This window comes from Prinia subflava, chromosome 1, assembly GCF_021018805.1.
Source record: "Prinia subflava isolate CZ2003 ecotype Zambia chromosome 1, Cam_Psub_1.2, whole genome shotgun sequence".
NCBI classification, from domain to species: Eukaryota; Metazoa; Chordata; class Aves; order Passeriformes; family Cisticolidae; genus Prinia; species Prinia subflava.
In genome coordinates, this window is record NC_086247.1 from 86,516,095 (window position 1) to 86,577,042 (window position 60,948).

Sequence of the window (60,948 nt, forward strand, 5' to 3'; positions counted from 1 at the left end):
GAAGCCCTTCAGGTAGGAAGAGGAAGGCTACAGTACAAAGCTTTCCAACCCTGATGTCACTGGAAGATGCCAGCTTCCTCACTGGGATAAAATCAAGCCAACAGGTCTTGCAGCAAACTGCTTTGCATCTCCAGGAAACACAGATGCAATTGCTTTTCCACCCAATGCTGTTCTTACTCTCTTTTCTCATTGCAGGGAGGCAGCACTCCTGGTTGTTTTTCCATCTGCATGAGCTTCTTTTGCTCTCTCCCGAAGTAGGTCAGTGCATAATATTCTCTACATCTCAAACACGTGCTAATTTTCTGTATGACTCTCCTATTCTCTCCAGGCTGTTTTTTCCCTGTTGAACTCAAACCCCACCCTTTTTGATAGCAAGAGTAGCATAGGCCCCAGATGTGCCAGCCTCTTGGCATTCATAAAGAAGTGACCCTTGAGCTCTGCATGCCACCACACAGAGGTGCAGAGGCTGCTTCTGCAGAGCAGAATTGGCACCCTGAACAGGACTGTGCCTGCACCATTTCTCCTCTAGCACCAGCTCAACATATCACCATACAGAAGGAGCAAATGAGGTCTCAGTGAACCCAAATCAAACATCCCATTTCCCAGGTGCTTTAAGGGACCATATGATTGACTGAAGGGATTTCACCGGGGCTGAAAGGAAGAATAACATTCCTTTGCCAAGGAAAAGGCACTACCTTTGACCATTTCATGTGTAAATAGTTGCTGCCTGTGCTTTCACTAAACCTCCAAGCTCATTAGAGCTTAAATGCTAACTCATGAGGAAAGCCCAGAACACAGAAACATGGCGAGGAGACATCACAGTTTTAATCCTTCATAGGATTAGGTTGTTTAAATTTGATGAGATAGAAGGAAAAATAAAGGATACACATGAAAAGACACCTGGTTATATCACCTCAGCAGTTCCATAAGTGTCTTTTCTTGTACTATTTTCTTCCCTTTCTTTTTTGAACATTTCTAGGGATCTCAAGTGAGTCAAAATGTCCTTTACTCTCACGCACAAGAGGAGCTGGAAAACATGTCACAGAAGTTACATCTTTGAAGAGTCAGGCACAAAAACCAGATTCTGCTGTAGCATTAAACGTAAATTACGCAGCACAAACCTTGAGCTTTCACCTAGTGCTGGCACTTTGCTTTTCTTTTCTCCAAACCTGCAAGCACTGCTTGGATGTGTTTTGTGCACCCCTGTCATCCATTCTCCAGGAAAAGAAAAAAAACCTCGGGGCACAAAGGTTCATTTAACAATTGAACAGAGAGAAGGAACTGGGTGAGAAATGCTGCCGTCAGATATGGGCAAATGAGAAGCCAAAAGGGAAGTATTGTGCAAAGTGTTTTGAGTGGCTGGGAGTGGTCAAAGAAAGTTGTGCAAGACTGAAAAGCAGGAAGAAACATGTGGTCTCTAAATGTCCATGTATCGGGAGAGGAAACAGATGATCGCCAAAGACACAAAAATTAGAAACAGAACAACTTGGACTCCTCAATTTTTTATATATATAACTTCTAATTTCCCCTCCCCACCAAGAAATTCTCTATGTGCTTGATTGGACCACTCAGTCCAAAACCAGACCTGAGTACTTACACCTCACATTTCTGTATGTGACCCTTTTCTCATAGATGTTGGGAATAGGACTTTTCCTAAAGATAGGCAGTAGATATTCATTATTTGTAACCATTGCTTTTCCAATTAAACTGAATGTAAGTGTTCATCTCTGAAAATTTAACCTAGAGGCTTTCATTCCACTCCCAACCAATAAAATGCATACAGGGAACAGGTTCTTCAAGGATGAGTGCAACAGTGAGCTAAAAAATAGCTGGATTTATCACGTCCTTCTTCTCTTTTTAATTAGGGAAAAATAAGAAGAAAGACACTGGAAGCAAAATCAATTAGCTGCTCTTGATTTGGCTTTTTGTTTAGTGACAATTTGACTCCTAGGACCAAATTATCCCTGGGGAAATAATTTCTCTTACTTGAAGGCGATTTCTCCAAAAGACAAGATGCTTACCTTTCTTTCTTGTTCTGTGTGCTTCCCTCCTTTTTTCTCTGAAATATCTTTAATTTCAGGGCATTTCTCCATTGGCCTTTCAAATGAGATCTTCAAAGTGAGGAGCACTTCCTCTATACAAGTAAGTTTCTTTTCATACCTATAATTTTAAAGCAAATTAGAAATTATCAGCAAAACACCAGGGAAAAGACATTTTGGATTACGCAGCATTCCAATTAGAACAAAGAGCAAGGGAGACACAGTGAGTGACTTGAAGTCTATGTGACAGAAAAAGAATGACCTTTCATCAGACCCATAATTGATTATTATAGTTCCCCCCTCCCATCTGCAAGCCAGTCATATTGCTAGGTATATTGTACATCAGCACAACTATTTAAGTATTCTTAATGCAAATCATAATTAAAAATTATCATTTCTTTTTTTTCCTTTACCCTAAAAGATCTTTAACTTTATTTGAAGCTTATGTCAAAATAAATTTTGAGGATTGTGGGTTTAGTGGAATCCAAGCTGTTTGGAATTTATGTTCTGCTTCTTGTTTTCAGCCCTGGTATTCCTCTGTAAGATTTGCCACTGGGAACTAACCAGGAAACCACTTCTGGTTTTTGGGGGTTTGGGTTTTTTGGGGTTTTTTGGGGGGGGAAGGGGGTAGGCAGTGAGGATCTTAAAAGTCACGTAAGAAAGATGAAATGACCATCAATAGTTCCCAAGGGGAAGACTGGAAATAGATCTTAATGCATCAGCTTTTCCCACACATTCAAAACCCACATGAAAATGGGAACCCACGCAGTAAAAGCCCTTATGAGCTTGTGCACCACTTAAAAATTTAACCAGTCCTTTAATGGAAAAAGATAACCTATTAAAGGCAAGAGTGCCCACCTAACAACGTAATGTTCACACTGCTCAGACTGTTGCGCCTTTCTATTTTCCTGTTAAAGTCCTTTCAGCTTTTTTCTTTTTATGTAGCAGCAACAGAGAAGCCTAACAAAGGTGTCGTTTCCCAGGAGATACCTCAGTCTCCTTGCTTGCCTGTACCAAGGGAACTGGGAGACACACAGATGTGACTGCTAGGCCATGGGGATGAGGTGCTGACAGCCTGGCAAAAGTAATTTGAAAAGTGAGCTGATCCACTGGCATTGTATTTCATAACTCTTCAGTCCTTTGTAATTTGCATATACTAATCCAACTTTCCACTTCCAGTGTGGGCAGCTCTCTTCTTCAAATTTTCCTCTGATTAGCATCACCTCAAGGCTAGCCATTGACCAGCCACTATAAAGAAACTTCTGGAAGGATAAAATCCACACCTCTTTTTTTCTCTGAGAATCCCCTGAAGGAATACAACCCGGAGCAAGGGAATACACTGCTGCTAGAGAGTAGCTGCGTAAGTGCAGCCCTCATGCCAGTGAAATATGGCTTGAGAGACAGTGGGAACACTCATCCCAGCTTAACATTCAGGAGAGGATTGCTATGTGAGCACATCCACCTTCCATTCTGGAGGCTGGCTGGGAGGTCACATATGGTGAATTATTGTGGCTCAAGTGATGAGTGACTCCACCTTGCTGAAGAACCAGCACAGGATGACTGAGCCTGTCCAAGATTTCTCTGCCACTGTTGAAACATGGAAATCCCACAGTCTCTACATGACTCCTAGACACACTGTCTCGTGTACCTACCACCAGTTCTGGTGCTTGCTGCGAGCTCCTGGGAATAGATACAATCCAGAAATCCAGCAGCAAATTATCTCAGAAAAAAAGCAATTTTGTTTTCTTCCAGGAGAGAGACACAGTTGCTTCAGCAAAAAGATTTACAAGCTGCAGACTCAGCATGAGATTGCACAGCCAAAAGCAAGAGCAGGAGTAGGGAGAACACAGAGGAAGAGGATCTCTCCCACTCAATAGATATAAGTTGTTTGTAAAACTCAGACAAGACATGGAACTTCACATTTGACATCACATAGATGTTTTTCCCCACCACTATGAAGGCATCTGAGCAGAGTGGTGACGAAGGGAGGGTAAAAATCCTTTGGAGTACTCTGACAGAAAAGGAGAAATGTGTATGAATAGAGCTGTCCAAACATTTTTGTGGAAGAGAATTGCAGGGTGAGTATTTTAGTAAAGAGCATATTTTAACCTTTTTTTTTAATATTTGGCACAAAGTATTGCCTTGCTAATGATTCAGTGCCTTGATTCTTCCAGTGATGGGAAGTACTGAAATTCAGTGTTTACAGTCTGGATAACAAGCTGTCTAACAGGAGCTAGGAAGCTACTAACCTTTCTAGGGAGGAATAGAAAAGAGAAAGGGAAGGGGAGAGGGAAAAGGAAGAGAAAGGAATATATCATTATACAGCACAAAAATAGATCACAAACCTCATTCTTTTTTAGTGCTTTGCAGGCTCCTTTTCAAATAAAAGATGTGACTTTTACAAAGCCTGAAACAGCACAGCTTTGCACTTCTCATAAAGACTTCTAAAAGACATTAAATCCTATGTGGTCCACAGCCTTTTCCTATGGGGTAGACATGAAATGGCTGTTGTGTCAGTGGACACAGCTTTCACAGCCAAAAATCTTCCCCTGTAACCAGGCACAGCTGGGTGTTTGCCCAGGAGCAGCACTCCTGGCCTCCTCTTGCCGGTGCCACTGGTGAGGCACGGACAGCACACAGCTGCTACCACCACCCCAGAGAAGCCCTCAGCCCTCCAGGCTGGGAAACAGGCCTGTGAGGGTAGAAATTGCATCATCCAACAGTATATGGCTCCCCATACTCAGGAAAAAAAACATCACAATAGCAGGTCAGAAACAGAGATGGGTAGCCAGAAGTTTCTTTCTGCATACCCACTACACCATTGTACGATTTCCTCCTCTCATGGACCAAAGACACGCTATGCAGCAGCACTCAAAGTGCCCACGGTGGCCTGCAGGTATTTATTATTTACTGCAGCCTCAGGAGGTCCACACTAAAAGCAGCCCGGGGAAGCAGGCTATGTTTTATCCACCACATGACCCACTTTCCAGCAGCTCTGTCAAGCACTTCTGTCACCAGCGACAGGGCTGACTAATGCTCAGTGAAGTAGGTGATGAGTTACGTGGAACTAGCTTCCAGAGGAAATTAATTTCCACAGAGAGGCTCTGGCTACTTGAACTTTGTTTCAAAAAGGCCGTGCTTTATTGCAGTCTAAGTTAATGAAGAAAGGTAGCTGTCAGGCTGCTGCACTGTCCGTGTTATCTCCCAGCCGCCTTTCTTGCAGCAGGAGAAGCAGTGAAATGTGAACAACCACTGAAATGAGCTTCCATTTGCTCTCATTTTAATGTTTCTCTTCCTACTGCCACATCTACTGCTCTACTATTACCATGGGAAATAACCAAACCTACTTTTAATACAATGCTGTGCATATGGTGTCTCTGCCAAGACCATTCTCAGGCAGAGGAACAGCTTGCAAAAAGTACCACATGTTCAGCCTTCTGCCTGGGAACTTAGGTAGGAGATAACATCCATATAATGCTCAGCACTCCTTAGGAGCACCCAATACCAAAAAAACCTTGCTTTTTCCTGCTTTTATTCTGCCAGACCTACTACAGTGAATCTTCCTCCAGGGTTTCTGTGTCTTTGCTCCGTGCTTAATCTAGTCTTTTAATGCTTGAAGATTTTAGAGACCCTCAGTGGAAACCTTAGTCCAGAGAGCAAGACAAAGACAGTATTATGTACATCAATCTGAAGAATGTGTTCTTCATATTACATCAATACTACAAAATGTATCCTAAAATTTAGGATGAATTGCTTTGTGTACACCTGTGTACCTCAAGCCCAGCATTCAAACCCAGGTAGGCTCCTGCTTCTTATAGCAATCACCTCAATATCTCAGTTACAACATCTATTGGCTCTCAACATGCTCAAAAGTATGACTTTCTACATTTCAGTCATGTGGGATAATGTGGGAAAAATGCAAAAAGAATCTTTTACTGCGCAGTGGCTGTTATTCCACACTGTTAATCTTGGCACAGAAAATTAGGCACACGCAGCCCTGCTCGGGATCCTTTGCATGAACATTGCTGGAAAACACACTTTGGTGTGATCAGATCCTTCACAGTAGTTCTTCACCAAATGAGTTAAAAAACAGCACGAGTTAAAGCAGACTTCGCAAGATGGAATTTTCTTGTGGCATTTTACGTTGTTGTTCCAAAGGAAAAAATGATGAAAGACATAAAGAACTTGAAGGTACTTTAGTTTAAAATTAGTTTACATTTAGTTTACGTGTCTTTAAGGCCCCATGTGTTTGCAAAGAATCAGGTAAAAGCACATACACACTGTAAAAATATTTTTAAAAACTAATGCTCAAAAATACCAGAAACTGAGACATATTTAGGCATATGGCTAATCACAGGCCAGAACAAAAGAACAAAAATCTCCCAGCTACCTTTCAGCTGGTCTAGGAAATGTAGATAGAAGGCTAACAACTTCTCACTCTTTATTTATCTTTACCTTCCTCTTTCATACAGTATTTTACACATTTGGCTAGATGCCACAAAGATGCCCCATGCATGTCATTACCTGAAAAGCTTCTCAGTAGTGCCATGGCAGGGGTTTCTACAGTAAAACCCAAATGTACAGCTGCTCTCCTCAACATTTCAAGATCCTCTTATGAGTATTAAACTCAGCCATGTCTGATTCATTGAAGCCTTCTCACCAGTACACCCTAGCTCCTAGTATTCAAAATTAATGACTTCGTTTCTCATCAGACTGCTGTAGAAATGAAGCGGGTTTTTTAAACAGTTATAAATTCTAAGGATATTTGTCTTCAGATTTTTTTATGTTGATGATTTTTGCTCCTCAAACTTTTCTATGTGATCACCAACATCATTATATTACTTTTTAAAAAGACTCATGAAGGTCATGTGAAATAATATGATTGTAGAAGTCCATGCTATATAATCAAAGTAATTTATTTGCTAGCTTCACAAACTTTGTACACATCTAGAGCAAAGAGCATAGACAAGGCAAAGGCAATCCTTGTTTATTGGGGGGACAATAGATAGCAGCAGGGTGAAAGATTGCTGCCCTCAGGAGTAGGGAAACCAGCAGGTAAGAGCAGAACTGTGACTTCACATGAGCAATCCATGGAGGTGCAGGGGATGAGCTGCACCTCTTGCAGCAGTGGCATGAGGTAAATAAGCAATGAATATGGTCCCTCAATTTCAATTGCAATAAAACTAAAAACAAGAGCCAGAAGCTGCTAAGTGAGGGACAACATTTTGATTATCTCCTTTGAATGTAAATGGAAATGTGCACACAGACCCAAGTCTTGCTGTTTCACGTAACACAGCACATACACACGTAGTAAAACTCTGCTACACAAAACTAACTTCAGACATGAGGAAACCTCAGGGTAGTATTCTTCCAAGAATATGCCAAGTCATTTATTCCTGCTCTAAACTATTTTGGCTGCTAGAAAGCCAAAGGGCAGGCGAGAGCAAAGCTTGTTTTATAAAACAAAGAGAAGTTTTCCTTTTCCTTTCCACTTCTAACTAGAAACATTTGACCAGTGTTGCTGGAAATAGGCTGTATTTAGTTCCAAGAAAAAGATCAAGTTAGATTTTCACTGGCAGCATAAACGATCTCAGAAAAATAGGTGAATAACAAAAACAAATTAAAAACCTGAAAAGATACAGAGGACTAGAATCAAAATGCTTATCTTGTTTCAGCCTTCAAAGTTTTTGCATTCTTTCTGCGATTGCATCTCAATTTTCTCAGCATTTCACTGCAATTACCATGAAGGTGGGATCTGTTCTGTGGGAGAATGGTGTCATGGCAAAAATGATTCCTAAGGATTTTACATCTGATGTGACAAGAGGTGCTATTCTCCAGGTGTAATGGGCACTAGGCTGTAGTCCTGCTACCTGCCTTGTTCATCTGCAGAACAGCAGTGGCAAGACAACTCCAAAAAACCAATGTGATTCCAGCTGGGCACAGTAATCAGGCAGGGTGCTACTACAAAACAGCAGCCCAGAGTAGAGGAGGGAATGAAAATTGTACTGTTACCCTGGGTAGATCAGGTGGCCTTTTGTGTCAGAAGGAGGTGGAAGCCCAGGCATGTGCATAACCATCAGAAATGAATATATGTCCTAAAAATGAATCCCCTGTCATAATGAAACAAAGCAGAAGTTCTTGTGTGTGTCTGTGTGCTTATTTCCATGATCTTAACCACATTCCTGTGCTGCGCCTCGATTCTGGTCTGCACAGTGGGAGCAGGTCACACAAATAAAATCCCTGACATTTTGCAGCTCCTTTTAAAAGTCTGCATCCATGCAGGGATCGTGACAGCTGCTGGACCAACAACCCTGAAGCAGCACGCTGCTGCAGGTCGGAGCAGCTGTGGCACAGTGGGCAGTGCTGTGTGTCCCCTCTGCGCCAGTCTGATGCAAAGGGACCACAGCAGGAGGGAGTCAGACTTAGAGCCAGTGCTTTATCTTCTTTGCTGAAAGATGCCAAGTTTACAGTCATCAATTAATTTTATTCAGGGTCTCCCACCCGGGGAGGGGCAGGAGTCACCACCTCGTGTCACCAGCTGGTGAGCAGGCGCTGCGAATTTGTACCGACAGTCAAGAGGCGCAAAGGCAGAGTCTGCTCTCCCCTGCATGAGTAGAGGACAGCCCTGATCTGTAAAGCAGCCTCTGCCTGTCCCTCCCATTCAAGGAGTTCAGAGCCTTTTTTCCAAGGAGACAAATGTTTCATTTACATTTCCCTTTCCCACGTTGGGTACTAGGAACAAATGGCTGACGGCAATCACACAGACTGTACATCACACAGCACTTCTGAAATCTCCTTTTGTGTGTTTCACAATAAAAATACTATGAAAATCCACAGTGGCACAGGTCATCCTCCAAGTCACAGGATTTGCTAAGGGAAGAGAAACAGACAAGGCCTAAGGTTGTGTCATCTGACTACATGGTGGAGGCTTCCTCAGCACAGTAATTGGTAACACTCGAGTTCTTTTACAAAGTATTGCAACTGCAGCTTAAGTGAAATACATCTGCTAGCAAAGATATAAGACATTTTTGAAAACTCAGGATATATTACTAGAATAGAATAGAACTAGAATATACCACCACCATACTCCTGCCCTTCTTTGAAAAGCGGGTAAAGGAAAGGGTCAGACTTCCAGATGTAGCCATATAGTGAAATCTTCATTTTTCATGTACCAATCTTCTATTGCTTGATCTGTCTCCCTCAGCCAGGACCTCATCCTCAAACACCTCCATGACTGAAAGCCTGGATCCATCTCCAAACCTCTCTTCACCCAAGGGCCTGGAGGACCCCAGCCCAGACACAGGTCTCACCCAAGGCACTGCCTGCCCCTCTGAAAGCAGACAGCAGCCACACTTCGCTCTCCCTCACAGAAGACAGCTCCTGTGCTGGGCAGAAGTCATTTCAATGATTTGAATTCCCTGGAAGGCCAGAAATAGCTTCTTGCCCACCTGTGGATTTGATAGCATTAACAATAGGCACAGACTGTCTTTCCTTTTATAAATGCACAGGTTTGAATCTTGTCATCTTTTTATTTTCTTCCAACTCAAAAATTACCCCATTACTTTGAAAGCTAATGGAGAAAGAGCATAAGAGTGCAAATACCATACAACCCCTAACATCACCTGTGAGCAGCCAGTTGGAAAGGAATACGTATAAAAGAAGGCCTGGGAATCTGTGTCCAAGCAAGCTGTTTCCCAAAGGGCCCTTTGCATGCAAGTTTGAAAGGATGGGGCTGAAAATCAGCATAGGCAAAGGAATCTTTTTGTCAGAATAGTCCTTCAGTTGTGGAGGACTAGGGATACACTTCTGTGACTTAATTTTCCTGAATTCCATTTCACAGGAGGCCAAGTACCCTGCATTTTTTAACAAGAGTTCATAGACTGTGGAGCTTAATATAATCTCCCACAAACATTTATAGGGAGAGTTTTATTTAATACAGTCTGTGATCTGTATAAACATCACCATGGTTTTAGGCTCACCAAACTCTGAGCTGATCTGGAAGTCGTGTGGGAGCTTTATTTGGTATACTAAAGCAGCACAGTTCAAAGTATGATCTTATTTGCAGCAGACTGCTGGGAATTAGAGATTAGTCATATGAGGATTTTAACAGTTGTGTAGTTATGAGAGGTGGACTTAATGGCTTTTGTCTTGTAAAATGTCACCAAACTGTCTTATTACTTCAAATTACAAGATTAAGTAGTTAAATACTTAAATCCCCAAAGACAGACTTGAATTTTTGGGATAGAGATGGGATGACAGGAGAAAAGCACAGGAGAAAAGTCAACAATATCTGCAAACAAAATTCCAAACTATTCATGGTTCTTACAAGTAACTAGAAAAATGGCACTATAGCTTCCAAATGTAATTTGCTCTCACGACCCTGTGTCAGATTCATTCAGTTTACAAATCAATTTCCTATTATTAATTGTCAGCCTTGAAAACTCCACTTGGGATCCACAAATCAAGTTGCATCTCTTCACGCCTCCTAAATCACCAGTAATGAAGATTTTGCCCTTCGTAATTTACCTGTCAGTGCTTTGGAGATCCAGACTCAAATCCATCTTACTCCTGCAGTGCTGGCTCTGGATTTTCTCTAAGAAAGCACTTTTGTTTCAGCGTGGAGGAGACTAAGACAGATATTTCCCAGATTACATCACTTTTTTTTTTTCTTCTACTCTCTGGAAACAATCCCTATGGGTTTTATGTACATTTCTAGGAGGCTCAGAATATTTGCAAAAGATAGGTCTTTAAATATTGGAAAAGATAAACTAAGTTAAGGGGGAGTTGTGATTATCTGTTGTGTTGCCCTAATGTATTTGTTGATGATTTCAGTAGAAGAACAGGCAGAGAAGGAAAACAAAAAATGATAGGGATGACTTGAGCACTGTACCAGAGTTTCAGTATGCCCTGCATTCACTAGGTTTTATTTCATGTGCACACAGGAACACAGGTTTTTGAGACATCAAACTCCTGGACATTTTGCCACCAGTATCAACAGGGAGCACTTGTCCTATTAAGAGTCCATCCTTCTTCACTTTCTAGACTTGGTATTGATTTAATTTGCCCCATCATGCAGTTTATTTAAGTTTGTGCTTTCAGGAAAGTGATAGTGCTTTAGATGAGGAAGTGTCACTTGCTAGATTCACATATGGCAATTGCATGGTGAGTTGAGAAAGAAGCAATCAAGGGCTGTGTGTAGGAGTTTCTGATTTGTGCCTTGGATTTACTGCCTCTCTGCCAGGTATGAAGGCACAGACAGAACAAACTCTTCTAGCAAAAATATCTCTATTTTTAACTTATCTCACATAACCAAGATCAGGGACCAATCATGATATCTTAGCTAACTCTTGACCCACTGTATTTAGACCTGTGTTATTCTATCTGCAGTCCAGTTTCTGGTAATCCTACTGACCTAGAATGAATCTCCAGATGGGAAGAGGTAATCTGAATGTATATTTACTCCCCCAAATATCAAACAAACTCCAAAATCCATATAAGCTTAAATTTTTGTATCATTAGCACTTTGGAGAATGGAAAAATGCCAGTGGTCCATGACTTCATTTCATTCATTCATCAAATTCTTAGGATGGTGGAGCCAGGAGGAAGAAAATCACCATGAAGACATTAAAACAAATGCCATGGAAAGCTACTACCTGTTAAGAAATGTTAGCTGTATAAGACTTCAACAAATATTGAAGTAGTAGTAGTTCATTCTCAACTGAACGAGGAGTCTCCTTGCAAAACCACCTTTTCCTTAGTATGTTGCTTGAAAGTGAACTGAATACAGAATATTTAAATAGTTGCAGAGCTGAAGCCTCATATATACTCTTACCAACTTGTCTGTATCGCCTTTTTTCCATGCTCCTATTTCCAATTTAAGGGCTCTGAAATAGCCACTTTACTTGACTAAGCCGAGCAATACTTGTGTAACTTTCATCTCAGGAATTCCCAAAGCACCTGATTTAAAGAATGCAGGGGAGGGGTGTCAGGATAGGCATCAACCTCTGACACACCATGGCAGTTCCCATTTTCTCAGTCATTTCAAACAGATAGAGTTATGATGATGGTCTTCCTCTGTGATAAAATACACCTCTGACAGTAGCATATTGGGTCTTTCTCCCTTGATCTTCAAAGCTTATTTAAGAATTTACACTGTGTATAATGCTAGATTTGCAGTAACAAGTAGACATATCTCAGTACTTACAACAACCTAGTTGTTTATTCAGTGATGCCATAACCACTCCTAGAAGCACAAAGGATAATAATCTGTTATTCTTGCTTTCAGAGGAATAATCCAGCCTTACTTTCATGATTTCCATTAATCATTGAACAAGCATCAAAGAAATCCATGTCCTTATTTTAACTCTTCTTAAATATTTGGACTTGCCCATACAGTGTGGCAGTGAGTCCCACTGCTTATCAGTCACTGGGAGGAGACTTCTTCCTTGAAGACTTCCAAACCTATTCCATCAGAGAATTTCACCATGTATTCTAACACTGGAGCGTCCCTTAGTAGTTCCTTACGCGCCTTCTCCATGCTCTCTGTTCACAGCAGCTCTCCACCATCTCCCCACAGACTAGAGAATATGACTTACTCTCATGCTATATAATCCACAACATCTATCATCCTTGCCCTTTCCTGAGCATTTTCCAGTCCTACTGCATCCTATTTGAGATAGGGTGATCAGAACTGCGTAGATTTATGAAGGGACATAATAATGTTAGATCTCTATTCCTTTTCTGATCATGTCTCGCCTTCTATCACAAGGTCATGAGGGAAATGAAATGATAGGTTTTATAATACAGAGGCAGTATCTTCTGTGCCACAGCTGAAACAGCTTTTGGTTACAGGGGATCTAGGCTCTGATGAATGAGAGGATGCCACCAATAAAAGAAAAAGGAAAAAAAATTAAATTAGGTAGTCAGGTTAGAATTTATTTTAAAAGATATGATAGTGAGACAATAAAAAGTGAAAATGTACGCAAGCTTTCCTAGTACAGTGATTTGAAGAGGTGAAAATCCCCCATATTTTATTTTCAAGGCGTGGTTTGAAAAAACATCACTGAGGAAACCATAACAGAAATTTAGGATATGTCTATGCTGCACAATGCCAATTTACCTAGCTGAGCTCTGTGCTAATGCGGCTATGTTGCTCACTGTACTTACAGCTAAATAGTTTAGGGCTCTCTCTGAAATCCCTTCACCAAATTGCACTATACAATGGAGAAATACTTTTGTTATTCTTAACCACTGCAGGGCACCCCGAAAAGCCAGGTGTCACACTACTGTGTGCTTTACACAGGTAGAATTGTGGCTGTGCTACCCTTGCAGAATCAGCATATTAAACATACCTTGTCCTGTTCCAGCCAGGACACCATGTAGCTTAAACGTGCCTAGAGGAACATGCCTACAAATTCCAACAGAAATGCTCTCAGGCACTAAGTCAAATCCAGAGGCTTTCTGCAGCAGTAGGGCCCGAGACCTGTAACCCTCCTCAGGTCAATGAAAATCAGCCCTTCAGCAGAGCCTGTAGAAGACACTGTGCTAGGGAGGTGACAGTGCCACACACAAATGGGGGCTTTACCTTGGATACAGCACCTACCACACACTTAAATGCACCTTACTCTACATAGGCTCAACACAGAACATCTGGACTGTGTCTTCCCCAGTCAAAAATGCCCCTGGAACAAAGAGAGTTACTGCTTTAACTCTGACCCAGAGTTAAAGCTCTTTCTGCCCGTAACACAGCAACACAAAGTCGTGCAGAGGTTCGTACTCACTGAGGGCCAAGGTCTTTTTCCAGAGAGGAATCCCATGCTGTCACAGCCTCATTGCTGCTTTTACCTACAGCCCTTAGCCGCACACAAGCCCATAGGGGCAGCCCCACTGCCTTGTGTACAGACATCTGGTGTGCCCCCAAATCCACAGGGAACAAAATCTCCTCAGGCTGCCAAGCCCCCTCTGGCAGCATGCAGCAACACTCAGCGGTGCTTGGAGGGGACAGACCTGAACATTTCCAGGTAGCTCTTCACTGAAGGAGGCACCAAAGAATCTCAGCTCCTGGACACTAGAGTAGCTGTCTTCAAGGGCTGGTCTGGGAGAAATGCAGTACTAAATTAGCAGCTACCCATGGAACACACAACTGACATGATGGCTGATGTATTTTTGGCCTGATTCCTGTCTGCCAGCACCCTTTAGTGAATTTTCTCCTTAGCTAATTTTAACCAGATTTGAAAGAAGGGCTGGACTACCACAGATAATTATATTTATACAAGTTTCAGGGATCTGACAGCTGGAGAGAGAATTAAGACCAAAATTAGTGCTTTCTATTAAGGGAAAGCAGGAAAAATTCAGCTACTATATATTCTAGCAAGCCTGAGGCAGCCAACGAACCCATACATGTTTGGTAGCAGAGTAGCAGTGTTGGCATTTGCTATTGCCAGAGCTGGTAGTTTTGCAGTAGTGCATGGTTTAGGACACAAACTCTTAAGTGTCCACATTTAATTATTTCCAATACTGTCATAACAGGTTCTATAATTTTGTTGAGGTATTTGTAATAGCAGAGCATCAACTGAAATTAGGCTTATTTGTGAAGGAGCAGTCAAAAATATCTATTTTATTGTAGGAAAAAATGCAATTACGACACCTCAAAAATTACTTTTATTCCTCTTGAACAGTCTGTTACTAGAAAGTAAGATTGGATGGTGAAATTTGTATTTATTAAAAAAGGAATTCAAAGCATGTCAGGCCAATCTTCTGTTACGTGTCAAATTAAGAGAAATTGTGTTTTGCCTCCAAATTAAAAAGAAAAACAATTCTTGAGGAATAAAAATGTCATTGTTCAAGGAAGAGTAATAAAGTATGAATGCCTTTCCTTCAGCTGACTCTCTTTCTAAATGAGCAAGAACACAGAGGTCAATAAATTGTCATTACCCAAGCTTCATAAATCCTCAGTGGTTGTATTTTACCACATAGTTTAAGTTACAAGACCTTATAAGAGGCCAAGAAAGATTCATTTGTAGTATGTATAGGCAAAGACGAGGTCTCCAAACTTTTGTGGTTGTTACTTGCAGTGTCAACACGGAAAAAAGCTGCTTGTACTGGAAACTGCTGGTTCTAAAACACAGCTCTCTGCACATGAAAGCATTAATAGAGGCCTATGACCACTGAGTAGAAGCAGAGGGTTTACCTGTTCATTATCAAGCACAGCTTTGCTGGCGGATCACTTGCAAAAGACAACCTAATTTCCTATTGCTTTTCCAGTTAAAAATAGGGCCAGCACAGATACAAATAGCAAATATCCCTGAAATTTGAAGCGCAATACAGAAAGGAAAAAGCAGGAAAGTTGATTGGAACAGGAGGTAAAATATGACCACCTGTGCACTAAGTTGCATGAATCTTACAAGGAACTACCCAAGGACTGCAGATGGGTTCCTCTCAGAAGGATTCAGTCCCCACACCGAACAACATATTGAGCTCTAAAAGATATACAGCAGCACAGTTTGAAAGGGGAAAAGCAGCAAAAAACTACACAGAATGTCTAGGATACACTACAAAATTAAGAGACTGCTGAAAAGCACTTTCTGCCTTGTGGAAAACAAGTCTCAACTTACCTCAACTGTCCTGTGACTAAAGTGTGAAGGAAACATGAGTATTTGGGTACAACATCCTGAAGAAAATCTGGAAGTGTAGATTCAATTAACTATGAGTAAAATTTGGGCTTCTGGGTACCTTAACCTCCTTAAGTTTGAAGCTTGTGTTACTTGCATATTTCAGATGATTTTTACCCCTTCACTCCCTTTGAGTGAAGTAAGCTCAGCATGTCAGGTCCTGTGTTACATGTTTCTCTCTGTAATGATCCCAAAATACAAGCCCCAGCTTGCCATGCTTCTCTAGCAGCACAAAGAGAGAGGCCCCTGTGGCAGTGTACAAATGTGAGAAAGCCACCATGACTGAGCTCTGAGACAGACCAGAGGGGGACAAGAGACCATAGGAAAGCTGTTAATTAGGCATTACTTCTACCATGAATAGGCTGATGGAGGGCATCATTATCAAAAGGAAACACACATCTCTTCAAACAAGCTGTTTCTTGTCCTTGCTTAGTTAACAAAGAAGCCATTTGAGTATGTCAGTTTAAGATCACTATTACACAATGCCATGGCAAGTCCTTGAAAGTAACCTATGAACCTAACAACAGATAGCATGTGATAGCATTCAGAGCACAGCTTTTACTGCTCCCATGCCTTTGTGCAGCTCTTGGTGACCTTGGATATTCTGGACAGGGACACAGGAAGTATATTAAGAAGGAATTATTAAATATTGATTTTCTTTTCCCTGGTATTGGGTATCAAGATAAATGCCAGAAATTCATCTGTCCTGTTGAAACTGACCCAGAAAAGGTGATTCATCAAGTTCGAGTCCGTGGAAAAGGAAACAGGGACAAGGAAGCAAGAAACTTTTCCATCTTACCCTCATAGATCACTCACGAGGACTCATGAAAGTGGCCTGAATATTGAGACCACAACATCTGACAGAAGGGACTTTGCAAGTTCTCAGGAACTTTGCTGATCCTACACCTCACAGTTGTCTCTCCCCACAGAGTTCTGGCCATAATCTCTCAACCAGGAATTCCTTGGTCATACTCAGTAACCTGTGCCATCTTTCTGCTCAGCAGGCATACACTGTCATTTACCCAGGCTGCAGCTGCTCCTGCAAAGAAGACTCAAAAGTAACACATAGGTGCATCAGATCTCAGCCAGAGATCTTGAACTGTCTTCACTAACAGGTCATAGAGGAGTACCCTTCAGCAACTGTTTTTCTCATACACACAAATGAACAAAAAAACCCCATGTTTCTTCCAGAGTTAAGCAGTGGATTTTAAGGCTGGTGTGACTTTGTCCAGAACTGGATGAGCTCCAGGGCTGAAGGCAAGGAGGGTGCCAGCACTAGTGATGGCATTGAAGCTCAGCTGCAACTCGAACTAGGATACAGTCTTTCTGGCACTTCCAGTGCCACCAGATCCACTTCACTAAGGGAAGGCTGGAGGACATCTTAATGACTTATTCAGGCCATAGTCAGGTTGTTCTCTGCTGACAGTGCAACATACTCCTTTGAACTAGGGCTTCAGCTTACCGGTGTTTTTCCAGATAATTTAGAGCAACTGACCTCTTTGGAAGAGTCATAGCCCAAGGAGGTTATGAAGTTTTTGTCCTTGAGGATTTAAGGACCTGACTGAGTAAAATCCTTAGTAACTTGGTCTAACCTCACTGCCTATCCTACTTTCAGCAAGAAGCTGGACTACAGGCTTCCCAAATTCAATTCCAACCTGAACTGTCCTATAATCCAGGAAAACAGAGAAAACTTGTGGATAAATAGTCTTCTGCAATTTTTTTTTCTCACATAGAGTAAGAGATTAAATTTTTTTCAAAACTTAAAGAAAAAAATCCTGTTTGCTGTGTGTCTTACTCAGAATTGCTGGTATGGACTAAACAACATTTGGCTGACCCAAAGTATTGATCCTCATTTCAACCTCTTGAAACCTAAGTCAGTTTCTCTGCTTCATTTCAAATGTTGATATATTGCTTGTTTGCAGTCTTTTTAGGCCTGGTGGCCTGAAACTTTAGGGGGAAAAAGAGGAGAGAGCTCATCAGTTAAATCAGTTGGCCAAAAGAGAAGAACCCTCCCTGACAAATCCCCCTTAGCAACACTCACCAGAGAAAGAAGCTTTCCATGGGAATCTGTTGAGAAGTACAGGGAGATAACTGAAAACCTCCTTAACTGAAGTAAGCCTGATTTTTTTGTGTGTTCTCGTGTACCTTTCAGTTTCTTCATTAAAACAGATGTTTTTAGCTGGAGATGGGTCGAAGAGCCATTTTCACATACAGGAAGATAAAGGCAAAGTTAATTGCACATGGGGTGAGGGGTAGCAGCCTGCAAAGCTGTGGAAAACTGATCACGGTATGGAGAGTCTTGAGGGAGTTTTGTTTCTGAAAGGGGTACAAAGATACTTGCTTGGGGGTCTTTCTGGTGCCTTACAGAGGCAGCACGAATTGTGTAAGACACTTACTCAAACCCTTGCACAAAATCATGGAACCACAGAATAACAAGCACAAAAGGACCTCTGGAGGTCATCTAGTCCCACTTCCAAAGATGAGATATCACAGTGTTTCTGAGCAACTTCTTCCAGTGTTTGGCCACCTTGCCTGTGAAAATTTTCTTCCTTACATCCAGCTGTAATTTCTCACACTGCGACTTGTGCCTGGTGTCTCGTCCTTCCTCTGCTACACCAAAATCTAAACTATATTTGATGGTTCTCACAGTCCAAGCTTCTTTAAGAGATGGTCAACCAAAGACATCAGCTGGCAGAACATATAGTAACCATGTCTGATGACAAAAGTGACTAATGGGTGACACAGAGAGGTGCAGCATCTACTTCTTAAGTAAAAAAGTAAAATCTGCTATATTTACTCTTTCATGCAAAATCTGAACTTACTTAACTCATGGCTGAAGTACTGTAAAATCATAGTGTGAAATACTGGGAAATGTCAGCTATGCTGCTGAGAAAACCTACCCTGAACCAAAATTTAGACACTGTCTTAAATAGTAATTTGCATTGTAATTTCCTTCCCTTCACTAAGTTGCTCTAGAATGGCAAACATTCTTTGTTTTCCTAGACCCTAATACAAGTTCATTAATTTGTTCTCCACTTGGGAAACTAACCAAGTGTTACTAAAAATGACCAATCAGGTACAATTTCTGTCACTTGCATTTGTAGCAAGTCATGTTTTGCCCTATGACTAGTCCTGTTTATTTCTGGGTTGACAGAAGTGGCAAATTCTAGCCCATAATATCTGTGTGCCTCAAAAATAGAGAATGGAAGAGAGACAGTGAGATGAGATTAGAATACCATGTATGCTCTGTAACCACCCACACATGCCTGCACCCCCACAGAAAAGAAGTCTCACTCTGCAGAAAGTTATTAATTGTATTTTAAAGATCGACAGGTTAATTGAGCTGTTTTGGAAAAACTGACTACAGAATCAGTTTCATTCTGTCATTACATTTTTCAAGTTAAAAAACTAAATGTAATTTTTGAAAATCTACTACAAAGCCCAATAAAGACTATGATGGAGTCTAGGACACCCTCACATTCTTTTCCACACTGCCTGCTTTCATTGCATATCATGAATATTGGCATCAAGTTCCCATACATCTAACTTCCAGACATTATCCTCCTTTTACAAGCTGGCTTTCTCTGAGCACTTTGTATTGTAGGGTATGAGCCTGAAAAAAAACATGAAGAGATGAGTCAAGTTTAAAGAGAATAAAACACAAACAAAAATCTTCCAAAACATACTCATAAAAAGTAGAGATAAAGCTCAGAGGGGTTAAAAGGAGTCAAAAAGATTTATTTTCCCAGACATATTAGTGAAGGGTCTGACAGGATGGTGATTGAAGTTTGCAGTCACAAAAAAATACATCCCACCTAACCCTATTTTTTCGGCAAATGCCTTCACTGTGTTTGGACCCTTTTGAGGGGAAGAAACCAAAGGACAGCTATGACATTGTGCCTAGGAGAACCACAGCTCTCTGGGGGTTCTTCCAAAACATGCAATAATAGAAGGCATACTGTACATCTATACATACACAAGCAGATATGAATAGCACAGTGGTGGGCTGTCCATGCTCTACAGACTTCCAGTCTCTACAGACTTCACAAAATCTTAAAAAGAAAAGAATGCAAACACAAATCCCTAAAGCAAAATCCCTAGAAATCATTAAAATTAAAGTTAGTTCCAGGTAGTTTGGTGCTGTGGGCTAGTTTATACACCAAGAGTACATAGTAGACCTCTTTGAACAGCAAGCAGAGTCTAGACAGTGTCACCAGCAGAAGACTTTCTCAGTCCCAAAAATTTCCCACCTCTGCTCTGTACAGTGTATGTCAAGAGCTTCACACAAAGCAGAGCGTTCAGGTTTGCAGGACCTGGCTGCTGCAGTACAGCATCGGGTGGCCTGTTGCACAGGCACAGACTGTGCCAGGCAAACTGCAATATTGACATATTAACATCAATATTGATATATTAAGATTGACAAGCTGAGATGAAAAAGTGTAAAGATGAGGAGTCTATCTCATTTTTCACTCAGAGGAACTGTGGAGCTTGGTTCCAAACTACCAACTTTTCTCCTCTGCATATGTCAAGATGACCCCCTACTTCCCACACAGCTACAAAATTTTGTCTATTCACAACTTCTCTCCTTCACTCTAGCTCAGAAGCAGCAGTAAATATCCAGCATTAAATAAAGAGCAGGCAGATTTTGCAGCCCATCCCTGGGGTCTGGGCACCAGAGAGAGGATTCTGAGTGTACAGGGATGGAGATGGCTTTCAGGTACACATGGCCTCCTTCCCCCCGCTGTATCTGACACGGTGACAATAAGCTTTGCTCCTTCAGGCCCCCAGGGGTGCCACCAACAGCACCAAAGGAGAAGGCCAAAGGAGCATGGATGGTTACAGGACCCTGTTGGCTGGATTATTTTCTCACTAGTGAAACACAGTGCTCCACAGCCCTGGTTATCAGTGTGGGACTTCAATCACCACAAACACTGCACAATCCAGAAAATCCAGGAGTGCAGTATAGTTTTACACTGGTGTAAATGCCACCATTACAGAGGACACCTTCCCACTGGCTTTTCCTCAGTCAGCAGGTGAGGAGGGAGGCACTGCCACCAGCACCATCTGCATCTTGCAGCTGGGACATTCTGCTGCCACTCCATCAACAGAGCAACATCCTCCCTCTCAGCTGCAGGGTAAACTCCCTTTACAGACCACGCTGTCAGCCTTGGTACTCTATCCCAGACTCGGATTTTTTCAGTTGGTTCAGCAATAAACACCTAATGATGCTGGTGCCTGAATCATCATTGGTCTCTGAGACAAATTGCTTGTATCCCTCTGCAGAACGATTGCTCCAGGCTCTTTGCAGTCTCAAGCAGGCATTAACACGGGCATGTGTCCCCCTGCACACTGTACCCTGCTTCCATTAGAATGTTTTGCAGCAAGATAAATTGGTCTCACCACCTCCTCTGCTGCAAGTGCCTATTCTAAAGAGGGAGTCTGATTCCAGCAGAGCCTCCCTCCCAGAGGTGTGGCACTGCGGGAAGGAGAAGGAGACTGGGTATTGCACTTACAGTGAATGGGATTAGATGGCTGCTCTTGCTATTTCATTGAAAGAGCCCCTTCCCCAAGCAACACTGATTCCACAGATATTTAAGTAGAATCAAGGTGAGTTAAAGAGTACTGTATTAATGCATATATGTATTCCTCCCTCTTCCAAACGTCAGCAGTTAGCATGCCTGATGAGAGATGCTGCAAAGAAATGATTTCAGGCTGAGTGCATCACGCTCACTGCCATGAAGCTCTACACTTCAACAGAATTCCCAGTGAACGATGATGAAATATTCATCAGTTCATATTTGTAAATGGCCCAGCAGCATACTGAGCAAATGACCTCCGTCGAAATGCCTCACATTAAAATGGAACAGCAACCAGCTGAAATGAGGGAACTACAAACTATGCATGTGTTTTGTCAGCACAAACAAGCAGCAAACACAAACTGAAAAAAATCTAGTTGGACTCATCATCCTGACAACGAGAAACAAATGAGAAGCCAGCCTGGTCTCTTCAGCAAGACCCACTGGTGGTGCTGCCTGTGGCAGGAGTGAGTAGGGCAACCTGGGCTAAGCATTACTTCCTACCCTCTCTCACAAGCAGAGAGTGAACCAGACAAGGCAGGAGGTCGAGCTGCTTGTTCACTCCACACGCTGGCCCTGATTGTTCATCACCTCAAGCACTGCTAGTCCTTACCTGCAGGTCTTGGTCCCTAAAATGGAAAACACAAGCCTTTACCCTCCAGAGGAATTGGGGAGCCTAGCCCCCCCAAATAGATACATGATGCTGGGCAGGAGCATCCCCACATTTAGCACTTCTTGCCTTGCCTGAGTGCTTTGATGGGAGCCCCTGCAGAGAGCGAGCCAGGTCTGCAAGGGGGGCAGGCTGTGGGAATGGGAGTGCCACACAGCACTGCTCTTTGTCTGGGGTGCTGCTAGCCAGTTGCTGATTTAAGGAGCAGAAGGGTGGATTTTCTGTCCTGCTTTCAGCAGTCATCATTATTCAGGATGCGTGTTTTCCAGGGAGGTTGCCAGAGCTGCACTGCACCGCTTGTGATGGTTAATCCTTGTACGGGAAAGCTCCACAATGGGAACTGTGAGGGGAATGCAAAATAAATTAGGAAAACCTAGCAAGCCATCGTCAGCCTTTACAAAACGCAGAGACACCCAAGCCCAGCCTCCCCCAGATCTTTTCCAAGGTACTTTCCTGAAATTGAGTTTAAAACCCCATCTGCTGTTGCCCCAGGGCCTCACAGAGAGGTGAGCTCCCACTGCCAGAGCCAGGTGGGCGACGTAGCCCCTTTTTTATCATTTATTTATTAATTAAACGCCCTGTGACAAGGCAGATCTACATGCAGGTCCACACACAGCTCTGCAGGCTCGGAGGGGCCTCGGCGGCCGGGAACTTGAACAAACAGCACCATCAGGTGGCTCTCCGGGAAATAGATGTGTGTGTGGAAGCACCCAGGACATCTCCAGGCGGACCTGGCCATCCCTCCCCTCTCCCCTGCCAACCCTCCCAGCAGGGAGAGTCCACAGCCCCTCCTGGCAAAATCCACTGCCAAAAATCGTTCGAGAAAGCTCCAATGGCAACAAGACACATCCAGAAAGAGTGTTAAGGGAAAACTTTCGATCTGCTTCCTTTCCCCCCGGCATGCACGTCTCTTACGTCCTGTTCTTCCCATTGCTGCCAGCTGTGTGTATCCTAGCTCTAACCACATGGTTTAATTGACTCCTTAACAGGCCGTCAGGCATCCAGGGCTCCCGTCTGAGCATGGGACAAGCCTTAATGCCCTCCTTTAGCTTCTTCGATTTTTGAGGGCACTGGCAAATCGATATTTTCACCTTGAAAATGGTTCCTGGTGTACAACCCTGCTGTGGGGCACTGCTAGCATCCACCTCCCCGCACCTGCACAGGGAAGAAGGAAAATGCCTCGTTCAGCCTCGGGCAGGTGCGCTTTCACCAAAGACTGCCTTTGAAATAACTTGGCTCCTTCAGCCTATTTGCTGCCTTCTCCTGCTGTTCATATATTTGGTCCATGCAAAGTGGGAGCAGAAGCCTTTCCCACTAACAAACCAGAGCAGCTTCAATCCCCTGAGAGTCGCAGAGCAGCTATAACTCCAACACACACAAAGACATCAGATTCAGCTTGTAGAATCCAGACCTCAGCCATTTCACAAACTCTGCTATCAGAGTTCTATCCTGCTTGACACCTCTACCTATCCCCCCAAGGAGAGGAGAGCACTGGATAAGACAATCTGAAGGAAAGCAAAATGCTGCTGCACCCACAGTGCTGCAGTGCAGCCATATCCACTCTATTTCCATGATTACCAGGGAAGGGACCTATGCCATCAGTCTCAGTTGCTTTTCTCAGACCTGGATTTTAAAAGATTTTTCTTCAGGTTGTTCTCCACTTCAGTGAATAATTAGATATTCCTAATTATCTCCTAGCAGAACTAAGGTAATTTAAATATAAATGTATATAAAGAATATGTTTAGTTGTCTGTATATTTATTTGCTTATACATGCATGTCTTCTAGAAGTAAATATATGTATGCCTTACATTTATAAAAGATACAGAAATAAATAGTCACATAAACACATACACAGTCACATTCACAAACCTAAAGGAAAATTATTCAAAAGTGTGGTTACTCAGTTCCTCTAGGAAACACCTCAGTTCACAGTTTCAGCCCTGAGTGCCCACAGTTAGATCTTACAGCAACAGCTCTGAACATCAGGACCCTTCATTGTTATGTTTGTGCTTATGCATACAGAAGGACTGATTTACATATCTAATTTCAGGCCTCTAATTTTCAAAAATTTGTGGCCTGAAGAGACAGTCCAGTGTTTCCAGTTATACTGCCCCCAGGGGCACTTCTGTACCAAGCACATCATCCAGTCACCTTGAAGGGATGTCAAAGCATTGCAAGTTGTTGACAGCCCATCTCAAAAACCTCTGCCTTCTGTAATAAAGAGACCTCCCAATTCCCAAATATGCTCAATGCAATAAAATTTTTGAACATCCCATATAAAGTTGATAATAGAGCACCTATCACAAAAGACAAAAAAATAAGAGGAAATGAGATTATATTTCCCATCATGGCATCTGCATTAAGCTCAATAGCTGCTTATTTCTACTATAATTGTGCCAAAGTCATTTTGAATTTCATTTTCTTTATGCACCTTGCTCTGAAGCTGAGATATTTTGGGAAAAGCAATGCACAAGACAGTACTTAAATGCAATGGCAACATCTCACCAGTTGCAACTAATGATGTCAAAGGAGGTCAGGTGGGCACAGAAGTATGAAATGTCCCTACATTTGTACACTTTTTCAGTGGCTAAATAGCACCCAGGAGAACTGAGGTCTTCCTAGGGCATAGGGACATAGAACACTAAGACAAAGGGATATCTTCTTTTCCTGCCACCTTAATTCTCTTTGCTTTCAAGCTCTTCCTCAGCCCTTGCCTTTTCTTTTTCTGTAAAAGGAGAATGCAGTGCTAGGGGAAGTCAGCTTGCAGCAGCATTGGATCATGGGAGAGCCTGTACAAGCCACCTCCAGGCACTTCTATAAGTACCTCTTCTCTACACTGGGCTGTCAGTTGTGCTGCTCTATTCTTGTAGAGCCATGGAGCAAGATGCTTGGGGTGGATTTGTTGGCAGATCAGTAGGGAATCATAATATTCCTGCCAAATTCATTTTCTCATGTGACCTGAGCTTGACTTAGAACATGGATTTCCTACAGAGACAAGTTTGAGCAGTGCCAGGAATTTGAAAGCCAGGTGGTCTGCAAAGCTTCTCCCCAGGCTCTGAGATCCTATTTCCTCACGTCATTCTTTCCAGACAGCATAGAGTGCGGGCTGGGGTGCTCTCAGCAAACTAAGTCCTCAAAACCAATGCAATTGCTCCTTCCCACCATCATAATCCTCTGCAATGAGACTGTTACAGAAGTGGGAGGAAAGATGAGCACGTTTTCTGCTAAGAAACAGATTCAGACAGGCTTTGACCAAGAATGCTAGTGAAACTTTTCTCTGCCAGAGGAAACTCTAAAAAAAAAAACCCCACTTTTTCATCTCGGCAGCATCCAAATCTGGCTTAGCTAGTCCAAACTGTCATGTCCTTGCTAACTCAGAAAACCTATATTTGCCTATTTGGAAAGGAAAGCTATTACACAAAGGCAGATAGGTTTTCTGAAGAAAGCTGTCCATAGGCTCACTGATCTCTTGGGACAAGTAGGTCCCCATACATTAATTTTAGTTGTCTGGCAATCTGCATCCTAGAAATACTGTATGGCTCTGGTCCATACTGACTTCTATTAAGGAAACAAAAGCTAGAATGAGCTGGAAGCTCTCCCAGATGATGATCTCTGAATATCCATTGAGAAAAAGCAGCCTACCCTAATATATTACTTGTCCCATCCCTAAGAAACTCTCATTAAAGAAAATATGTTTGGCTCCCTGAGGAGGCACGATAGCAGTGTTGGCATTGTAATGGGATATCAGACCAGGACCTGGACCAGATGTCACAGAATGGTTAAGGCTGGAAGGCACCACTGAAGGTCATCTAGTCCAACGTGCCTGGTCAAGCACGACTCCCTACAGCACATTACTCAGGATTCTGTCCAGATGGCTTTGGAGTGTCTACAGAGAAAGAGACTCCTCAGCTTCTCTGGGCAATATGTTCTAATGTCCAGTCACTCAAAAAGTAAAGAAGTTTTTACTCATGCTCAGGTGAAACTTCCTGTGCATCAGTTTCTGCCCATTGCCTCTCTCCTACTGCTTGGCACCACCGAGAGATGCTGCTTTTCTCACTGTTTTGTCTCAGCACAAACCAGGAGTAAAGCACAGATTACAGCTGTCTGCCTCTGGACTTCCTAATTTTCTTGTACAGCTACAGAAGGATCCCTGACACAGAGCAGGGAGTCGCAGCCTCATCCTAAAATAGCTCCTGTCATTCTCTCCAAAAACATTACAGAAGTGGCAATGGTCCATCACACATATAATCCCATATCTATAATTGGTGCCTTGTTGGCAAATTCCTGTCACAGATTGCACTCAGTTCTATCCCACCCTCACATCAGATGCAATCCACACCAACCTGTGCCTGCTGGAGCGCCTGGCTGAGGTAGCAGGATGGAGAATAGCTTGCTGCACTGGCACTCTTGGGAGACAGAGAACTCAGACTTCGGCAAGTCTGAACCCTTGCTGAAGCCACCCCTGTATCACCTCTGTTTCCTGAGGGCCCAAGGAAGGGATGGATGTAGCATGTCCTTCTCCTCCACTCTCTCCCACTCCTCCATTCCTTTCTGTCCGTCTCAGATGCAGTCGCAGCAGCCAAGCTCTCCGTGAACAATTACAAAAATGCTCAACGTGGAGGGAGTGATATCTTCCATTGAAGCACCATTTGAAACAGCACAAGTCACTGAGAAAGCAACGTCCCTGTTAGAATTGTGCTGATGTCTAGGGGACAGTCAGAAAACCTGTGTTGCTACAGTCAGAGAACAGCTGGATAAACTCAGGAATAGCTTTGCTGAGAGCAACTGCAAACTCCTTTAGCAGGCTTCAGGAAGAATGTAGCTGGGAGAGTGTTGGCAGAAACTATGAAATTCATTTGCATCAGACTCACAACTTTCTGGCAGTAGGCTGACCAGTCTGAAATTCATCCTTAAATCTATGAGAATCTAGTTTAAACTCAGTCTTTCTTCAGCTGTAGTTCCTCTGCCTCCTTTTTTATAGCGTGCATCCTAACAAATCAACATCCCCACCCATCAGTCAGAAAGGAGAGGAGAAACACAGGTTAGGGAACACTCAGGTACTGAAAGGGAGCAAATAGCATAGCAGGTCAATGAAATCCCAAATTATTGCCTAATTTAAGCTCTGCTTTCTTGCTTGGAAGGGCTGAGCTGCTTGTTCACAACGTCAGTTGCTGGTAAGAGAATTCCACTTTCAACTGCTCTGCTTTTTACAGTTCTCTCGGAATCAACGCTTCTTTACATATCTCCCAGCACACGATTATGAGACCATTTTTAGATTTCACATCAGGACTCTGTGGAAATCAATTGGATCGTTTTAGGGAAGGAAGACCATCAGTGCCAGGTGGTCCAGAAGCACAAGGGCAGCTATTTTGGACATTTATGCCTGCTTGCAGGTAACTGTTCAATCCAAAACTCTGCTGAGTTGCCAAGTTCCCTACATAATACTTGTGCAACTACAAAATTCCATACCACTACACTGTGTGCATTGGCTGTAGATACTTGATACCCACAGATATCACTTCCTGCCCTGTTGAGTCACCTGCAAACAGAATTTGTCTGAAGAGCCAGGAACTCTGCTCCTTAGATCAAACATTAACTAGTCCTTGGCTGAGTCTGCTCTGTCATAAGATCCCAGGGCCTATTATGGAAGGAGGGTCTGGACACTGCTGAGCATTTCCTAGGCAGGAAACTGAGCTTATTCTGCAGAGTCACTTCCCCACGAACACAGAGGCAACTGCATTAGCCAAGATGGAGAAGCATTTCCACCAGGAACAGAGAAACATTTGCACCAGAGTTGCAAAGCCAGATGGATACCACACGACTCAATGCAACTGTCCTGGTGTGCTGTTCCTTACTGCCTAACGTGCGCTGATCTGCATTGATCCAAAATTACTATCCAGCACCTCAGTGTTGGCAAACAAATTCAGTCTGTCAGGAGGGCCCACTGGGTTTTGACAGAGGCCATTGATCCACTGTGATCCTGATTCAACACCAATTTAAACATATATTGCCTGGCTGAAGACCTGCTCACGAGCACTGTCATGAGATAACACATAAGAGACTGACTTCTGACATAATGACACCTGCCGAATTCATGCTAAACCAAAGGCTGTTTCCATACCTAATTGAAGGTGCCTCACCAAAGCCATGCACTGAGAGGCAGTTCACGGAAGGGAGAATACAGCAGTGTGAAACACTTGTTTTCACTCCTTTGAGGTTGAGATTTCAAAGCTTCTCCCATTCTGAGCTTCATCTGAACAGGATGTCACCTCCAAGGCAGGTCAGACCTCCTAGCCCAGGAGAAGTGCCTACATTTTAAGCTCTAGCTCTCAAGAACTAAAAAAGTCCCTTAACCTATACAGGCTATTCTGGAAGTGGAGCTTTCTTCTAATTGTAGTGCTTGGTTCTGGTGCTGAGAAAATTCCTCTTCTGGTAAGGCACATTTCCACAATATTGTACCAGTGCTTTCATAAGAAGCTTTGAATTCAGTAAAGTGGTATTTTCTAAGGAGAACAGTATCCACTAGAAAATTCCCACCCACCTCAAAACCTAACTCTGCAGCAATAATTCTGCACAGCTACTGTGACCGGTTGGTGGAACTGAGGAGACGAAAGGCAGAAATAAATGAATATTTTTTCTTTGCAGCAGAGCTGTTTTTTGCCACTTTTGTCCTGACTATGATTTTGGAGCCAACATGACTCCAAGGCCAGAATTCCTTTTCAGACCACATACATTTGCATCATGAACATGCAACATAAACCCCAAATAAATGTATGCATGTGTCATGTCTCTGCTCTGTGTTACTAAGTCTGCTTTCCTCCTTCCCGTTCCCTTATGCAAAGGTGCACACTGAGGACAAGTTGACAAACATGACAACACTAGTCCAAGAATAACATCCCAAACTCTCAGTCAATCTCACTTTTCATGGACGTATGTCACCTTAGGTGCATCACAAGCATGGCTATCCTCTCCAGAGAGCACCAGAACAAACTTATCCTACATTTTCTCCTTGCATGCAAACAAATGGCAGAGGGATAGTATATAAAACTTACCTTCCTGCTCTAGGATCACAGAATGGTTTGGGGAAAGTTTAAAGTCATCCAGTCCAACCCCTTAAAATAAGCAGGTACATCTTCAACAGGATCAGGTTAATCAGAGCCAGATCTAACCTGGCCTTAAATGTTTCCAGGCTCTTTGGGCTACCTGCTCCAGTGTTTCACCAACCTCATCATAAAAAACTTCTTCCTTATACTTAATCTAAATTTACTTTTATACTTTCAAAGCAATAACTCTCATTCCTACAGACCTAATTAAAAACCCTGCGCCCATATTTCTTGTAAGCCCTCTTTAACTATTGTTAAGATTCTGCAATAAGATGTCCCTGGAACTTTTTCTTCTCCAGGCTGAACAATCCCAACTCTGTCAGCCTTTCCTCACAGGAGAGGTGTTCTATCCCTCTGATCATTCCTGTGGCCCTCCTCTGAACACGAGGAAATTAGGCTGCTGCTTCGTGACAGCAGCAGCCTAATTTCACCATTTTTTCCATGACTGCCCACCAGTTTATTCCAGGAAAGACTAGTTTTTAACGAGAGGGAAGGGCTTTACACTGCACACATCTATTACAGCTGCACAGCCCAAGGTGTGTATGTTGGTGCAAGCACACACCCTCTCCATTTGGCAGCAGGTGAGCCAGAAACTTTAGTCTGTCGCACAGGCTGTAGACTCCAGATGGAGTCCTGAAAAGTTATAACAACACACAAACTTGGTTTTCTGAACATTTAATATAAACAATAAAGAAAATAAAGTTCTTTCCTTTCCTCCACACTACTCACTACTCCCTTTTCCTTAAAGCTTTAATTTTAAAAGGAGCTGTTAAAGTTAAAAAGGTAACTAAAAGAGTAGTCTGTTACTATATAAGATGTCAAAGTGAAATTAAAACCTGACCTGTATAAAACCATGTAGACTTTTGCTATATATTCCAAACAACACCTGTGTTCCATGGAGAGCAGACAGTTCTAAAAAGCAGTTCAGTTCCAGGCAGCCACTATGGGCTTGTGCTGAAAGCATGCCAGGACTCAGCAAAGCTCAGCTTTACAGTGATTACAAAAATCACAGAACATCACTCCTCTCTGAAAGTCCTGCTTACATCAATTTTTGTCACTTTGCAACACTCTCTGCCCCTTGGTTTTGTCTTGGAGCATTTGAAAACACAAGGGATGATTGGAGTAGCTGGGTTCCCACCCCAGGTGCTGGGTTGGCAGCTAAGGGCTGGTGGATCCCAGAAACTTTCATGCCCTATGGAAGGAGGAAGCCTCAAGGGCCTCAGGCTCCACTGGTCTCTGCTCCTGGCAGGGCTCAGAAGGTGCATGAGCCCTATCAAGCATCTTGCTGCGGGCATAGCACCTCAAATATCCCCGGCACTGGAAATCTCAGAAAACAAAACTCACCTTCTCTCAGGTACAGCTGGAAAGGGGTTAAGGGGGTGGCACATCAGCTTGTATTGCATTTCTGGGCCCTGTTCTTTTTGAACTAAAATATTAAATACACTATTACAGGCACAGCAGGAAGATTTTACTTTTATGGTGAGAAAAGGTGTCACCTTTGGAAAGTCTTGTCTGTTTGCTGAGAAATTTTCACTCATTGTCTTTGACTAGAAGGAGATCCATGCTGAGAAATATGAGGTAGAGAGCTTTTGTTCAGAGCATATTCCAAGAGAAAGTGAAGCTTTTAATATGAAGTTTTCCCTCTGACAACATTTCATTGTATGATACAGGCAGGCAAAGATGCCAATGGCAAGAACAAAAGATTTTGGCTTGAAAGAACGAACTTAAACTTTGGTTAAGACTCACCTGATACTGGACTTGCTCAACAGAGGAAAGAAAATCCTTAAATAAAACAGGCTCTTGAGAGGAAAACCCATTGCTGAGGTGAAGCACTATCCAGGTCTACATTTGAAAAAGTTTTGCAAACACAAGTAGTTGTCTGGGACAATAGGAAAAACAACACATAACTATCTTGGCAAAAGTCACAGTAGGTGCAGCTGTATAAGTGCAAGCAGCAGGCCCCTCTAGACCACCAAGTCCCATGACTAGCTAAGCCTCTCTGGGGAACCCAGGGAGTAATTAAGCCATTCTAGGGCAAGGATGCTGTGTGAGCACAAAACAACCATTTGGAGGTGGGGGGTGTGTGTGATTTGCTATTTCAGCAATCTTGTTTCAGACAACCCAAGTTACAGACATTAATGTAAAGTTATCTGCTTATCAGTGTGCCTTATATCTCTTTATGCTTCCCAATTACGTTACAGATAAAATAATCTTCTTGACAGGGAACAAGAGATTTTTTTCACTCTTTAATATGTCAAAAACATCTGATCAAGGTCAAGAATCCTCTAGGTATATGAAGCCACTGCCCCTCTAGGTAACTTTCTTTGCAGACATTTTTGACCTGTTTATCCCTATGGTCAAAACCTTCAGTCAGGCAGATAAAGAAATATGCTTGTTGAACAGATAAGCAACGTGCCAAAACAGAATTCCCTCTGCCAGAACTGATACCACTTCATTTGGATGTCGTTTCTCATCCCACAGGCTTTGGCTGTTTGAAGGGAAAGTAGTTCTCAGAACATATGGAGTTGGTAATAAAGCTCTTTCTAGGAGATACAAGGATTACACAAGGAATGAAATGGCGAAACAGCGTCTGCAGTACACGCTGTAAAACTTGAATCAGTCCAAGTAAAACTCCCTTCCCACTGAGAAAGAACAACATGGTGGGACAAAGTGGACGCGGCAGTATGGCTTTCCAAAACATTAGCTTATCATGGCTGTTCCCCCTCAGAACACTGGCTACCCAAAACCTGCTTGAGACACACATTCCAACCTTGCAATCACAAAAAAAGTCTTGTGACTTGTCATTTTGAGTCAGTGTCAGGAGCACTGCCAAAAAACAGGGATGAAAGAGCTGTCTTAAAAGAGCAAGAGAGAGTCTATACACCAGATGGGGAAATGGTGCTTGTGTATATCAGAGCTCCCAAGCTCAGCTACAAAGTTGTATTTGGTTTCTGCTAGATCTACCGCTGACATCCGACTTCCAGTGAAGCAGGAAGACTTGCATCCCACAAGTTCAGAGTTGCTCCATGTTCCCAGGCTGTCTACTTGTTCTTAGACTAAAATCTCTACAAGGCAAGGCAAAGACACTGACGTATCTGCAGAGAAGCTGCCTTCTGCCAAGAGGACTGCTTGGAGTCAGACTTCAAAAGCCACAACCAATGGCAACCCTGTTCCAATTGGATGGGGCAGACAGAGGGAACGCTGGTAAAGAAAAGCCCATTGTCCAGGAAGACCATTCTAGTCCAGATTAAAATTCCATTGAACCCAGTAACTTGTTCCCAGAGGTGTAGACAAGCAGGCATGCGGAGAAGAGTAAAAGCAGGCCAAGCAACTTTGCTTTCTTCCATGTACTTTTGCAACTTCCAATGTTTTCATCTCAGGAAAAGTCCTGATCCTTATTTGGTTTGTTTATTGAATGATCCCCAGTGGGTCTCTCTTTGAAGCATTTATCCTATCTTTTAATCTGCTTTGTTCATTGCTATTGAGCATCAGCCTAACATTTTAAGTGAAAGACCATGATTATGTCTTTCTTAAAAAAAAAATAATAATAATAATCTGGAAGTTACCTTCTCAAGGTCCTGATCTGAAGTATTTTGTGTTATGTAATATATTGCTACATACAATTTTCACTATCTTTGTAGAGCTTTTATTTTATGTGATTTTAGTTTAAATTAATTACAGTAATTGTAGACATTATCTCTCCCTACTATTCCCTTTTCAACTGCTCTTGCTTTTGTCAACTATCTGCAGGGTACAACCCAAGTCCACTCAAACCAGATCTGTAATTCAGATCTCATTATGTGACTCATATATGTTCCATGCCTAAGGACAATTGCCTGGATACTCACTCTGGCCCTGGACATAAAATTTACCATTACAATAGCATCCAAAAATATGAAGCAAGCCTGAACCTCATTATTTAAAGCAAGGTCTCTTGGATTGCACTGAACTGGCTTTTAAATTTAATACATCGTGGTTGAAATCTTGGCTGCCTCTTTAATCTGTGGGATTACTTTTACTACCTTCACTGAGGCCAGGGTTTTGCCTGAAGAATAGGTCTACCATTTAGCATTATTTCATAATTATCTTGTTAGGTGCCTTCCTGTTTACTAAACAACAGTTTTTCCCTGTTCAGCTTTACTCAGTGGCAAAGCAAATGATACTTGCAACCTTCAGAGCAAGAAAGACTGTTATGACCAAAGTGATCTTTTACCCAACTTGGTTATGGTACAGAGCCAATTTCTCCTTGTCTTGAGCTCGGAGAAGACTATTGCAGACATTTGCTTTAGCGTTGAATTCAGCATGTAGCATTTTTCCAGTTGGTGCTCTGTCCAGAAAAAGATCTTTCTGGCAACTGCAGTTTGAAATTCTATTCCAGCCCTGGATCTTAAACTGAATCAGAGAATTTTACTGGAGATGAAGGAACTCTCCCTCCTTCCCTTGCTGATAACTCCCTGCCATCTGCACCAGCCACTAATTTCTGCATAAACCACAGCTTTAAAAGAGCTAGTACAAATAACAAATGCACATTTTCACTAGAGGGCCATTAAGTAACCAGGAAGACAGGAGGAAAAAAATTAAGTCTAGGTTTACCCGACTGAGTATACTGCTAAATTGTATATTCCCAAAAACCACTAAACAAAATCAATGTAAATGAAGGATTTAGCATAGTCAGGCAGAAAGAATTCGTTCCCAAAAGTTTCAAGACTTGCTTATGTGGTGTCAGCTTTATCAGACACACCTCCTTTCCCTCCAGACGACAGATTTGTTACTAGGAAAAGCATAGAGACCAAACTGTTCATCTTCCAAAATTTGGGCTGACTTTGTGTGATTAAGATGGGGCAATTTGGATTGCAACTTTTTTTTCAGCCAGAAGGCTGCAAAATAAGCCTGTCTGAAGTCTTGTCCCAAATGCTTTGACTTCAAGAGAAGAAACTGGCAGCAAGAGGAGAAATAAACACATTGCTGCATTGTTCCAGCAGGCATCAAGGCAGGACCATGCCGGGCAGTGAGTAGGTGTGATTAGCTCATTTGTCATTAGTTGAACACCAAGCAGAAGGCAGAAGACTAAGTACACGGAAATAACACCCTCCAGTTCAGATTAGCCTCTTGTTTACACCGCTTTGTGGGAAGCTGAGGCTGCACTGGCTCGTTGAACCCTTCTGCAGGCACGAATGTTGTAAGTCCCGTGTCCCTTGAATAAAGGAAGGAACACCTCCCTCCAGAGGGTTAGCAAGAGACAGAAGTGATCCTGCAAACTACCACCATGAAGACATCAAATGCTCTTCTTTTCATCTTAGTCCTGCTTTACATCAGTGCCAGCACAGGATGGCCTACACACACAGTCTGCAAAGAGGACAACTTGGAAATATATTACAAGAGCTGTGGTGAGATTTTTTTTACATTTCCATTTTCCTTTTAGCTGCTCAACAGAGTTGTTCTTATGCAGTGAATAATGCTTATAAGCCAGGCAGTGAATGGAAGGGTTACACTCCCAAACCTGCACTGGGTTTCACATCTAAAATATTTTTCATGTTTCAAGTACAGCTGGTTTTGGTTCACACACACACAAATCTAAATGTATTTGGAAGATAATAAAGAGGAAATAATTTAACTTAATTCAGAATAGTAAACCGCTGTGAAAAACCCCGTTTAGCATGAAAGAGATGACTAAGATTTTTATCTTGAGGTTAGCTTTTTAAAAAAAGAAATAGGAACACCCTAGATCTTTAACTTTTTTACCCCTGGGATGAAAGAGGCTCTTCAACAGACTGATCTGCTGCTTTCTAATGTGCGATGAGGCTGTGGTGCTGTGCTTTTCTGTCTTCCCACTTGAAATGACAAGGAACCCAGAGTGACAGTGGGAAGGATTCATGTTCTCTGCCATTACCACCGTGCTCAGCGAGGCTTCAGCAGCAGCCCCTATCAGAGGCATTTCCCAGGGATCACAGGGTTTTGTTTGTTCTTTAAATCTGTAGAGAAGAAAAGGAGCAAGCGACACTGGAATTAACTGGAAATGAATTCACTGAATGGTGCCCGCTTTCCACCTCTTGCCTTGCTGGCCGTGTGCCTCGCCTATTGTGCAGATCTGCTTTACAACTGGGACAAAGGGAATTAGATTCACAGACGCCTCATTCATTTTCCGCACGTGATTTGAAAAGCTATTCATGGCAAATGAGCACCCAAGAGTTTGTTTTTCCAATTCAGCCAGTTACAAAGGGTTTTCCCCGGGCTTTTCCTCGCCTGTAGCTTTCATGTGTTTTTGTACACCCATTAAAATAGAGCCAGTGAGGGACAAGAGGAGTAAATAAATATTTGTAATGCTATTCTTTACTGGCCTGCTCCCAGGGGACTAAAGTCAGGCTTCACATCCTGTAAATGGGTATAATGCATTAAGAAAATATTTAATTAGATATTGAATACAGACCTTGGTATTGCCTTCATTTTAGTAAGAATTTATTGCATAAATGAATTCTGTTCCCTCAACAGGTCTCAGTCAGCATGAGATGCCCTGACACAGAGGCACAGGCTACAGTCTGAGCAAATTCAAAGTGTGATGAATTTGTCTGCTGGCATGTGCCAGTTTAATGTTGCTTCTTACTGTGCACATCACTGGCCTAGCTAACAATATGCATTTGTTTAGAGTCATTTGTTTCTGCCACTTCCTTTGGTTTGCCATGAACAGAAAGATAAGAGGTATATTCATTCAGGGGGAATTCACAGCTTGAGAAGCACGAGCCAGAGATCATAAAGGTCAGGTCCCACCACTTTAATTGGTCTTCTGTTCTCCTGGGCACAGCTATAGGAGATGAAAAGATGACACAGATGTGGAAACAATGCAAGAATTAAAAAAGATTCCTTGTTTGAAGTCAGGTTCCTTTCTCCCTTACTCTTCTGTCAGATTAAAGTTGAGGCAATTCATAACTGCCATCACAATGTCCTGCCTTGCCTTTTTCCAGAGGCTACCACACGTGTAGCATCAGCCCAGGATACACCATCTGCATTGCTGCTGATGCAGTTCATAATCTGGCAGTTTGCATAAAGGAGAAGAATAAAAGGTGTTTGGGGTCGAGCCCCAAAATCTATAGGTCAGGAGGATCAATCCAAGTACACAAATCCACATCTGCTTCAGAGAAGACACTGTCCTTACTGAGCTCACTGGCAAGCTCACAGTGGTGCCCAAGGTGCTGATCACCCTTTCAGGAGAAGGGGAGCTTTGTCCCTACTTCATTTCACTGTAAATCATTACTAGAAGAGCAGAACGTAACTCTGTTTTTCAAAAATCTGTGTCCTGCCAATTGTTCTCACCCAGGAGGGCACAGACTTCTTAGTGTTTGTCAAGAGCCTTTCCCAACAAACCTTCTCATTGCAAATTTATAATGGCAGCAAACTCAGAGCTGATATTAGGCAACTGCTCATAATCCAGCTATTTCAAAGGAATACTGCCTCATATGTCCCTCCGGTCTGAGAAATCCCTTTGGTATGTCCTGCTCCACTGAAGATATCAGAGGATGTCCCATTTGGGGGATAACAGGAGCCACAGTGAGGTAACAAGTCCAAAATCCTGGGTAAGGATTGCCTGTTGGCTTCAAGAGCGACAATTTCACCTCTGATGTTGTTACTATAGACTCTAGGATGTTACCAGTGAATTAGGATTGAATCAAGCAAAATATAAGGATGTTAAAAGAATTTTAACCAAGCACTTCACAATTTGTTTCTGGAACTTAAAGTCCTCTCTCAACAAATAATTAGAATTCAGTTTGAGCATTTAAAGAGGAGCCAAGTACTCATTTTTGCTTTGCTGTTTATCAGGTCTTCTCCTATAATGCAGTAAAAATCTGACAAAAGTCAAAAATGCGGGCTAATATAACTGTGATTAATGCAACAGAGAAGTTTTTGTAGATAACTGAGAAAGTGTAGCCATCTCCTGTACTGAGGAGTAAGTTGCAATTGCTGGTCATAAGCTGCATTCTGCTCCTATTGCACGTAAGCTACAGGTAGACATCAGGCCCCCAGCCTCAGCTCATGCTCTGGATCCTATAGAAAGCATCCTCATTCCCACTCAGTCCCATCAGACTAAAAGTTCTGTAACCAGGACTCCAAGTCATGCATCAAAAGAAAGGGCTAAATAAGATCCTAGTGGTCAGTACAATGTAGCTGTAAAAAAGTAATCAAAAAGAAAATCAGATAAAAATTCTCAGCAGCAAGTCCATGGTAAGAAAATTAAGCTGAGAGACAGGTGGTCTAAAAGTAGAGTAAATAGACAGTGTGCTGCCTCCTCTATGTAACCGCAGGAGACAGAACACCGAGACAGTCCATAAATAGCAAGACATTTCCTATTAGGGCCACTCTTCCTCCCAGGAACAAGTGACAAAAATGAAGGAATATCTCAAATGACCACAAATCACTTTAGAAACCTGTGCAGAGATCCTGAGATAAAAGCAGCACAGGTTAACATCTCTGACTGAGAAAGGAGAACCTTAATTGGCAAGTCTATGCACAAACATGAAAAGAACCTGCTACATAAATGGCCAATTTCTACCCCTTTTAATTTCACTGTAATAATGCTTTTGATCTTTCCAGCTACATTTTAAAGGCAATTGTCTGGGAAGGGAAGGGCAGGTAGGCAAATGGTAACAAAGTGCCCTGGGCAGATTCCAGTGTTATTTGAGTAATAGGCATCCACTTGGAAGTGCAAAGTGCAATGCAGTCAGAGACTACAGAACATGACTCCCAAACACATCTACCAGCACCTGCTTCTAAATCATTCATGTAAAGCCTAATTGTCTTAATTAGCCATGAAAACATTCTTACTATGTAGTGGTCAAATGGGACCCCCTTCATAGGGGAAAGCAGGTGATTGCTTCTGCAGACACATGAAAAATATTTTCCAACTGTTTTTACAGCTCTCTTGAAGTGTTAGGTGGGCCTGTATTAACACTTTAGTGCTTCAGAATGCCTGCTTTTGCTTTGACCAGCAAGCTTGGTGATTATTTAATTAAATTATTTTGATTAGGATCTGGGAGATTTCAGAGCTGCCCACTGCCTGAAACTGTAGGTTTCTTTACAGTGCAAAAACAAACACTGATAAAGCAGAAGTTTCTTAAAAAGGGTATGGATACCATCAACTATTAAGGACTTCATTTTCTGTGCATTGGAGTAAATAACGGGGAATTTCAGGGAGATCTTCAGAAGAGTCAGAGTAGTAGTATTCAAAGATGTCATCTTCAGAAATACTTCAAAGACTATATAAAACAGTGCTCAGACCACATGAGACTTTTAAATATAGACAAACATATTTTCCCAATTCATATCTGATTTTGCTTTCTTTTTCTTCTGTTTTTCATCTGAAGCAAGGTTAATAGCCATTGAAGTTTCAGGAGAAGAAGCAATCAGTATTCATTTCAACCTTTTGAATTAAATATGAAATTGGCTGCACCCTTCATAAGTTTTATATCTGTATATCTACAAATTTTAAAATAATAAAACTTATATACGGATATGGATAAACATTTGCTACACTTCATGTCTTCTGCTAGTCAAAGAACCAGGGCAATCTGGTCATCTAGAAAATTATTTTTACTTGACAGTGCCTCTTCCAGAACAGAGGAAAGTCAGGCTGAATTTATGTACAATGAGCTCCGTGTTTGCTTGCATAGTTCTGTGTCACACTTGAAGCAGTGTCATTTCTACAAACCTTTTTCCCGGCCTCCAGTGGCATAACAGGAGAGAGTAGCACTACCCGCTTCAGTATACACTTGTGTTAAATTGCATTCGTAGATAGAGAAACTCTCATTTGTATGGCATTTCTTTAAATGTGTGAGCTCAGATTTGGATCTCTGTTAAAACGGCCCCTTTCAACCCAGCACAGTGTAGAACCCATTCTGGTCAGATAGCACACTATAGACATGCTCTTGTTAAACTCTGTATCGAGGGAACTTTTTAGTGCTTAAAACAAGTGGAGACAGAGACCAATGAGCTCACAATTTCCTGATTATTTGTCTGTCCTTTCTGAAGAGTTTCAGGCTTGCTAGGGTTCCCCTCACACAAAATTATGCTTTCTCCCACACACTGAATGAGCACAGATACTATTTTTCTTAAATTCCACTTGTTCCTTTTTTAAAAATACATCTATAACATGCAGCCCTGTTCAATCAGCAATACCAACTTGTAAACAGTTCTGTTAAATTCACATCACTGCAGCATTAATTTTACAGCATATCACCTTCTGTTCTCTATGTCAACCAATGTAACTAGTCCTTTTCCCTCCCTGACCACACACTAATATTCTTTACTTAAAGGATATAAGTAACTTGATAGCTTCAGCTGGGAAAGAAAGGTCTGCAAAAAAGTTCTCACTCACGCCTCTTCAGGGCAAAAATTCTTCTAGACACTTGGTAAAAAGAGATTCTTTTTCCATTATTCTTTGGGTTTTTGGCAGACAGATCGAGCCAGATGCTTCTCTTGGACTTTTTTATTTATTTCCCTCAAAAAGTCTCCAGCAATTGCTTCTGCTTCTAAATTATTTAAAGCCACACAACACCAACTCCCCTCTGATCTTTTGTTGCACGGATTGCTAATGGGCAAAGAATCAAAGAACTTGAGAATTCCACTTGAAAACAATTTTTTTGTTTGTTTACTCTGTCCAAGCCATTTTACTGTCATAGCTTTGCTGTTGTACTCATCTGGTATAACTTACTTATTCCAAAGGGAAGACCAGATGTGAATATGTATATTTCTGGCACCAGATCCTAACAAACTGAGACTATCATCAGGATCAAGGTAGCACAGTTATGAGTGCACATGCAAATCTTCTTTTAAAATTTTGGTCTCACCATGAATTAAAACTATCCCATCTATTTCATTCTCCACATCTCATTTAAACTTTCTTTTTTTCTATGTGAACTCTTGAGGTGATTCTGAAAATTATTTTACCTTTCTTTTACGGGAGAGAGTATTTAGTAAGTTTTAAAATGTAAATGGCATTGAGGAGTAGGAGACGATGTCATACCTCCAAGGTACTCTGGCAGAAACATTAGATTCAGTACCTAGACTTTAAATCTTTCAGTAAAATCAATATTAATGTTTTCAGTGAGACTAGTAGTGGAGAGAATTAACCTCAGCTGAACTTCTCCCACCAGGCTCTAAGTTTTCCCATCTAATTTAGTTCTCAGTGGTTTCCTCGCAGAGCCAAATGCTTCACCAAATCAATTAAGGTCCTGCGCCATGGACTGCAAAAGAGGGTTGTTTATGTGTGACAGCCTCTCCTGCCTATCTCCAGCTGATAAATCTAAACTGTTTGGCATGTTTTTCACCTGCTCACTTTTGCCACATCTTTGGCTGCTGTAGCCACTGAGTCAGTAAGGCAAACGTAAGGATGAGTGGTAACTGTTCAGAAGGCAAGCCATAGAGAAATATGTTCTTCCCTTTGGAAACAAAAAGGACACACCTAAATAATGGTATATTACATTACAGTCAAAAATACTGTTGGCAAGGCAATAGTGTCATTTGCTGTTGGATACTGAATCTAAGCCTATGAAGGGAGCGCTCTAATACACCAAACAGGTGAGTCACAGCCATTTTAACAATTTGATAAAAATTTGAGATTAGCTCCTGTATTACATAAAGCAGGAATTATCAAAAGGCACATTAACTACATAAAGCCAGATGCAAGAACAAACCACAGTTGATGATAAGTGTTCCTATGCAAAGCTTTCTCTGTAAGCCTCTAAGCAATAAAGCATTGCTACACTTTCTTGACATTGCCACATCATCTTATCTAGAGCTGTCATCAAGGCCTCAAAATCTCTCTGGACCCTACTATGCTTACAGTTTAGCAAAGAAAATAGAGGCAGGAAATCAGATGCTCACAGCAAGTTAATATCCATCGGGAAAAACACCCAAAGTATTCTAAGAAAAATTAACACATTAAAATGAAAAAAACCATGAAAAAAGCGTTACTGTGTATTGGTGTCACTGAACTTTAAGGAGGCAACCTAAAACTAGGGAGAAACAGTGGCCATCAGGGACAAGATGTCCAAATGCCCTTTACAGATTCACCACATATCAAAACAAAACCCTTTGATCTGTTCCAGATGCTGCTTTTAGACTCAAGAGGGCTTCTAGTTGCCAAAAGCGAGCATTTTTAAAACTACCACAAATTAATTCAATGCTTCAATTTCCCCTTCATCTAAAGATGGATGGCTCCTGTCAAATGATCCAGCAGTGATCAGGCAGGTGGGAACCCAGCTAGATTCCTCAGCAGAGGGAGCATGCCATGCTCCTGTAGTGGATTTAAACCCATCCTGGGAAAATGGGAGCATTTAGCCCATTTATCTGCTGCTGATTACTGTTCTGTATAATCAGCGGTATAGCTGCTATCCCAGAGCATGGCATGTGTCTGATAGCGGGGCAGTTTCCAGCAATGTTTAGTTCTATTTCTGACACAAGTCTGGAAGTCTCTTGAAAATTCCCAGTCATTCTGGCAAGCACTGATGTCCAGAGATCTCAGTCTCAAGTAGGGCACTATGAAAAAAGTATTTAAAAAAACTCCTCTACAATGAAGAGGGAAGAGACAGCTCTGATTAGGAATACAAGAAGTTACTGTAAGCATCTTATTTATCCAGTGCATGATGTTTTCTTACCAACAGAAGAACAAAGACTTTCTCTCTCTAATACAGTCCCTGCTGGGCCCAAATTAATGCAGTATTTTCTTGTTACACCACTGTAGTTGAAGCCTGCCCTGTCTGCCTTTGTTTCTCAAGCTAACTAGGACAAATCAGGATTATCAAGTACAGATCTATATGTGCTGTCTCTCAAAGCCTGCATCTTTCCGTTTTGTCCTCTAAAACAGGCCTGGATAAAGCTGTCATGCCACACAAAGCACAAAAACTCCCCCTTTCCAAATACCACCTCTGGCAAAAGCAAGGATAGAGTCCAAGAGCCTTCAGATACTGAGCCTCCCCTCAAGCCTCAGCCAACAGCTCTAACAAGCCTGCTCTCAGGAAATGTGGTTCAGGCAGGAAAAGGCAGGGAGACTCAGGGCATGTCTGTGACGAGACTGCTTTATTCATGCTAGTGACACCCCCATCTCCAAATACAGCCCTGCAGCTGCAGAGAGCTCCTCACACCCTCTGCCTTCACAAGGGCTTCCCTCACCTCATCACATCAGCCTGGTACCAGAAAATCTCTTCCTCTTTTCTCCACCTGACATTTGGAGAATGTTCAGAGTTACTGTTTCTTAATATTTGCACTTTTGGACATCAGATATACTCTGCAATGAGTTTTATTTGAAATAGCAAGAGATGAAATCTTTGTCTTTTATTTAAACTGATTTTGTTTAAGACACTGAAATCACCTTGCTTCAAGACTAATGCCATAAGCACCAGCCAGTAATGCCTGCGCCTTAATTTAACCAAGAAATATATAACTGCCCTGTGCATTACCAGTGTTCATTATTCTTGGGAGAGGACTGGAAATTCCTTAACTTGCATAAATCCCCCTTGGTTTATTTTTTTTTTTTAATTCATATTTTAAGTTGCTTTTGCTAGTGTCCCGGGCTTTTTAGTTTGTAGATTATACTGAAACCAAATCCTCAGGCTTCCCTCTACAGCCATATAAGTTTTATCAGAAAGAAAGCAGAGTTATTCAGTCCACTGGACATCTCCAAAAGCTTTGGAAGTTTGGGTTTAAGCAACCTCAGAGACCACAAGCTAACAACACTTTTTGCAAAGGGGAACTCCCACAGTCTGTAACCCCAGGACATTAAGGATACACAAACTCTAATCTTCCCTATTCCTTCTCCTCTATGTTGCCTGATCAAGCCAGAAAAGTTCAGGTGGTAAAACACACAGTGACTTCTGCAAATGAGGCCAGAGTGACTGAACTGATTGAGGCCAGAGTTCCAGTCTGAGTTAGGCAAAAGCCTGGAGCTGGTCATGGCTAAGGCAAATATCTTGGGTGAAGCATTCTCATGATAAAGTAGACACAGGAGTGTGAGGCTCAAGATTTATTCTGCTCTCCTCTAAACAGAGGGTCACTCTGCCCCTCCCAGACACGTCTGGATGCGTCAGTGGCATGTAGTGAAGGCAGGCCCAAAGGGAAGTTTGTTAAACTGAAGGTGCTCGGGGAAATGCAGATGCAAAACCAGAGAGCTGGTAATTCACCTGATGCTGCTTCCTCATCAGCTTATAAGTAGATTCCAGTGTCAAATATAACCTTGAGCATTCAGGTTAATTTATTTAAATAGACATTAAAGGGAAATTGTTGAACGAATACATAAAGTCTGAAATCCCAAACAGTTCCTCATTCTTTCCCTCTCCTTTTATCACCTTGAATGTTGTAAAGACTAATGATTTAATTTTATTAAGAGCTTTGAAGCTGAGGAGTATTGGGTAATTGCTAAATGTTTCTTCCTTGTGCTAATTTCCATCTCCTCTAGCACCAGCTTGTCCTTATATGACCCTAGCCAAATGCAGTTGTGCCATTTCCATTCTGTGGCTTGTTTGCTCCGAAAAGTATTATTTTGAAACACCCAAAGCTTAAAGTTTGGAGGGTCTTCTTACCACTCCAAGGCTTACAGATGTGGATTTTACAAGCAAAGCTCATCTGCTTGCTGCTGCTATTTACTCATACCACTCATTTTCATGCTCATATGGAAACAATGTGATTTTAGAGCAGATTCAGAAGAGAGGGAAGCCAGTACAGGATACTTAAAAAGAAGGGAGGTGGGGAGGAGAGAGAAGGGGGAGGGGGAGGGAAGAATAAAAGACGGAGGCTGTTTTACACCAGCACAGCAAAATTCCTGGAACAGGTGCTTCCCATCTGGCCAGGCAGGTTCTGTAATGTCCTAGTTAGTCATCTCGCAACTCGGGCTCCGAGGGACCTTGCCACAGTGGGTTAGCACATTATCATTCCCAGCTGTTCCCTTCATCCCGTGCTCTGGGGATCCCCTCCCCAGAGGCTGCAAAGGCAGCCCCAGCTCGCAGCCCTGTGCCTCTGGGCACACCCGTGCTCAGCAGGGGCGGGAGCCACTGGCCCCACAGCTGTGCAGTAAACAGGGCACAAAGGGAGTCCCCATTTGTTTTCCTTGTCACTGGGGTTACACTGCTGTAAATATGTCTGAGCCAATTTATCTATGACTCTTCTGCCAAGAACAAAAGCAGGGGAAAAAAACTTCAGAAAGAAAAGTTCAGGAACTCATCTGAGCCTCGAGGCTGTACTACACATATCGGCTCAGTGTTCTAAGAAAAACCCAGCCAAACCTATCAGTGTAAGCACCTTGAAATAGTAAGTCAGGCTGAAATCTTGCACTGTGGTGCCAGTGCACATGGAAAACCACACCCCAAGTCAATACAGGAACAAATCTCCACCAGGGTACTTGGGAAAGGGTGAAATGGGCAGTAGGATGCTCAAGTTCAGCTGACACTAAGCCATGTAAGGGATGATTGGTATCAAGATGCCAGGTACATCCCAAATTCACCTCTCACAAAGCAGGATTGTGCTACAGAAGCCAATCTTCAGGGAAAGTTGGATGTTCAGTGCTAGATACAGTTGGGAGCTCAGCACCAGCCAGAGCATCAGGTTCAAATAACAGGTCTGAAAGATCTCGGAGTGCATTGATTGTTTACAAAAGTCAAAGACTTTCCCGTTTCTCAGAGCAGTTGCTCAAACTTTAGTATTGCCTAGAGAGAAAATTGAGTCAAAATTATGCTTCCAGACACCTTTCATGCTAGCTGTAAATATGTTGCAGCCCAAGTCTTTCTCACTAGACACACAAAAAATGCCCTTTTCCCCCTCAGTAAGCAGATTTTCACTGATAAACCTCAATGTGTTTGCAAAATTTCCAACAACATTATGAGTGTTGGTGATATATCAAAGCTGAACTGGAAAAGCAAAATTCTGCAACCAGTTAAAGAGTTTCTAGCTTTAATTATGGGAGAGGGAGCAGATTGAAGGGAGTAGGTGGAGGGAAGTCTGGGAACATACAGTACTGTGCACCATGAAATGTTGCAGGGAAGTGGAAGGCTGAAGGGCAGCCCCACGTATTTTAGAGCTCTAACAGTAAATGTTACTGCTCTGCACATGTGAAAGACATAACAAGTATTTTTTTCAGTCTAACCAGCTCTCTTCAGACTGAGGCAAACAAGGAAGAATAAGTATTAAACCTCCATAGGAGACACACAGTGACTCACAGTTGTACATCTGAGACAAAAAACAAAAACAGCAATTGCCTTGATTTGCCTTGGCCACAGGAGGGACGCCTCCGATTTAAGGCAAGAGGGGTATGGCACAATCCCTTAGTGCATAAAGCCCAGCTGAATGTACAGACTCTGTCACTTCTCATGTGGCTAATCTCCACTAGTTTCATTAATTTCATTATATTGGCAACGTTTCTCCCCACACATTTGGGAATCCAGACTCCTTGGCACCATAGCTTTAGCAACACAGCCATTCTTTCAATTGGTTTCAGCAGGAGGCCCCCATATATGGCTCAGTATCTAAGATTGCAAAGTTGGATTGCTAAATCTGAGTGGGAATTTCCAAAGAGACGGTCAGAAAATTAATTGGGGTGCTTTTGACTGCGGAAAATTTTACATTTCTCAGCAACAGAGTAACAACACAAAATCCAGGTGCTCCAATTCACATTTTTTTCTGGAATTTCTCATGTGAGTGCTTCAACACTCTCTTCTTCTCTGAGGACCAGACAACACCTCCTGGATACATCAGGATCCTATGCTGCATCACTAGCAGTGCAATAAAAGGCATCCATGGCTACAATGCACTATGAAATGTGTCATCTGTCAAAGGAGGTGGACCCATAGAAATAAACAGACATCCAAACTAAAATGACCATGAGATCAGGGTTTTGTAAGAAGCCCAGGCATTCCACAAAAGCTTGGTTTCACGAACATACCCTTTTCACTCAGTTCCTGATGAGACATTTTAAACTAAAAGGTCAAATTCTAGCCCTAACACCACAATTTAATTTGTTCATTAAAGCTTAGTCTCTTTGAAAAGAGAAGAGCATCAAATGTGTTCTACTGCCATGTTTGACTGTAACTCCCTCTTGAAAATGCAGAGCCAATAATTTTAGTCACTTGACAACCAGCACTATTTGTGGCATCGATGCCCAAATCACTCTGAATCTGAGCAGCTGCTTCCTGAACCTTATCATCACACCACACCCAAAACAGAAACAAGAGGGGCTCTGCGGAAGTCCAGAGGAAAGCGGAAACCGAGCCCTGAGAGATGGGGAAGCACCAGAGGGGAAGCAGGAGCAACGGTCCTGGAGAAAAGAGAAGTCTGACATGCTTTCCAGCTGGAGGAGGAAACTGCTCTCCTAACTGATTCCAACAGCTTCTGAAGCTGCAAAAACAAAGCTGGAACTGACAGGAATAAGAAAAAAGAGGAAAGACAACCCTCTGATTGTGGTCACACTTGATAAACAACTCCAGGCACTAACTTTTTGTCCCAAGCAGATTATGCAACTGCAGGGACTGCTTTAGTGGTGTGGGGGTGCCCTTGTTTAGGGCAAACTTGGGAGGAAATTTCCAAAGGGATTCCTCTAGACAGCAGATTCAAGCAGCCCCTCCCCCCAACTGGTTCAGCAAAAGACTTCCTTGGAGAAAAGTGGACAAAATCCAGCACAGGGACACAGAGATTTGGAAATACCAGTGCTTTTTATCTCCCTATTTTTGAATAGTCATTTTAATTTAACAGAATTTAGGGCTTGGGTACTCCTGTTAGATCACATTGGTAATCTGTGGGCTCACAAAGCCTGGCTCAGTTAAAGCCCTCCAGGTACTCTCAACACTTTCACTCAGTCTATGATCCCCTCTAAGCAATCGGGTTTGGGTGACACAGGCTTGCTGATTGCCAGCTGCTACAGCTGCAGGGCACTACTGCAAAACAGGGTTAGACTTTGGGGATGCTGGCTCAGCCTCACAGAGAACACTTGTGACTCAAGTTTCACCACAGCATCAAAGGAAAATTCTCCCAGCCTGTTATTTTCAACTCAGTGAGAAGATTAGCTCAAGCAACAATAACTTAGAAACAGAACTCAGTTTCCAAGTCTATATTTGTCACTACCAGATCTGTGTAAATCAAGGAGCCTATGGCTGCCTCTGCACATGCCACAGCTGCCTCTCTTTTTTCCACAGAGAGCGATGTTGGATGTACAGGCTGGCTGGAAAGCCATAATGAGGGACAAAACTCTGCCTAAAGCAGGTCTGAGGCTCAAGGTATTTTTCCAAATTGGCCAAATCTTTTCCCTCCTGCCACAGCTTTGGAAAACAAATGCACATTCTATTGATTGTGGCAGCTGAGCTGTCAGAGGTTGCTGCTGCCTGTCACCAGAGAGTGACATGTCAGCAAGCCTTCAGACACAGCACCAAGTCTCATGGAGGCTAGCAAGGAAGAAGTAGAAGTAGAAGGAAAACAATTATGTTTTTACAAGAGTTTTAGAGCTTTTTGCAGAGAAAGAGATACTTCAGGAATTGGAAAGAATCGCATTCATGACAATTATCAAAGGGTTCCCTTTGGCCCCACAGCTCTGCTAAAGTCTCCCAGAAAAGGAGGCTTTAAAATCTAAAATATTTGCTGGTTTAGAAATATCATAGGATGATGGACCTGGAAAAAAGTGCTGCAGTATCTCAGTTAACACAATTTTTTTTCAGTTTTTGACTTTCTATCCCACTCCAGAATTCAGTTTCCTAGTCAGCTTCACCAAGCCTTCTTGTGATACAAATTAATTAATAAACACCTCCATAACCAATTGTTCATCAGTGCTGAGCGAGGAACGGCAGTATGCAGAGTCTGGGAACAGCAGTTCTGCTGAGACTTCACCACTGAATAAGTATTGGCTATCCACCATTACAGGGAACTTGCTTTCTTTGAACTTGGTTGATTGTCTTATGCTGTAGATTCTAGCCTCACACAGGTTATCATCTGAGCGTGCAGAAGGGGCAGGAAGGACAGAAGTAGCTACTGAATGCAGGGTATGGAAGCTTTGAGCACTTCCTGGAGAACTTTTAAGGAATATGTAATTTGTTTTTTATAACACTTCTATATTTTATTATTCTCGATACAGTCAGTATCTCATTAAAGGTACAACTTGTAACCCACTGCTTTGTGTCTTCAAACAGATCCCCAGCAAGATTTTGCTCTCAGCATTGACCACTGTTCTGATATTGCAACCCACACCTTCAACATCAGAGCTGCAATGGTCCTAAGTAAGTGAATTGCTCTTTTCTCACACTGTACACAGGCAATTCATGTGTGAGTGCTGGTATTAAGAAGTAAGCAAAGGTGACACTCTCCTATAAAATATGAAGGGGCTTCATTTGTTAGAAATTTCAAAACCTGTGCGGGGTTACAAAAACGTCAGTTCTGTTACCAGCTCGACCTCAGGTTACATGTGTCACCCTTAAACAGGTCATATCAGCCTTCAGCCCCTGTTCTGCTCCTACTCTTGATCTGTACACATGGAGAGCCAAGGGGGGGGGGAGGGCGGCTCTAGAGCTCATCATCTTCATAGCTAAGTCTTCTGGGGACAGCCTTGTTGAATGAGACAGCTACAGCAGCCACACTCTTGTGTCAGCACCTCACCAAATGTCCAAGGCTGTGAACCTTGCAGGTAGGGGACTGAATGGGCTCCCAGAGAGCAGGTGGGGCCACCCCCCTGTCCCTCCTGAGCATACAGGGAAGCCTGCTGAGAAAGTGCTGGCCTGAGGCAACAGTCACAGCCTCAGTCTGCCACCTGCACTAGCTGAAATTATACCCTTCAGCATCTGACTAATCAGCAACAAAAGGTAAAAACTGGGTGCACAATTTATTATTAGCCATAGCTTGCTTTGTGAGTCTTTCACAGGAAAGCCACCTCTTGCAAACCTGAGCCCCAAGCTCATCTAGATCCTGTACTTCCAGAGCATAAATATGAAAGTGCTGCTGTATGATCTTGGTGCTGAAAATAAATTTGTGTGCCAAGTGTCTTTTAGCACCTGGGAATGCTTCCTTGCATGCAAAAGTCTCCCTTCCTGCGAGACATGCAGCCTATTTGTCCAGGGAGCATCAGTTTTCAGGTGGCTGCATAGGTAAACAAGCCTAAAAAAAAAAAAATCACACCACAGACTTTTGGAAATACTTTTCCCACAAGTCAGAGTAGAGGACCTCCATCTAAATCCAGTAGCATCACTGGCTCTGCCTGTGTCAACATAAGCAGGCACTGGCACTGCCAAGCTGCTGTGCTGGTCCCTGGCACACTTTTGGCTCAGGCCTGTTACTGTTTTCCCAGGCAGCAGTTACAGGTCGCAGGCTGCTCCCAGGGACCCCCTGGATACGATCCCTCTGATAAGAACACAAGAAAAGTTTAGATATAAGGACATGAGATTTGCTACACCATTTGACCTCAGAGTCAAAAAATGGTCATGGCCATAGTTTATTTACCAATCAAGGTAAATGTTATTATGTCCCCTGTCATATACCTTGAGGGGCCTAGAGACCTGCTCCTGAAGAACAGATTTCTACGTATCAGGAGTCCTCCGTGAAGAGAAAATGTCTAATGGCTCAAACAGCAGGGAGGAAAAAATAGAATAATTTTAAAAATAAAGTAATAAACCTGCTTATCCTTGCACTTTCTCTGAGCTCTCTTTCTGCTTTGTGTGTAGGACACAGCATCAAGGAACTCTATGTCAAGCTGGACATGATCATAAATGGAAAGACGGTCTTAACCTACTCAGAGACGCTCTGCGGGCCGGGTCATTCTAAGCTTATTTTCTGTGGAAAGAAGAAAGGAGGTAATTTAGGTAGCACTCTGAGTGTTTGATGGCCACTGAATGCTCCAAGCAGGATGCACCCGCTGTGCTGTTGACTGCACCAATACATCGTAATGTTCTGTTTACTTCACCAGCATGTTAATGGGTGACAGGAACACAGTAGGACTGAGACATTTTAATTTAAGGGCATGCTTTTCCCCCCAACCTGTTTGTTTGCTTTACTTTTAATCACAGATCATTGCACGCACATGGGATTTCAAGGCCATTAAAAATAACTGTGGTTATGTGACCCCCATCCACCAGCAGAGTGGTTCATAAGCCCTGTTCACAGGCACGTGCTTGTCACGTGAGCAAGAAGTGTGACAAAAATAAAGGCATGTTCTGTAAAAGAAATGGCTAAACAAACAACCATTCTAAACATGTTCTTCACTATTAAGCAAGTCACAGTTCCTGTACTTAAAGGCAATTCTTTATTCACTTTATGAGGAAATATGCTTGAATAAGGATATTTGGAACAAGATACTATTCGCTACCATCTATGGTTTGCATCTTGGTTCTGTTCAACATGTGCCTATGCAGCAGTCAGATGAATTCAGCCCATGCCAGTCACACTGCCAGCTGGCAAAGATTTGCTCTATTTGGTTTAGAGTGCTATTTCTTTCCCCCAGAAAACAGGCAACTTTGGGCCCAGGTGAGCCTGGGCACCTTAAGGCCCCTTCTGCCACCACCGAGACCAGGTAGTGCCAAGTTAGCTGTGCCATGTTTGGAAAAATTTAGGTCATGCCTCTGGACTGCAGTAGCCATGTATCCAGTAATTTTGAAATCCCTCTTACACCATGATCATCTGTTTAGGCTGATTTTATAAAAAAACAGGTAGAGCCACAGAGAAGTTTGAGTTGTCAGAGCACCAGTTAGTTACAGAAGCTCTGCTTTCCTTCCATTCCCTCGCATCTTCAAGCTGATAACACTGCAATAACTCATGTGCAAGGGCCATGAGTTTAAAGACCATTCACAGCACTACTGCTGAGACGGCCCCTGGAAAATTACTAAGACATTTCACACTGCACAAAACTATCACAAAGAATAATAGAGAAGTGCTGTGTGAGCAACCAATTATGTAAATCCTGTAAGCCAGATAGACATAAAAATTAAATTCAGAAGTTTCTCCAATTGTGTATTGAATTATAAGAGGAGAAAACCCACCCACAGACCTACTGAAAAACTATCTTATTCTAGTGAAGTACTTAATAATATCCTTTAGTGAATACATTAAGGAGAAGCAGAGTCAGTCCTGAGCTGAGCACAAACTGCTATTCACACATTCTGCTACAAAGCCAAAACCTCCTGGGGTTTCAAGTTTCTTAATCTTAATCTGACAGGCAATTGTTTCTGCTAATTGAAGTATATTATGATATAAACACATCGTTGGTTGTTTAAATAATACTATATATCTTCATTTAGAGGTATCTCTACTTTAGTGCAAAGATGTCTGCCATGCACTTTTTAATACACACCCTCTCGTTCAGTAGCTGTTTTTATTTAGTAATTAAGTCACAGCAGGAAAGAAGTGAACTTTCTCAGACAGGTTCAAACTGAAAATGGGGTATTTCTTAATCAGTTGGCAATTGAAGCTATCCCATGTTTTAGGACAAAAAATTGAGCTAAAAACCAATTTAAGGCAGTTCAGGCATAATTTACCATATTAGCACAGCTGTAAATCTGACCTAATGCCTGTGCAGGAAGGACAACTTGTGAATGCCCAAGTATGCAGACTACTAAGACACAGCTTTCAACTCAAGCTTTTCATGGAGAGCCTTTTTTTCCCTGTTTTATGGGCAACATTGCCAACATCTGGCCAGACCTGACCTGAGTTTAAATATAGTTTCACACAGAATTCGCTTGCCTTTCACAAGGAGGCCAAAAATTGCCTGCTCCTCCCTCTCCCAAAATTAGATAGAACATCATCCTTCTACAGGTTTTGTTGATCCACTTACTTGTGGGAAAAAGCATAGCAGAAGTTACAAGAAAAACAGATTTTAAGAGCCGGATGTGGCAAAGTCTTAGTTATTTGAGGGAAGTCTTTTTTCTTTATTTATATTTGCTCTCCTATAATGCTACAGTTTTTTCATGACTGGAAATACTGTGTGCTGGAAAGACTTAATATAGCTGGAGATTTCATGTTCATCATAATAATATAGTATTTACTGTGTTTGTTAACCAAAGGTCATGTCTGGCACTGCTCACTCAAGACTCATAAACAGGATTCCAAGATATTTTTCTTTGAGCTATATGTCTGTTGTGAAGTTGTTAGCTCAAAGTTTGCAAGGAAATTTACCATTGTCTATTTAGGAACAATAGCAACAAAATTGCTAAATTCTTGGTGGCATAACATGAACTCAGGCCTTCCTCTTTTTTAGCAGAAAGTGCTGGTTATTCCCCATTTCCTCCAAAGAAAACAGTTACATAAGACTTAACAGATTTCCCAATGCAATCATTCAAATCAGAGTGGAAGAGCTACCAGGGTAATATTAAGCAATGTGCCAACCACAGCTTGCAGGCTTAAGCAAAGCTACCTGACCAAAAGACAGCTGCACCCTCTGCCAGTTTTCTTTCAGGCTCAACTGACAGAGGCACCATCACAGCACTTGCACAATTCCTTGTGCACACTCCTCAAACCACAGAGAAACCCCCACCTTGCTGCAGAATTCCATTCTTTTACATTATTGTCCCTTTCAGTAGGTGTTACAGTGAGCAAGTTTCTAAAACAGTATTTGTGAATAAAAGTAGAGAACATAACATGAATTAAAAGATTAGCTATCACACTGAGAGTGTAGGTAGCTGTTTCTGAGAAAGCAGCTATAGCACAAAGGTAGGTCTTTGGGCTGACACACAATGCCATCTTGCTTAGCCCCTTCACCTCACCTTTTCCTCACCTGTAAAAAGAGCGAATCTTTCTCACTTGGCCATGTATTTACATATGTTTTTTCCCCACTCAACTATACATCTATAGCTGGCACTTATTCACATCATTCCTACATCCATAGCACCCACAGAAGCTGTGTATCAATTGCATGGGTGCAAGATTGTGTCCTAGAAGAACTCCAACACGGAGCACTGAAGTTCTAAAAATATTTAAAACACAGAAAAAGGAAGAGGTGGGTGCAGATGTACAGGGCCTTTATATAGTACAAGAGTGTGAGAACACATAAAGATTTTCAGTGAAAGGAAGATTTGAGAAAGAGGAGTGAGAATTTCATTATAGGTGTTTAGTCAGGAAGGAGAGGCATCCTCATGACAAATGATAACTAGTAATTTGAAGTAATCCTCAGGAAGTTCTTACACATTTGAAAGCTCTGCCTCAGACTGGAAGCTAACTAAAGGCATGTTCACAAGCAGTGAAAAAGACTAAGTCACTTTTGGTAAAAACAGCAGTGAAAAGCTGCTACAACAATACAGTGGTATCAGCTTGATTCAGTGGTACATTAGAAATATTTTCTAGGAGCTCTACAGAAATTACTTTCAGATAAATCTATAAGAAAAAGGGCTGAAAGCACATCACTGATGACAGCATGCTGGACAGGTACCATAAATTACCAGCAGACCAAAAAATAAAAAGGGGAGTATTTAATTGGAAAAATGTACTCATAGTTTATGCTCTTCCAAATATGTGAGCAATTTTTTTTGCAACTACATTGGGCTTTTCTCTAGGAAGACCACAGAATTCTTTCAATGAGATAGGCTCATCATTTGTGACAGCTACATTTACTGCAGCAGATGTGTTCACCCTCTTTCAATGGAGGAATGTAAAAATGTATGACTATGTGGAGAAAAAAAGTCACATTAAGCATGCTGTGATAAACTGCAGTCCTTCAAGCCTTGGAGGATGTTTATACTTCTGGAATTACAGCAGAAATCCCCATGCAACAGGAACACTGAATGGTCTTTGAAAAGCCTGATCCACTGAGGAGGTTTCCATGGTCCAAGTAAATATGAATGATAAAATTCAGCAGATTTATGAATCCACATTATTTCCTGACAGGTCTCAACTAGCTGAAAATGAAAGGTGCAACAACTTGCTTTCCTGTAAGGACATATTTTCAAAGCAGCATAGTTTCCCCCTCTGCAGTGAAGCAAGGAAGTTCAGAGGAGTTTTCCAAAGGACTGGTTACAGAACCACAGAGTTGTTGAGGTTGGAAAGGGCACTTAAAGGTCACTTAATCCAGTTCCATCTACTTCAAACAGGGCCATATGACAGCCAGTTGCCCAGGACCATGCCCAGGCAACATTTTTAGATATATCCAAGGATGGATGTTTTACACCCTCTCGGGGCAACCTCTGCCAGTACTCGGTCCTCTCACAGTAAAAAAAAAAAGTCTATCCTGATGTTCAGGAGAAACTTCCTATGTTTTAGTTTGTGCCCACTGCCTCTTTGCCCTGCCACTACGCACCAGTAGAGAGAGCCTAGCTCCATCCTCTTTTAAAAGCCCACTTCAGGTACTTGTACATAGTGATGTGCTGTTCCCTAATGTTTTTGCTCTCTAGGCTGAACAGCCCCAGCTCCTTCAGTGTCCTCTTTGGAAAGATGTTCCAGTCCCTTAATTATATCAGTGGCCTTTCACTGGACTCTCTCCAATAGCTCCATATGATTCAGCTGTGGACCACTGCAAGATCCCTGGTTAAAAAGAGCTAGTAAGGGTAAAGCTGAAGCATAAAGCAGGAAATGTGGACCCCAGACTGGACAAGAAGCACCTGCTGCTCTGCATTTGAAGGCTTCCTAAAAGATAACACAGCCAATGACACTGATTTCTTTGATAACTGAGCAAAGGCATAGCTACAACACACCAGAGCAATCAAGGAAAACTTCTCAGAGTGGGCTGAGGCAGAGCCCTGAGACTGCATTCATCTAGTTACTTTATCACAGTGAAGTGTTTGGGGAAAAATAGCTTCTACCTACACTAGATGAGAGATTAGCATTGCCATCATTTCAGAAGCAAATTTATGGCCTGATGACACCTACTTCATTTTAAAATACAGGCTTTGCAGAGCCTGAATGTTGCATCTATGTTTTTAGATTCTGGATGGCTTTTCTGAGAGCCTAGATGAGAGTCTAGCAAGCAGCAAGATCCAAGTGAAGCTTCCATGGCCCTGTGCAGAAGGACTTTGGGCAATTGTTCACAGCCCAGTTTCCTCTCCACTCTCCTCTGCTGCCATCCAAGATTTTCTAGGCTGTGAGTTGACTGAAGAAAAGGTAGTCCTACAAGACTCTCTGCTGAACAAAAGGACATGCAAAGCATGAGCCCCAACACTGCATGGTCCACACCACCCAGAGGGAGCAGCTCCCAGCATGCAGATCCCATTGACACACACAGAGCTCAGGGCCCAGGGGAGCCACTCATCACCTGCATTACGCAGTCTTAAGTGCCTTTAATTCCCATTTAGAGTCTATTAAAGCTGTGAACCAAGAGGTGGGCTGAACTGTATTTTTAAAGTTTTTGAGTCACCACTCTCTGCAGTAGAGATGTGTCAGACTCCTGGGCTCTTGCTTCGTGCATAGAAGCAAGTGGCGATGGTGACTGCTCTCCAAAAACAACAAGACTTCTTGCTGTCCACATGAATTAGCCAGGCATGCAGAAGGGAATTAATATAGTACAATTGCTGTACTTGAGATTGACAAGCTAAGACACACTTATTCTGTTCTCTGTTTTGGGATTAGGTTTTTCAGGGCAATGCTGAGTTGTTTTGCATCTTCTCCACCTCCCAGGATCATCAGGGCATTGCATTAAACAAACTTCTCATTAATGCAAAGTGCAGAACATCGATGATCTCTCAGGCTTCTCCTTTTCCTAGTTTATTTTATTGTCATGATTCTTTCATATAATTTTTTTACAAGACTAACATTTCATATCATGTGTGAGAAGAACTTTTGTGGAGTGTTTTCCAAGTCCATGCATGGACCATACAATCTAAAGATGTTATAAAGGTTTTATCCAACCTTTCACAAGAAACAGCTTAAACCAACAGTGAGACTAGACTAAAACAACTCTCTAGAAGTGACAAGCATCAAAATGCCAGCATGTACTCATATAAACATGATGAAACACTTACTCCTCTCTCACTGTCAAAGTAAGGAATATTTCATGACACCTACAAAAAAGAATCCTTAAACAGTTCTTAGACTTTTCCATGACTTGTGGGGGGCAAGTTGTGCAAGAAATTCTGAAATACTGAAACATGTACAAGTTTTATTTTCAGTCAAGTCTGCACAGTTTTGCCCAGTAAGCTATGAAAAAGTAGGAGGAACTGCAGAACAGCTTGCTAATTTTCTCCATGAATGCCAAAGTTGCCCTTTCTTCAACAGCCAAGGGCAGGCATGCCTTATACGATCAGGGAGATGAGGATTGGAAGGTGGAACTCCCAGGCTCTATTTCAGTCACCAACACAGTTGTGATGACTTTAATCCCTCATGTAACTTCTTGATGAATGCTCCCTCAGCAGAGAGACAGACATGTTCTTATTACTTTAAAATCATGTTCAGCAAGCAGTCAGAAGTCCACACCTACACAAACACTCAGCTCAGATTGTTTTTTCTGAAAGTTACCAAAACAGTTTGGCTACTGCAGCTGCAGATGTTTAATAGTTCATGCTAAATGACTTGAGTCTGGCAGTCCCCTCCTCCCCTTTCATTTTCAGGATGTGTGATAACATAGGGATACCCACCTGGTTGTGCAAAGACATGCCCCCCTTTTCCTCTTTTCCATTCACGTGGGCTGCAGATGCTCCTTGAGCCCAAGCTCTGCCTTTATATATATGTAAGGCAGTATACATCCTGATATTTCCCTCAAGAGGGCTGTTGCAGCACTGCATATGGAGCATTTTGCAGATCCATAATACTTGTCACTGAAGGCTTTGAAATGCCATTACAAAAAAATGCACCAATGATCAGCTTTCTCCTTCATGTGCTGCATGTCTAACCATCTATCACCATTGTTGCTTTCCAGAACATATTTATTATGAGGGGCCAGTCACCCTGGGAATCAAAGAAATCCCTCAGGTAAGTTGGTCACAGCTGTGTTCCCAGGCAGAAGGGCTTTCTGGATGAGGTATGGTCAGAGGACTAGCAGCAATCACACCAGCACATTCCACACTTCCCCAGCTGGCACACTGGATCTGACAGTGTTTTATATGAATAATCCTTTTCAATATGAAATTAGGTGGCTTCACTTATAAAGAGTCACAGAGGCACTACTATCCTAAGTTTTTTTTTTCAGGATAGCAGACCTCTGTACCAGAGACAAAGGGTTTTTTTCAGGACAACAGCTCTCTGTACCAACATTAAGCATTTCTTCAGTAGGCTCCCCCTCTCTTCCTCTTAAAACAGCAAGAAAAGAAGCAGTTCCAGGGGACTCCCAAGAGACCAAGGCTGCAATTTTTCTCAGTCCTTAGTGAACTAAACAATTTGGAGAAGCTCATTCATCCTCTCTGGCTATAAAGGCAGTTTAGATAGCTGTTGGAATTGAATGTGTTCCACTGTACATACATGGTGCCAGGCAGAGAGACCAAGGTCTTCCAGGTGGAAACTGAAGGTACAAGTTATTAGGCCAAGAACACTTTCTCAGGATTTATATAGAGCTTTAAAGTAAGAAAATAATTTCTTAGAAAGGTGAGAAGACAGGCAGTACTCTAGGCACTGCTCTGAATTTCCTGGTCATCTATTACAGATGCTTTTTACTGGCAGCTTTCTCCACACACAGCTAAGTGTCCTTCTAGAAGTTCAACCAAACCATGCTGCAAAAAAAGACAGATCTCAAATGCCGAATGCAACAGTCTCTTAACTGGGCACAGCATGAAGACATATTTGATCAGTACATAACAAAGGATTTTTTAGAGGCATACAGTGAAGAGATTGGATTGAAGGAAAGAAGGCAAAGTCTTTGATTATCAAGGCATCTTGTTGAGAAAGTGGCAAATAAAGGATCACAGTCACCACTGCAAAGCATAGAGTTCAGGTGGTCAGTCAAATACTCCTTAGGTTTACTCAGAGAGGCACAGCATGAGCTCTCAGTTCTTCAGCAGCAGACATAAAATGTATGTCAGAGGCTCAAAGATGAGGTCTGGGATCAGCTCAGCACTGGATTGCTCCAGGCAGGAAAAGAAAACAGGATCAGAACAGGGATACAGAACAAAGACATGAATCCCAAAGAACTGGGCTTGCCAAGACCTGCAGAGGTGATAACAAAGATAGCTGGCTTCTGGAAGGATTGAGCCTCCATAAGTACCATCTCATATGTCTCAATCTTCCTTTGGTGATAGCAGCAACCAGGACCTTCATTTTCTCAAGGCTTTCACATGGGGAGATGGACCCCCTTTCATGCAGGCTGTTATCTCACCCTAACCAGCCTGCTTTTCCCTAAAGGCTATAGCTACAGAGACCATATTGAGTATTGCCTTTTGATGTCTCACACAGGACTGCCTGAGCTCACAACAATCAGCAACCTGCTCCAGGAGCAGCTTTACTAACATACTTGCATAGTAAAGCCCCAAGACAAACCGAAGAATAGATATTTAAACCAAGAAGAAGCCATAGAAACATGCACACAGACCAGTAAAACTCCAGTTCTGGGCAAATTAGCTGAATTTTCAGCTAGTTTCTGGAGCCAGAAACTCCAAGACTGATCAAAAGCCTCTTTCATTAACATTTTTCACCACAAGCAAAAAATTATTCAGAAGGAAGAAGAAGAAATCTAATCACTAAGAAGCAATGGAAATCAGTTATTATGAAGTCTCTTCCATGAATTAAACTATAACCTTTTAGAGAGTTAACATGCTTATGAAAAAAGGAGTAGGAAGCCTCTTTTGTTAATTAATCAATGAGGCAAATGACACCATCCTCCCATGCTGACAGAAAGGAATGATTCCATTCAGCCATCGTCTTCTGCTCATTGCAAAGAACAGCCTCGTCTGAGAAACCTAAGGCATGTTTGCACGCTTCACACAGGAATTACAACCAGGCTCTATTTTCAAGAGTATGTTGCCATTGGGCCTCTCTCTAAATTTAGATTTTACTCTTAACTCAAACCTCTCTGTGAGGATGCAGGCCAGATATTGCTTTAAAAATCACATTGTAAAAGGGAAATGCCAAGCAGCCCGATTCATTCTAGCCATGCCTCCTTCTACTCTACAACCAGGAGGGCTCTAAACAGGACAAGAGCATTCTGTAGTTCAAAGCGAGATCACTGCTGCTGACCTCTCTTATCCTACATTTTGCTCCCTTGTGTGCTCCAGCAAAAAAAACCCAGAAATAATTACTGCAGTATCAGCAATATACAGTGAATAAAATCTAGTTCACCTCTTCCAAATCTGTTAAAGCCACCTAGTTCACCTCTTCCAAATCTGTTAAAGCCACCTTGGTCATCTCCCAGTACAGTGCTTCTCCTAGTATCTGGAGAGAGCTATTTTGACCAATACAAGATAGCCATGGCTTCTTTAAGGTTCAGATTTTTTTGCACTGTAATGATGTAAGTTTTTCCCAAAGTGTGAATTTATCATTTCAAGTACACAATTGGAAATTAGACTGTTTCTTGTTTTATTGTATAGGAATTCGTTATAGATTGAGTCATCTAGACACACACTTCTCCCAGTGTGCTCTGTTATAAAAATTCATATCAATAACACTGATCCATGTAAGAGAAGTGTCAGAGAACTGAGCCCCTCCTTTTCCAGTTACTAAACATCACAAGCTATATTGTGCTTGCTTATAAGAATCATGAGAATCTACACAGATTTGAAGGGATTTTTTATGCAGCAAGACATTTCATTCCCCTTGTACTGTTTAATTTTCAATTGTGCTATCAGCATTGATATCCCTGAGGAGAGTTTTTTGGTAGAAAATATGGGCACGTTCTTTACCACCTCTGAAACACTTGGACCAGGAAGGTTTTGGAGGAACTTGATGGGAAAAGCATTGTTCTGTTTCTAGAATGAGGAGTCAGAAGCTTCAGAAGTTATATAGTACTGATGGGCTAATCTCTTGTTTTGCTTTTATCTCATACAGGGAGATTACACTCTTTCAGCAAAGCTGACTAATCAAGATCACGTCACTGTCGCTTGTGCCGATTTTACTGTGAAAAATTATTTAGACTATTATTAGCAACAAACCAATTTCATGAAAGCTACAGACTACCAACACTGCAAGTCAAGTAGGCTGCTTGCATGCTACAACGATTCTGAAAAAAATAATCTTCACATGGTGACTCCGATGCTGTTCCTCTTTATAATTTGCTATTTTCAAGAAGTTGCTAGATCCTCTAGTGGTAATTTTATCTTTAAATGCACACTGTAGCCTACTTTTTTCTTCTAATATATACAGCTGTAAGAAGAAAGTATCCAATACCAACAGTCTCATCTTAGGATGAAAATAGTATGAGGCAGAACAGGCGAGAGCCTAAACAATTTCTTGCTGTAAGTTATGGAGGTATCCATTTCTAACGCAGGCTAGAGGATGACTTTCACATTTATCACATATTATGCAGTTACAGAACTCAACATCTTAAATCTTCTCTGGAGCCTGTCTGGAGATTCCACTAGCACAGCTTTTGTTATAACCACAGAACAAAAGCAAATAGGATGAATGAACGTGCCTTTTTTCCAGTGATCGATGTCCTGTCACTGGATTCATATCATTCTTGTCTTCTGGAGTCTACCTGGAATTTCTTGGTCTGTAATGTCTTTTAAGTGATGTGTGAATCATTCTGTACCTAGGCTATGTGCTCTTCCTGCTTCTCAATAAATTCATAATGAAAGACTGTTTTTTCTCATTTTTTGTTATGATTCTAGGATCTCTCCAAAGATTAAGGGGGAAAGAGGATGATGAGAGAAACAAGCTCAAAGAACACATTTTAAATATGAAGTATCAGCCATGTTTGCACATATTTTATATTCTCAGAGGACAAGCTGTTCCTCACTTTGAAGCCCCAGGAGAAGTAACACAAATCGTATTCCAAGAGTAGCACAACCCCAAACCATCTCATTCCAGGAGCCTTTGTAGCTGGCATAGCTGACAGATAGATAGATAATCAAGCATAGAGCAGCACATGGGATTAGGATCTTGGGTTGGA

The 60,948-nt window shown here is 42.1% G+C and overlaps 1 protein-coding gene across 1 annotated transcript; it reads left to right on the plus strand.

Annotated features, from left to right (window-relative positions):
• The first annotated feature begins 34,051 nt into the window (after nucleotides 1–34,051).
• On the plus strand, nucleotides 34,052–60,636 carry LY86 (lymphocyte antigen 86). The gene is made up of 5 exons (XM_063401849.1): nucleotides 34,052–34,447; nucleotides 48,206–48,292; nucleotides 49,727–49,855; nucleotides 56,833–56,885; nucleotides 59,886–60,636. The coding sequence occupies exons 1-5, from the start codon at nucleotides 34,327–34,329 to the stop codon at nucleotides 59,979–59,981; spliced, it is 486 nt and encodes a 161-aa protein (XP_063257919.1). The 5' UTR covers nucleotides 34,052–34,326; the 3' UTR covers nucleotides 59,982–60,636.
• Nucleotides 60,637–60,948: the final 312 nt, after the last annotated feature.

Coding starts and splice junctions, on each gene's coding strand:
- LY86 (XM_063401849.1), top strand. CDS start 34,327: ATGAAGACATCAAATGCTCTTCTTTTCATCTTAGTCCTGCTTTACATC. Junction 48,293..49,726: donor CAGAGCTGCAATGGTCCTAA/GTAAGTGAATTG, acceptor CTTTGTGTGTAG/GACACAGCATCAAGGAACTC. Junction 56,886..59,885: donor GAATCAAAGAAATCCCTCAG/GTAAGTTGGTCA, acceptor TATCTCATACAG/GGAGATTACACTCTTTCAGC.